At 34.7% G+C, this 72089-nt stretch overlaps 3 protein-coding genes across 3 annotated transcripts in view; all 3 read right to left on the reverse strand.

The window, feature by feature from the left end:
- Positions 1 to 10286: 10286 nt before the first annotated feature.
- LOC139688280 (anoctamin-1-like) lies at positions 10287 to 41394 on the reverse strand. Its single transcript, XM_071585765.1, has 16 exons — positions 41128 to 41394; positions 36822 to 37145; positions 34341 to 34412; positions 31099 to 31259; positions 29781 to 29949; positions 29041 to 29273; positions 26889 to 27049; positions 23289 to 23521; positions 17210 to 17374; positions 15352 to 15555; positions 14351 to 14448; positions 13938 to 14098; positions 13546 to 13751; positions 12935 to 13107; positions 12582 to 12687; positions 10287 to 11656 (listed from the first exon to the last, which is right to left on the reverse strand). The coding sequence occupies exons 1-16, from the start codon at positions 41221 to 41223 to the stop codon at positions 11351 to 11353; spliced, it is 2868 nt and encodes a 955-aa protein (XP_071441866.1). The 5' UTR covers positions 41224 to 41394; the 3' UTR covers positions 10287 to 11350.
- A 147-nt stretch (positions 41395 to 41541) lies between these two features.
- LOC139688281 (small integral membrane protein 12-A) lies at positions 41542 to 42102 on the reverse strand. Its single transcript, XM_071585766.1, has 2 exons — positions 42053 to 42102; positions 41542 to 41969 (listed from the first exon to the last, which is right to left on the reverse strand). The coding sequence occupies exon 2, from the start codon at positions 41942 to 41944 to the stop codon at positions 41660 to 41662; it is 285 nt and encodes a 94-aa protein (XP_071441867.1). The 5' UTR covers positions 41945 to 41969; positions 42053 to 42102; the 3' UTR covers positions 41542 to 41659.
- Positions 42103 to 64294: 22192 nt separating this feature from the next.
- The window catches only part of LOC139688165 (cytochrome P450 6k1-like), an 8647-nt gene continuing 852 nt past the window's right edge, over positions 64295 to 72089 (reverse strand). The window contains exons 2-7 of the mRNA XM_071585592.1: positions 70656 to 70964; positions 70002 to 70198; positions 68806 to 69085; positions 66965 to 67186; positions 66241 to 66492; positions 64295 to 64482 (exon numbers count right to left, since the gene is read on the reverse strand). Coding sequence (XP_071441693.1) covers positions 64295 to 64482; positions 66241 to 66492; positions 66965 to 67186; positions 68806 to 69085; positions 70002 to 70198; positions 70656 to 70964 — 1448 coding nt within the window. The remainder of the gene's footprint in view (positions 64483 to 66240; positions 66493 to 66964; positions 67187 to 68805; positions 69086 to 70001; positions 70199 to 70655; positions 70965 to 72089) is intronic.

Here is a 72089-nt window from a genome sequence, read left to right on the forward strand (position 1 = left end):
CCTAACAAAAGAAATCTCGATTTACTCTTTGATAGATGGTCTCATTGATAGATGGACTCGGCTATCAGGCTCTCTCATTAATAAATATTTTACAGCCACAAAAATGAACCCTCATGCAAAAGCAATAAAGTAAGCAGTAATAATTTCACATTTCCTTATTGGCAATTAATTCCGTTAAATGTGCTCCGCGTAAATCCCATTGATCCTAGGCTGCATAAAATTCTCGACGATACTCATTATTTGTATATACCCCAGTGTGATGATCAAAACTGGGCTGATTTTGATCAAGTAACTACATTTGCCAGAAACATATTCTTGCATGAGCTATTTATGCCACAGCAAACACGTTGGTTTAAACAGAGAGGGGACATTTAATTTCTACAAACTTTGTAAAAGTAAAATTGCTCATCAAGGAAATTAAGAAAGATATGACGGAAAAATTATTTTTTATCAAAGAAAATTTCAATTAATTTCAAATTCTATCTCGAGAGGTTTTGGTCGGATTAAATAATTGACGTTTGGTTCAATTTGCGTATTTCCTTAATGAGACAAAAATATTTTAATCCTATACTCTAGATATTCTGGAAACAATGAAGCGTTTCTTTGCCTTCTATAAAATGTAATAGGTTCAATTTTGGCGCTGCCTGAACTTCAAAACTAAGACGTTTTATGACGCATGACCAAGGAATAAAACGTGCCAAAAATGCCATATCTACCGCCCGCAATATATAGTATTTACCTTCATTATTCTAATTCATTTTATAATAAATAATTATAGAATAAATAATGCAATTAAGAGTAAGTCATGCAATTTGGAAATGTAATATGCCTCGTTCCTTACTTCAATCTAAACCATCAATTAAAAAGTTGTGTACACTTTTACATTTGCCAGCGGCGCAGAAATTTAATATACGAAAGTACGCAAGTTTTTTGCATTATAATGAGAAAACTCGACTGTGGACTTCAATCAATGATTCACTTCTCCTTTTATCTTAATTCATTCCGTCCATTGCTATCGACAATGACATAGTTTCCGGTAAATGAAAATACCATAAAAACCCACGCAGGAAAACACCCACGAAGAGAAGGGGCGAGTGAAAAACCTGCGAAAAAACTCTGAATAAGAAGAACGATACATATACTCGTAAATTATACTGATTACTCTTCACAGAATACATGCACATATTATCATGTCACATAAACAGAAATGAAGAAATTATAACATTAATCACACATGAAAAGTAATGAGAATCATAGCCTTAAAACTATAGATAATGATAGCGATGCAAAGACTTGCAGCTTGAGATGACAAAAGAAAAAGTAGAGAAGGGTGGAAAAGATGATCTGTATAGCAACAGAGCGGAAGGGGGATCAGATATACTCGTTAAGTTTTGTACCTCAGGAAAATGAACTTGTTAAGTGCTCTCTTAAATTTTGTTGTTGATTGAGTTTTTTATGTCAACTGGGAGAGAGTTCCACAGATGGCATTCTGTAGCATGGAAAGATTTGTAATGGATTTCCCTGCGAAAGAGTGGGACAAGAAGTTTAATTCTACCCCTAGTGTTCCTGTTGTCGATTGAGCTGATGGGGAGGAAATATTTGTACAAATACTTAGGTGCGTCGTTTGAAAATATGCTGTAGAAAATTGAAAGAAGATGTAGATGCCTGTGACCCTCTAGCTATAACCAGAATATTCTTGTAAACGATTCAGAAATATGATCATATTTTCTAAGATCACAAATGTACCATACAAAGGAATTATGGGACCTCTGGAGTTTGGTTTTCATTTCACCTGAAAGGCCTTGGTATATGTACAACATCACAGTAATCAAAAGGGTGGTTCCAGGTTTGACTAATATTTTACCAACTTATCTAAGGTTGTTAACTCAGATTTTCCTTTCTTACTTTCCGATAGTGTTTTTAACCTTCTTGTATAGCACTCCACTTATATCAGCTTAGTTCATATGTGTGTCAATATATGTAGTATGCCTTCACTTTCTGCACAGTTCTTTTCCTTGCCAGTGCCTCTTTTGAGTACACAGCATGGAGAAAAAATTCATTTTTCCGTGTTAATACTATATCGTAAGAGTTACAGATTAAATGCAACGGATGGTAATTCCCTTCAACCGACCTTCTCTTAAAATGAATTCCAAAGGGCTCTTTGATTACAAGGTATGTCGCGTTTCCCCCCTTACAATTGTTTTTTATATTTAAAACAAAAAATTTGGTTAACCAAAATGAATTACATGGAGTTTTTTTTAGAGAAATGAGAAGCACACCATTTAGTTGTACTTAAAAATTACAAAAAATAAATTGGTTTTATTTATTCCATACACTATTTGAGAACATTTTGAGACTTAACGAGTTTCTTCACAATGATAATCTTATTTTAATAAATATTTTTTGGGAATTCTTTCACCACCAGTCATCCCAAGCTAGGTACATAAATGCTGGCTAAAATTTGCCTCTACCATGACCTTTCATGTTTTTCAGTATTGGTATTATTTTGTGGTGTAAAAATCTAAAAGCAATTGCATTGATATTCATACAAATTGGAATGTGGTTATATAAATACTACCCCACAACTCTTGGTAGTAACTAAAGAGAGCAGAAAATGTTTTTATATTTCCAACAAATGATAAAGATCATATTCAAATTATTGCCTATTTAAAACTCTTACACATCGTACTAACATTTTAACACTTCTCTATTTAGTTGCCCAATGTTTGTACATTTTATTTATTTCTTGCAGTTCATACATTTATTCAGATATACCGACTGCAACTTATGTCGCCCAAATTTAAACATCTACAAAGGCCACTGGTCTTTCAGGTTTAGGTCCCAGGTCCAGGTCGACAATACCCCTCCATTAAATAAATAATGGATATCAGCAGTTTTCAGTAATATACCTGGGATCAGACTTTAGAGATTGGGAAGGGAGGCAAGGGTCCCTTTCCTTGTCTATAACCACTGACCTCATAATTTAAAATATTTGGGTGCCACTGCCAAATCAGACCTTATGATGGGAAGCTGTGCCTGCAGTGCTACAATGAAGAAAACATGGCATTTCTCAAAACTTGATGGCATTGTTCCACGCAAGATTAAACCTACTGCCAATCATTCAATCAATTTCACCTATGAAATTAAGAACATAATTCAGAGGCCACTCTATATCAGCTGGCACAACAATAATGATAAAAAAAGCAATTCATTAAGACTAAACAGAAATTTATGACTCAATTTATTCTACATAAAAATTTTAACAACATGTAACTAAAGAAAACACTGACATATTATTTTTTAAATTCCTCCCTTTAATACATTTCTTCATATTGTTTCTGAAGTTGGTGCCTCAACACAGTCAAATGCTGCTGCAGTGGCATGTAAGTTAATAATCCAATAATTTAGATACTAATTGCTTTGCAAAATTAGGCCTTTCAGTGAATAGATATTTACAATTACATAGAAGTGACTCAGTAGTAATATCATATTTGAATTATTATAAGCTAATCTACTGGTTAAGGTTGGGGGTTGGATGGACACAACTATCAAATAGATATTTTGTTTCTCACAACAAAACACAGCCCTATATTTGAATATACAGGTATATCATAAAAAAATATGAGTTAAAATATAAATTTTAATCAAGATGCCCACAACTGTAAAAAGAATTGGACTACTCCTTTGGGCAAAACAACTAGTGATGGATTTATAAGTAATTCACTTTACCAATGATTTTTTAATCTCAAGAGGGCATGATTAAACTCAACTACTTATCATTTCTTATACAATTACAGAAAACTTTCTAGCCATGACTGTAACGCATTCAGATTTAAAATAAATGAACTACTCTATGATATGATGAGGTTCAATATGAATACACCAACTGATTTTTCTATGTTTATAAAACTAATTACGGTTCATTTATCTGATTACAATCAAAATCTTTCAAGTAATCAGCTATAGTTACAATGGATTATGAAACTGATTACATGAATAATTTTTCTTTTAAATTTCTTCCTTGGATTTGGTTTATCTTATATTTTTTAAACTTTTTCTAAATTCATCAAAAATTAAATTTATAATGTATTCATTATTTGTTTTTCTATATTCATTTCATATAGCAAATATGTTTCATTATTTCTATCAACAGCACTGCACCTCATACCAAAACTAAAGTTTTTACCTTAAGTTATTTATATACTTCCTTTAATGAAAACCTGATGGTGGCACATCAGGGTTCTAGGAGGTCTGGGACATCATCAAAGAGATCACACCAGCAGCCTTCTGACAACATCTTGGGAACCATCTTGGCACACACCTTTCTCATGGCTAAATTTTCAGTAAGAATACAATGCACTATGGTTTTCAGAGCATTGCATCCTTCTGCTAACATTCTGACACTCGGGCATTTATTGGAATTGAGCATATACCTCATGGCGTAGTTTGGTTGAGCTGTGCTGTTGATGGACATCCTGGGTGTTCCTCATCATCAACTTCCTCTCTACCCTTCTGGAGCTTCCTTTGCCAGCAGATAATCATTCCTTGGGAAATTACTTCATTTCCTGCACCTGCTTTTCTGAGCTTAGTGCAAAATTTTGTCACATATGGTTGCTCCTTGGAATGTGGCATTGTGAATTTAAGATGCGACCCTTGAACAGGGGTCCACTCTAGCAGTGAACCACACACTGTAACAGCCTGAAGACAACTGACGTGGGTGAAATTGCTTTTCCAAGATCTCCCAACACAAACTGCCTCTCTCCTGTAGTCTGAATCAATGGGAAAAAAATCGTTCTTTTATTTTTTGGCAGACCTTTCATGCTGATTATAATACTTATTGTATTGTCTTCTTATCCCTATTTTATGGGGCTTCTACTTAGCATCATTCTGAACAGCCATATTGGCATGCATTGCATATCATAAAATCATTGCCTTTTTTTTGGTACACATGAGCCGAGTTTCACCTTCTCAAGAAATCAAAAATAAAGTGGAATACAGCTCTCTTGCTTTGCATGGTGCTATTGCTTTTGGAATATATCGCTTGTATTGGCAAAAAGTACCAACAAAAAACTTACGAAAGCCAGAATTTGGAAAAAAATGTGAGAAAAAATTACCCATCAATATTTCTACCTCTTCCTTGGTATGGAACTGAAATTTCTTTGATGACTTGATTTTTTCCCAAGAGTTAGTTGTTTTACTGGTATAAATATATTTTTGCACATGCTGGCTTATTTTGGCAGGTTTTGATGGTATATATTTCCTAAACCTTGAACAGCCTCAATAAGGATAAAGTTGGTCTTTCTTTTGTTGGAGATGGACGACTCTAAACGTACCATACTAAAATTCATATGTTACACAGTTTTTATATTCATGTATTAAAACAAAAATATGGAATAGATTTGAGCCATGTAAATAATAAAAAATGAAAGATGGCAGTCTCGTACCCAGATGAGAGACATTGTCGGTAAAGTTGGTTATTAGCACATTATGCAGATTTGACTGAAATCTGGACTAACTAATATTTTAAAATAAGCCCAATTGGAGAGAAATTTTTCACAGCAGATGAGTAACATACAAGAAAAGTCATGTATTGCAACACTCCTTGAGGGCATAGCCTAGATTATGACTGCATTCTTCTGAAAGCACACCATACCCACCCACCTCTAATGAAATCCATACTTTTAATTTCAATGATTTGTTTTCCTCCTAATTCACTACTTTGTTATATCTATCAAGTATATTTATGCAAAATGTATTGCATTTTAGCATTTTCTGGACACAAATCCTACATGCGATGTAACCTGATGTAACAAGTAGGTAATGACAAGATAGAAGTCAGAATAATTTATTCAATAAGTGAAACTTTATCCTCACAGGGTACTTTCTTAGATAAAACTCTTTCAAAAATCTTTCCATTGTAATAACCTTCTTGATCTCAACATAAAAATGCCAAATACTTTCTTAATTCCAATGCATGAAGTTTCTTGACCAACATTCAAGGAATAAAAATTTCTCCATGCATTCATGGAAAGTAGTTAGTTACTTATGAGTGTACCTTGACTAATTGAAATGGACACTAGTATAAACACCCCAGTCAGCGCGGAATTCAGATGAATTATGCATTTCCTTACAAACCTATTGAAAAATACATACTGCTCGCATGATCTTTTTGGATCAATGCTTTCATTAACTTATTCATATTGAATCTCCATAAAACTGCAATTTAGTAAAATTAAAACTTACACAGGGAAATTAATTGCAAATGACTTTATTGCCTGTTGCTTGAATTCCAGCCAAATGGCTATCCTCACTGTGAATGGAGGACTTCGGCAGACTTCTCCAATTGCTCTGAAATTTCTATTCTCTCATAAAACAATAATTATGCCACTTGAATGTGGCTAATACCAATGTTAAACATGAATTGTTATTACCATTTATTGCAGCCTTAATCACAATAATGATTTTTTTAGTGTCGATTTATTCACATCAAGCTGAAAAATCCCAAAGCCGCTCACTTTGCTATTTTTCCTCTTCTTTTCCTTTTGTTTCAAAAATGCTTCATCAGAAACTTACCGCATGGGAAAAAGGAGTCATTATTGACTGTTTCTCTTACTTGCCAATCGAATGGCACAAAATTTAAATAAATTGGTTGGGGGTGATTTTAGTGGAGAAATTAAAACAAATAAAATTGTAGATTTTTTCTTAAGCAAAGGCATCTAAAAATTTTAATCAAATATACAATTATAACATGTACCAGACTTAATAACACTCCAAAATTGTAACTGCTGTTTACAATGTAAGTACAAATCAGCAAATATGAATCAGTATCAATTGCACATCTATGCAAACAATATTTCAATCCTTGATGATGGCCAAATATTTAAAAACAATGATTGATACAATAAATCATAATGAGGTGGTATGTATCAAACATTTAGGCAGTTAATTTTTGGAGGCCTACTCGAAAAATAAATGAGCACTCCAGATTTAGTGAAATTAAGAATTCCCGTGCTATTATACCACAACCAGCAAGTAGGCAGGTAGGTATGTACTTAACTTGCTTACACCAACTAAGCAGTATTTTCTACAATTACATCAAAATGACTACCTCATACAGAAATAGGACCCAGCCAAAACATTTCATTGTTTCAATTACAACACACGAAGTCAAGTATAAACTTAATATAAAAATGGCATTCAATGGACTTCACATTATGTTGACTAGAATAGAAATTCACATAGGAAACAATCACCTGCAAAATAATTCTTGAGATTCAACAAATTTTAAGTGTTAATAATATAAACACTGCATTTTAACATTTTGTGCGGGTGGCTGTATCACAGCAGCAATGTTAAAGGAACTTTGATCACACTGTGATAAAAATAATGAAATAAAATGAAATCTGAGTTATGCACAACACTGAAGACTGACAAAGTCAGATATATAATTCAATACCAGACAAAAGGCAGATTGCCAACTAGACATATGAGGGTTGAAACTTACACAGGATGGGGGGACATCCTGTGTGTGGGGACTGGGACAGGATGGGACATATTAAAACACAAAATACATTCAATTTGTACTTGATTAGGAAAAATTGGTAGCATGATGCAATATGATAGAATCACTAATAAATATCTAAGGCTGTCATTCAGAGGAAAGGAGTAATTAGGCTGTTCACTTTTCTGCCCAGTCAATCTGCATTTTGGAAGCACTTGCGTATACAAATGCACACATTTTTTATAGATAAGTGATTATATGATGTGTACAATGAGTGATTATTGTGTGTGGTGTTTGTTATGGTTGCATAAACCAAAGTTTTCAAACACCATTACATAGAAGTCGATTCCAAATACAAGAGTTTTTCAATGCTCTGGATTAGAACCAATGGTACATTACGTTCAAAGGAGAATTACATATGATATAGGGTAATGCTCAGATTTCACAATAATATCAATAGAAATTGATTCCTCATAGCACATAGTAAGGACACTTCACTTTCATTAAAAAGCACATATCCACTGGTTCACACCTTACAAGGCATGACTCCTAATATCGACATTAAAAATATTTTTTTAAATTTAAAAATTAGCATATTCTCCAGCTGACAATATTCAATTTCCTTCAGTGACAAGAATGTAAAAAAAATCAGGGCATCTCAAAATGTGATAATATTTAAGGGGGTAACTGAATCAAAAAACTTCATTAGTTCTGAGATGGATAGTGTTAAGGAAAGTTCTTTTAATATACTTTAACATGCTGCCTTCTTAAGCCAGGAGATTAGCCTCAACAGAAAAATTCTGTAGTTTTGAACTTATGGCTCACAGCTTAAGCCTTATATGCAGCACTGAGTTTTGGGAGCTCAATGTAAGTAAATGAAATAAAATTTTATTATATATTGGTAAAGTTTTCTGCTCCCCACTAAATTCATATTAGCTCCCTAAGGATAAGTTTTTCTGTATTTTCCTGTATCTTAATGTTTAATTTTGAGCTGTTTTTACTTGAAAATAACTAAAACATTTAACATTGCTTTGATGAATCAAATCTGCAATGCCATTATTACCTAAATCACACAAATTCAGCAAATGGAATTTCAGCAAGCAACTTATTAGTGAGCTCATATTTTAGATCTAGACGTTTGTATGGAATTTTAAAGTTGACATGTGAAAATTTGAAAAAAATGTTTTAATGTTGACTTGTGAAATTAACTGATTACATGAGGACACTATTCAGTTGTATTTTAGTGAAAAACTGAGAAGTTTTATGAATAAAAACATGAGGGAAAATTGAAAAAAATAGCATAGGAGAATGTCAGGAAGGTTATGAAAAGAACTGAATCACAAGAAAATGCATTACAGGGATGATTTTGCCAATACTGATAGGAACTGCAAATTGCAATTAGATATTTTGAACATTTCTTAGTGCAAGACTGAGACTATTTTTGTAGAGTGGGAGAGTTCACGGAAAGATTACATTACTCTGAAAACACAAAATAAAGTTATGACATAATTAACCAAACTGCTTGTGGAGTTATTCACATATGTGTAAAAGTGAGGGAGATATCAGCTGAAGGGACCAATGGAAAAAAGTTCCACGCTGAAAGCAAATGAGAATATTTATAGTTGCTTGAAATAAGCTTCAAAGCCATAACTAATAAAATGGTCTTTACTGATGTTTGGATTTTCTCAACCTCGTGAGCAAGATGGAGTTGGCAGTTGATAAAAGAAAAATACAATGAGAATTAGACACTTAGGTATACACCAGGATTACTGGGTCACCACAGTGTCTCACCACCCGAACATCAATCGCTGTCAGTGCTATGAAGGAATATAACGTCAATGGAGAATACAATTTTATCACATACAACACAGCAAATATCACATTATTTTACGTCTAAATATAGCGGCGTATAAGATATAGCTTATAAACAATATTTTTTGGGTACTAGAGGCCAATAAAGCTTCTCTTCACATTCAATCATGCAGTTTTGGATGGCCCAATAATATAGAAGTAGCTAAACTGAGAACAAAAGGCATCCAAATCTTGACTAAAATGTTTTACTTTATAAAACATAACAGGACTTAGGAAGGGATGAGAAGTAGTTTCAAGGTATCCCCAATAAAAATGTGAAAGTAATGAACAATAAAAATAGATGGAAGCCAGGTTATTGATCAGAAGAATTAAATTGGTAGGCAGCATATCTGCCAAAAACTTGATCTTTCTTTAATATTATCTCCTTGTCCTCATTTGAGTAATGGAGAGAAGTCACAATGAAAATTCAAAAATCACAAAATATATATAAAATTTGCATACAAAGTCAAAAACACATGGATACCAGGAAGGAAAAAACAACATAAAACGATGGTTTGAGGGAAAATGGAAGTAGATGAGCTTATCAGAGTTGCAAATAAATTGAAATCGAGGAATTAAAATGATCAAAATTGGACCAAGAGGCCTCTCCAGTGAATTTTAAGAGATATAAACAGAATGAATAACAGAATTTTGGGAAGGAAAATGACACTTTTTTGGAGAAATAGAATAAATTGGCAAAGAAAATGCTCAAATTTAACAAGAAGCTTTTTTTCCTGAGTATCACCGAGTATTGAAATAGGCCATTGGTAATCGCATATGTACAGTGAATTGAATTTTATCAATAGAGACAACATATTGACATCAATTTATGATAAGGAATACAGATGAGTCCATAAAAATTTAGTCTCACCTTAATTTATGAGATTAAGAATATTCTCAGGTGTACAATTAAGTAGCCAAAACTTTTGCCACTTTCATCACTATGATGAAAAATTAAAATGTCAAGCTGCGCTGTTTGATACATGAAACCCTAGCAATTATTCATCTATGAAAAGTGTGATTCTAACAAACATCCAAAAAATCTAACAAAGATCCTTGCCTTCCTCAGGGACTTTTTGCATAAGCGAATCTGATCTATAAACCCACAATTTGTAAAAACATCTAATTAACAAATTCTATATGCATCGGCATAAATCCACATTTAAAAAAATATAGAATAATTTAAGTAAGTTGGCATATGATATTTGGGAACACACATAATATTGGCATATTTAAGGCATTACTCAATTGACACTAAATAATTTATCAAATTTCACAACAATAACAGTAAATATGAGGTTTTCAGTGAAGGCAATGCTTACGTCAGTATCTATTTGCGAGTGACCATGGTAAGGCAATCAGAATAAATTTTATTGCCTTACACAGATCAAGTCCAAAAACAATATTTACCATAGCAATTAATAGTTTTTAAAATTAGAGTCAGCCTAAAATTTGGAATAATTAAAACTCTTCAATATATTTTTAAATTTACCACAAAAAAATAAAACATCTCTATAACCTGATATTACAATTATTGTTTTTGTTTTATCAGCCAATATATATAAAATATTCCATTCAAATTATTACTGAAAACACTCAAATTCAGCAATAGAATCATACCATGTCTTAAAATATTTAATTTATCAGCACGAAATAAGTGAGCATAAAACTGACTGCATCATATTCTGAGTACTGAACTCATGTCTACCTATTATTCAATATTGCCTGATGAAAGCTAGGCTATGTCTAAATACATGAGTGAACCTCATGTAATTAATGGCACCGCAGACCACAGTATCTGCTTTCCCTGAACTTTGTGAGGATATTTCTCTCATCTTTACAATTTCAGGCAACAAAAAAATTTTGAAAACTTAACAATAATGAAGTCAAAACAAAAATAAAACATACACACCCTTGAGAGTTTTGCATGCATAATAAAAAATTTGATGTAATATCATAAAAGCAGATGCAGGAAATTGATTTTCAGGATGAGCTAAGTCAAACAGAAGTAGGTATGTCATTGGCCTCTTTGCCCTTCTTGCTATTCTTTCTTTTTCTGGCCTTGGAAGGTGGCAGGAGTAGAAGAGATCTATCACTAGTCTCTGATCCATCTTCAGGCAATGGTGTCCAAGGGGTCCCATCCCCAGTTTCATATGTACCACCACTAGCAAGTGCCCTCTCAGTTTCTCTCCTGATGATAATTTCATTCGTCAAGTATGCTTCACGACGAATCCTATCACGAAGGGACTTGGGGACATCTGGGATTATCCAATGCACGAGTAGCATTACCAGTACGACAACATTCTGCAAGTATACATTTGCACAAATAAAAATAATTCTCATAGAGAATTAAAAAATGTATGACATTAGAACTGACTCTACCTGGACTGTTACTGTTACATGTGCCACGAAATTTGAGAATTGTTTGTTCCTGAAATTTCAGTAAGCCACAAACAAAGTTTCATTGTGCCTTTAATAAGCTTCCAAATGACTATAAATTCACCCCCTGTTATTACATAGTCCCTGTAGAAAGGTATACAAAGGAATTTCATAGGAAGGGCATAGAATATGAAAATGAAATGTTTTTAAGACTTACTACCCTTAAGAAAATATGTTAATAGAAGCAGAAAAGTTCTGGACAATAAAATCATATCCACACAAGAAACTAACCCATCCCTTCTTGATTTCAAACTGATAATGAGCCAACTCGAGGAAACCCTGATGTTTCTTTCGGGCACTAACTTTAAAAACAGATTTATTGCCTGAAAATCCATGTCAATTCAACTTATTATTGACTGCCAATAGTATATTTTGTTGGTCTTTATGAAAAATTTAATGTAAACTCTATTTTCATTTTTCTTTGAAAAGAAAAGGCATCACCACTATTTATCGAGTCAAGTGCACTACTTTAACTTCCTCCACATACTATAATATAAATAACATATTAATAGAGTTCCCACAATTCACTACTTACAAAGCTGTAATATATTGTATCAATACTTTTATAGGCATATTGTAATATAAGCTCTTTATGATTATTTATATAGCATGCTCAGAAATATTTATTTCCCTTCACACAATACATAATCCATAATTAACTGAAAAGTAGTAGACTGGATTCCAACTTAACGCTAAACTCAGGTTTCATCACTAAATAAAACTTGCACATGCAAGATTTAGTATTTTTCTGCCAATACTTTCCAAATTACAATAAGAAGTAATTACTCACCTCAAAAACAACAACAAATGCAAGTCGTGCGGCCAATATATGCCAGTACATTGCTGATTTATCATATTTATTTTCTGAGGATGGAGGTTCCCTAAAATCTGGATACCTGTAATTTCAACATATTGTTATTTATTATGCAAAGTTTTATGCACACCTTTTATTAGTTGAATGAGAATATTATCTTTTCTGATTTTTACAAAATGATATTACTATTTTAATCACCTTGAGAAGGTAAGTGATACTATTTATACGTTCTGCCTTTACCAATTTCACTCATAAATGTATATTTTTATATATAATTAACTAGGAGTGAATAATGGTTCAAGTATACTTTTTATTAATAAAACAAATACCTGCACATGGTGACATTTGTCCCATCTTTTGGAGCAGATCCTGGTTCCAAATCACTCACATTAAAGTAAGACAATGAGAAGTTTAAATATCCATTTAAGGAATGATCCTCACTTACATGAAAGGCATAAACCAACTTTGGGATAAAGTTAGATGTGAAAGCTATGATGAAGCCCTATAAAAATATAATCACAACATGATTACCAGATATTATATGTTCCTTAGAAGATAATCAAATGCAAAACAAAGTCCCATAATTAATGCTCAAATCATGCATAATTTCATAGGGCATTGTGGAAGACAAGATACATATGTATTTCTTGAATGCTGAAGTCATGCATCATTTTACTTTGAATCCTTTCTTACAATGAGATATTGAATTAAAAGTCAATTTTACTAATTTTGAAAGAATCATGTATTTTTTCATAACCTGTATTGCTCATAAGCAAGCTATACTAAGGACCAATAACAAACATGTAATTTAGAAGAGACAAAATGTGAATGAATTTAATATTTTATTACAAATAATGTCAAAACCATTTTGTTCAATCAATTAAAAAAATAATTCTTTGTAAATCAAGGTGCAAAGCCATTCAACCTATAGTTGACTTACATTAGTCACAACTGCTAGTTTGCTAATGGAGTCCAGTATCCCAAGCCAAATGCCAATGTCCTTTACTCGCTGGGTGACAGGACGTTGAAAGTAACGAAGGAGTTTTTTGGCATCTAGTCGCATCTCTAATACATTATTCAATAGGGCACAAAGAGGTGCAAGGGGAAATGCAGCTACAAATATGGTGACAAATCCATACTGTAAAACTATTAAGAAAAGAACAAGTAAAGCCTGTTTAAATACAATTTTAGACATTTACTCAAATGAGAAGAGTACATATATACATATGTTCTTAACAAATGTATGCATATGATTTTACATAAATATTTAGACAGATGGTCGTAAAAGAAATTAATTTTCAAACTTAATGGACTTAAATCTTACATACACACCCATTTCAAGATATTCTGGGAACAAACTCCTTGTATCCCAAGGGTTTAGTTTGTAATCTCTCATCCATTGATAAGCAGATCGACGGCCCTTAGCCCGCCAACTTCCACTTGGAGAACTCCGCTTGCGTATCCTAATGGTATTGATCCATTTCATGACCAAACTGTAGGAACAATAGGCGCACATTAGGTATACATTACCATAATAAATACACTGTATAGGGAATTAACTTCTTTTGCATGATGTTTCAATAAATTCAATTAAGTGCAAAAATGGTTTGATTGTATTGACTTGAAAATAATCAATTAGAAGACAGAATTGGTAAGAATAATTGATTTGGATTCATATCCACAAATATTGTGCATGTAATACAAATTAGGAGGTATAGACAGTTTTTCAGGTGATTCATACTCACGGGAATACCATCTCCATCAGCGTGTTCATTGCTTGCTTCCCAATCATGATAATTGACAGTTGAATACACAGTTCAAGAAGGCATCCTCCAGGACCACACTAAATAATTAAACATGAGAGATTATGATTGAACTAATTATTTGACCAAATTTAACACGTGTATATGTCCTAAAACAGCTCTATATTAATGATTAAAATGCAACTTCAGAATACATTATTCAAGATCTGCATTAACAACAATACATATTCACTTGTTAGCTAGTGCATAATTGAATAAGAATATTCTCTAAGCAGTTTAAAGTATTTTAGCAAGCCTAACTTAAGATGGTCAGTTTGTAATACAACTATCTATTGTCATCACTCTGAGTCATTGCAGTTATTAGGGATATGCATATGCACAGCACTAAGGAAAAAGAATAATGCATCTAACTAAGTCAGCTTACTGTACCACATGAAGGTGTCAAAGGCTACAGAGGTTAATACCCTATTTAATGGATGTTCACCAGTTTCACTGGAAGAATGCAGCAAAAATATCTGTATCATATCTTTGTAACACACAACCAGCTTTGTTAGATCCAAGTCCATCAGAGAAGTAGCTTGACACATTTGTCCAATTATACAAAATATTTTAATACCATTGAAAATATATTTTTGTCAATTATAGTGTATCTAGCCTAACTAGTTGCTCACAGCATGCCATGCTAACAACATTTAAAGATACCCTAATAACTCATACCAATTTGAAACACTATTTGAAAGCCAGATGTAAGGCCTAAATTTTGGCCCCTGATTAACACAATAAATTTAATGGTACATAAGAAGACCAGAAACCATTTGACAGGAAATGCTAACTTAAATTATATTTCAATGAAAAATACCAGTGAGATATAAAATTTGTAAACTTATGGTGGGCCGGTGAAATATTTATCATTCAAATGAAAATGTAAATTTAATTTTATACAAATCAAAAAAAAATCCTGAACTGCTAGATCTTAAGCTTACCTCTTCTTGACGAAATCCAAAAAGTCGATTATACTTTCCAGGATATCCCACTGACTTCCCTTTCAAAAATGCAATATAAAATATGGAAGCATAGTAATTGACAAACTGTAGCAGATATATTTTAAGCGTTAAGCTGTCATCAAATTCTGTTTGTGTGCGTTGCAACTCCAGTTCAGTCAGGTACTCAGCTAGCCACCCATATATCTTAAAGAAACAATATAAACATTGAAATTGCAAATATATATCCCTAATAATAAGTAGCATGAATTATGAATGTTGGAGATCACACTTCTCTAAATATACTTGTACTTTCTCTAAGAATTTTGGAAATCCTCGAGTACGAGCAGTAATCATGTAAGTTTTTTGTGTCTCCATAAAAAAATCTAATAAAAATAAAATCATTTTATACCAATGTACAATTCAGTATATCACAGTGTTAAAAATCAGAAAAAATATATTCATAAGATGAACTTTGTACCTTTGGGTTAACCAATGAGCAAGCCTTTAAACAGATTTAAGATAATTCTTAAGAGGAATACAATTTATCGATTTCCATGACATAAACTCAACATTATTATCTAGACTTGCACCCATACATAACTTTAGGGTCAGTTTTGAGAGTCATTTAGCTTGGTTTAGAGCTGTGTAAAATGCCTTGAGAAGTCAAGGTTTCATCATGAGAACTTGTAGTGGCTTTAACAAAACATGTAGTAAGCAATCCTACCACATTGGCAGTTTGCTTTCATCAAACTCATTACACCTTTGCTCTAACATAGCCACAATAAATAGCAAGTAAATGCAACAAGGATTGATGATTGAGTTCTTAACACGTACATATATTAATTCTCATTTACTATGATTAGGAGGCACTAAATATGTAATGGTTTACAAGAAGTTCTATATTTTTCTCCATCATTAAAGGATTGCAATTTTTATTCCAATCAACTAAGGAGACTTTTCTAAAGATTGATATTCTTAGACCCATTATTCAAGTGCATTAATCTTTGTGAATTTATATTATCTCCGGATATAAGTCAACTATATCATGTTCTTCATCAATCTTATTATAATCACAAAAAGATGGCGTACAAGCAAGATATTGTTGAAGAAGCATAGAGTTCTGGGTTCAAATATGAGAAATGCCTCTGAACACCCTCAGCTTCACTTAAGCTGGGTGAATTTCTGAATGCCAGATCCTTCTGGGTAACTGAAGATGGCAAAGGGAAAATAATTGGCTCCCCTACCCTGATGCATGAATTCCACATACTGAAGGGCTTAGTATGAAACACGCACTGCCCTCAACTATCAAACAACCACGGGTTTTGATTACAGTGGTTTTTTTTAAGGATAATATTTCTCAAAACATGTAAATGCAGTTATTCTTACCCATTATAATATTTACTTCACAAAAATTATCGTTCTGCACTCAAATTCTTACATGACTCAATGGATTACAACATAAAAACCTAATATTTATGTTTTGATCTATGGCTAGGAGAATATGATTTCCAAAATGGATGATGATTTCACTTAGAATTTCCAAGTTTTAAATATTTACAGTACACATAGTAATATGTTTTCATATGGGATGTACCATTTTACATCTAATACATTTAGTTAAACCTTTTCAATGGAAATAACATTTTAGATTTATATGTATAAAACTATGACAGGACAATTTTTTTCTGTAGTTAAAAATAGATGTTGACAGTTAATGCTTAATAATAGAACCATAAAATTGAGTGATTGAACTGTGAAAAAAAGTGAAACTTATTATACTTAAATCAAACAATTGCATTATTTACATGCATGCACCTTCATTATATAAAGTAAACAAAATAACCAAATATTTACTGACCCAATTGAATACCATAATACATCCAAGATTAATTGTTGCTGCTGTACACACTGTAAAAAGTATAGCATAGCTGGTAATAACATTTTCTCCATACACGCTTAATGCAGCAAGAACAGACATACGATACAGGACAACTCCAAGGACAGCAGCTACTGCTATGGCAACCTGAAAAAGCAAAAAAATTAATTCACAAGGCAATAGATAGCAATTTCAATATTATCTTATTTAAAAATTCAAGTCTCAAAAACATTTATCAAAAAAAATCCACCCATTCATAAAATATTTTTCCTGAAAATACAATTGTGAATTATGGACTTGGCCTTGATTAATTTTATGAGTCACCTTAAACTTCTATAGTTTGGAGAAAAGAGAGGAGTTTTGATGGAGGGCTACAAGAAGCTTCACCTAGAGATTAACATTTAGGATGATCTGGCACTACTTCATGGCTATTTTATCTAATGGTCAGAGAAGTCAACATATACAGGTCCCAGAGTCAAACCTAAGCGGTCATCTGTGGAATGGCATATGTATAAATTTTACCATGGCCCATTTTCCCATGGCGGTTACTAATCTAACAGAATTTTTTAAATAAAGAGCCTTAGCAGGCAAAGGTAGATTGATCCATTGATATTGCTCTCCTCAAAATCATAATGAATCAATACAATTCCACCCAAAGGATATCTTTTTAACAATACAAAGTAGTAGAGTTAATTTATTTTATGAAATACTGCACTCCCACAGTTATTACCCTCATCCAATATGATATCAGGAATGAAAGTTCACCTGGAGGAAGGAAATAAGCATAACCTGCATGGGCAAAACTTGGGGCAGTTGGGAAAGCCTCCCTGGTCTTTCCCATGCCTATATCATTTCATCTCTGCAATCCTAGCAAAAAATAAGCTACGTATTTTTATTTATGCCAATTTCATCTGGGGAACCATAACTAGTACATAAAATGGGCTCCCTATTTTAAATTCCTTTTTCATATGCTATTAGGTTTAGTAAGCTTCACCCCTCCCCTCCAATCTAATTAAACCGATCACAGAGGTGATGACTATGGCTTCAATCCTCTTGCTGGCAGAAAAATATTCAATACCAGTTAACCATACTTTCTCAAGGCAATCACTGCACATTTCTATCAATAGCAGTAAATCAAATGAGTTTTATATGTTCCATGCATATGTTATATGCATATATGTTCTATGATGCTGTTAGCAATTTTTAAAACTTTTGAAAAGGATAATGTTATTTCATTTCAGGGATATACAAATACAGGAAACTTGCATTGTAGCATGTGGTTTATATTAATGGGTTTCTAAGTAAGTCATGACAACACTGAATATACAATTAATGCAGTTATGTAGAAGCACATGATATGCTATCAATGACTGTTGATATACAAAAAATTGTAATCCTCTTGCATTTATTGAAATGAAACAGTAATTCATTTTCACACAATTATATGATACTGAACATTATTTCTACACATTGTATCAATTTTTAGGTGAATAGAACCTCAGTCTGAATCTTGCTCACTCTCTAAAATTAATACCACTTTTTAGATTTACCAATTATAAATTATTTCACAGGGTTATCTGTTCATAAAGAGGTGTTTCTACAGTAAAAAAATTCAAAACTGTCCTCTCCCATTGGCTGATATGAAATAAATAAAGTAAATGAATAAGTTTCATTTTAAAGAGTTTCCATATACTGTATTTTTTCAAATGCAGTTGGAACTCAATTAGAGTCCCTTCACATCAGAAATCTCAGTTCTGGGAAAAAGTTTGAATTCCTTAACAGGTGTAATATTCAATATTCTAGAGGTAGCCAGTTAAAAAAATCACTCTACTGAAAAATGCATATTTCCTTTAGGGTATCCACCAGGAAGGAAATAGCTACGATAAATTTTTCCTAATCTTTAGATTTTCCTTCATTTGATTGAGATACCAAGCTTTTTACATCGTATACTGATGTGAGGATACTCTTCTTTGACATAAAGATGAAGGCTTTCACTCTCGGCTATAGAATAAGTTACAGGTTCCTATGTATTTGATATTCACCAGAAATGTGGTGTATTAATACTGTACTTAGAATATTTCTAGGAATAAAAATCCTAGGTAACAGGGATTGTCTATGCGCCTAGATATTCACAGAAATGCATTAACTGCCAATATTCAATGATTTGATTTAAAATAAAGTCTGACTAGCATATTTGGTAATGGAAAAAATTACTTCCTAAATCATCTGGCAATTGATGTGTGTCTAAATAATTAATGAACAGTACATAAAGATTATATTTTACAAATTGAGAGTAATGAATACTATATATCAATAAACTTTGTCAAGGAAGAATACTATATCGCAGCATAAAATAATCTTGCAAATTTAAGAGCTCTAAAAAATCCCAACGTAGAAATTGGTGAAAAAATGAAGCTTTTGCTGTTTAGTCAGATTTTTAGTGATTGAAAATATAATTCAATCAAAATATTCTACTTATTTAAAGGTATTCCATACTACCAAAGGACTATTTATTCCCAAGTACCAAGGGAACTTCCCCTTCCTTTGCTCTACATTATATCCTTCTTCATTTATTCATAACTTTTGTCTTCTTTTATGGTACCCACTGTCTCCTTCTCCCTCAGACAATATTACCTCAGGGCTACAGAATAAGTTTGGCTACAGAAGAACTTCATCAGCTACTAGGCAACACAAACTCATGAACACTGCCTGTGAGATATTGTGAGAACAGCTACAGATAATGACATTTATAAAAGAGCCCACAAATAAAAAGTTGCTCAATTCAACAATGGTCACAAATGAAAATAAAAACAATGATGCTGCCTTATTTGCCTCTTTAGGAATTTCAACTCAGCAGCTATTTTGCAAAATTTTATTAGCCAGCTGAATTAGTTTTTAATGTGATATGCACTTGTGAAGAAATATATCTACCAGTCAAGCTTTAACTGTTCTTGAACTTAAATAGATATTTTAAAAATTAAAAATTATATCTGCCACCCGAGGTGGTGATCCACCCCTGGACATTGTTCAGTGTGTTCTCCACTAGTTTTAAGCAACCCCCCACATTATTTGTAGAGATGTGTATTGTAGCTTATCTGCCCTCGGTATAAGTATTCCCCATGTATAATGCTACGAGGAATGCTCCTGAGAAACAAATAATATTAGAAGGAAGGACTTCTACGAGGTACGTTCAATAAATAAGTGAACTGAGGCCATAAATACTTTATTTTGCAACATTTAGTCTACATCGAAGGTTCTATTCATCACATCGCCTTGAGTCAATTTTGGTTGCACATGACTAACGCGATCTCTCAAGAACTTTAGAGAGAACAAGACGTCTCTTGAGAACTGTAAGGTAGAATTCAGCATTTACTGTTTGGCCTTCAGGAAGAAATTCAAGATGAACAACACCTCAGACATCAAAGAAAACCAGGAGCATGATTTTGATTTTCGATCGGCTTTTTCTTGATATTTTCGTTTGATTTAATCAACTTGAAAATGGATGTTTTCTTCAGAGCATTATAACTGTAAACAGCCGTCAACATTTCAGTAATTTCTTGATAACTTGTACTGCACTTCACCAAAAACTTGATGTTGATTTGTTGCTCCATGACTTCATCAATTTCCATTTTTGACAAACAGTAAAAACAAGGACAACAGAAACTAACAAAATTGGCACCATACGCACAGCTCGATGATCTGCCAAGCATAGATGGCTAATTGGGTCTCAGGCAACTAGCGCTGCTTGTGAGTGGGGCCACGTCATGGCAACCAGATTACACCAGTTTGTGTATTTATTGGACAGACCTTGTATATAATGGTATGGAAAAAGTGACAGCGAAAAAATTCTACAAGGAAAGGGTACCTTGGATTGAAACTGGGTGTTGGTTATTCTATTTGCTAATGGAGTTCAATGGGAATTAATGGCCAACCTTCAGGGCAGCCTGACTGCAAGGATCAGACCCCTCTCTCTTAAAATAGCCTAGAAAATTTCCCTCTCTCTATTGTACTCAATTCCCACAAACACTTACCCCTTTCTCGTTCCCCCATGACCTTTCTAGCATCATACAAAGGGCAGGGATAACACCACTGCAACATTCATAAACTTTTAGTTTGTCATGTGCTTCCTTGATATTTGGTAGTCACAATTTATTATGTTTGGTGCAAGAGCAGTGATTTCTTTGGCATATAAGAATGTCATTGAGGCAACATAAAAGAGATCTCCAATATCAAAGAGAAAATTGGGACAAGGGAATAACATTGATAAAGAAGGAATGAAAACAGAATTGTAATTGAATTGATGAAATGCGAATTTATGACCATTATGCACCTAAGGACATTGGGTGACCATTACAGTGGTTGTGAATCATCTGGTATTGACTTTTCTGTGTTACTCACCTGAGGGAAAAGGCATTGAGTTGGGTGAAGATTCTCATGAGGGTGATATACTGTAGAAGAAAAACGGAACTCCTACACATAGAAATATGACCAAAGATGACACTGCTAGCATTCCATCAGGGATTGTTTAGGAGACCTCAATAACTGCAAATGGCTAAAGAGGTATGACTGCAGCAATATCATATTGGCCCTTAATCACCAAGAGGATAGATTAGAAAGGGATCAGACTCTACTTATGATGGAATGCACCTGTTCTTCTAGTAGACACTGGCTTCCCTTTGGTATCATTGTAATCAGTTTCACTCATTCTTTCAATATATCTGCAAAATAGTAAAACTGATACCAAATGTTATTTCTTAAGCTTATGATTTGCTCTGTGGTGGTATTGCTATTTTCTCAAAACCGTGAAACAAATGAGTTTCATTCTGATTAATGCATTTTCTCTCCTCCACAAAAACTTTGAAGAAAGAGTTCATGAACTTAGGTGTAAAAGTATTTTTCATATGCTTTTGCTTGTTGGTTATTCATTGAAAATTATGCTTCATACAAGAAAATAATGAGACAAACCACAAAAAAACCACACACTCAGAAGCAGTAAACGACCCAATCACCAAAAGCAGTTGTTAAGAAGAACAAGCCATTTTTCCAACTATTCTTATTCTTGTGAATATATTCACCCTTCCTGACCATTCTTCAAAGGCCTTCTTACACCTTCAAGAAAATGCTGAAGAAACTGTGATTAATTCTACTGAAACTATTCTTTGTTTATCTCCACCTCTGGAAAATTCCAAAGTTCTGGAAAACTCGATCACAGAAAAAACTAAAGAAATCAACAACTGTTCTCACAGGTTGAGTGCTAGACTTCAACTAAGGGCTAGAAGCAAAGAGAACAGCACTAAAAGATGGCTAGCTATTAAAGCACTACCTGGAGTAGGGTATACCATTAGGGAGCTCAAGGCAGTCACCCACCATGAAAGAAGGACGGTATGCCTGCTAAAAGTAGCCACCATCACGGAAAGTGTTAAACATAACATTTCATACTCCTGTGATTAATATATGGGTATAGTACAAAAGAGTAAATAAAAATAAGATTATTACAACATGTGCATCAAGAAATTACCTATATACATGTACATTGAAATCTGGAGAGAACATTGTGCGCTAAGTATTTTATATTTGTGCCCATATTTTTAATATTTTTGTAGTGCAAATATAGTCCCACCCTTACTCTTCTTACCAAGATTTAGAGGAAAAAGGGGGAGATGACTATATTCAGAGACATAGTGTATTTTTTTTAATCCTAATGTATCGATTCAGTTATTAAAGGAGAAAAACTATTCATGAAAAATATCCCTTTATTATCCACAGATTCTAAAAGAGGAATGTAAAAGTGTGCAACAAACAACAGACAACTTATTTATGCCAACAAAATTACCAATAGAATGGCAATGGAGTTTTATAAGGATTTCTCATATCAAAAAAGTTTACTGGTTCCTCAGGGGTGAAGATAATGAGAGCCAGAGAATATAACATTAAGATCCAAGATTGTGTAGCCATGGCCCATTCAATCAATCCCAGGTTACCCAAGTTATAATCAAGACCACAGGGAAAACCACTATCAAACACAAAGACATGCACAAGATGAAATAATGGTTTAACTTACAAGCAGTATTACAACAGAAAAACTTAGAATAGTGGCAGGCAGTCTCATCCTCCAAAATGGTACATAGGGTTCCTCAGTATTTGTGATTATATTGATTTGTTTCTTGGTTACATTCCCAAGTCTGGCCAAATATTCAGGCCTAGGGTGCTCTTCCTGGACATCAAATCCTGTTAGATCCCAACGATGAGTGATTTCTGCAGAATATCGCTTCCATGATTCAAGAAATGCTGCCGCTGTGAAAAATTATTAAAAATAAGTGTTACCACAATGAAATTATGCAACTACTTCAGAAAATCATTCACGTTTCATAGATTTTACTTTTTTCTCTTCTTTATGAGTTGATAACAAAATTACATAGGTGTTAACTAAAAAAGTACCAACACCATTAGCTCAGTGAGTAAAAAATGCAATATCAGGTTCTTTTCCCAAAAAGAGTGCATAACAAAGAGGAGGCTTAGTTTAATGAGAGGTCACAGTTTCCACAAATCACCGGTATACTGAATTTTTGTTATTGCCAATGATTATTTTATAATCATTAAATAGAATAGTCCTATGAATTTTGAGAATATTATAACTGTTAAAGTGAGCATTTAACATCACAGGCATAAGGTTATCCATAGGGAAACTGTTAATAATAATTTATCATACATTGTTATGATTTTTCAGGATATCCATTGCATACATTGCCATATCATAATAATACTCCTTTCGTGACTAAACTAGTTTGATATCACAAACATGATTTGTCATTGGTCAGAGGTATGATGATGAGAGGCATGTTTTGGAATGAGCTGAGAATGTATTCTACTAATACAAAGAATTTGAAAAATTTTTATTTTTGCCTTTTTTACCTTAAACTTTGGCTTGTAAGTACTTGCTTAACTGTTACTCATGAGGTGGTATACGTTGTTGTGTCACATATATGGCACAACATTACATACAGTCGACACTAAAAGGACATGATAGTCTGATGGGTAGAGCACTGGCCTACTGATCAGAGGGCCTGGGTTTGATTCTGAGGAATGCCTTCGGGAGGCCTCAGCTTTACTCAAGCTGTGTGACTTTTTGTGTACTAGATCTTCATTGGACACCACAGGGAAAGGAACTGGCTCCCCTATCCTAATGTGTAAATTTCACATGCAATTGGGCTTAGTACTAGGTGAGCTCTACATTCACCCATCAAACCAACCTTGGGCTTGATAATTGTGCTTCGTTGGTGATTAGGTTACATACAAATAAGGCACAGTAAACGTTTATCAGTATGCAAATACTGAGAATTAAAGAGGTCACAAGAAAAAATTAAAATCACTTATTTTGATCCTGTTTATTGCTATATATTTTCATCATTACTGCCATATAGAGGAAAATATAGATGTCCTTGAGGGTCATCTGCTGACCAGTGATGAACAAAGATTACAGGGATAAACATGAGATAAGTCCCTGCAACATTTTCGGAGTGTAAAAATCATTCGACTTGACTGTTTCTTTGGAATGGGATAAGTCATTAAATTTGCATCTGCCTATTTCTTTAGAGCGGAAATAAATGACAACAATGAAAAACAACCTTTTCTTAAATGTCACAATAATCCTCTATGGCCTCCTTTGGCAACATATTATTCAAAGAGTGTTTCCTGAAGAACTAAATTATAGAACTCCTTTTCCTTCCCATAATATTTTCAGCATTGACATTATTTATTTAAATAATATCTCCTGATTGGGGCCAGACTTTGGCAATCAAACCATCTACCAATCTTGTTTTTCTGATCGAAGCACGGACTAATCAGAACATTTTGTCAGTCACTGACTTGATCACTTTAGCCTTCAATAGAGGCCCACTTATACTGGTGATGTACATTAATATTGTACAGGCAAAACCCTTTTCAAACCATAGTTGATTCAAATTAAAACCTGGTTATAAGACAAAGTTAGAAAGAGAAACACAGACCTGAATTAGGAAAAAATAAAGTTGGTACGTAAAAAAGCATTATGACCTCCTGAGACATTGCTTTTTAAATAGGTTTTGGGGGCACTAAGATATTTATGGACCAATATTCCTGCAGAAGCTATTAGTGTCTCTCATTGCACAGTACATGTGCATATGAAAAAAATAATTATTCTATGAGTAGGTGATAAAAATCACAGAGTTGAGCCGGGTTTTCACAGGAGGCACTCTAAATGACACGAGAGTTCAGAATTTCGCATTTTGATTTTTTAAGATACAATATAAAAATATTCAAGAAAATTGCTTTCTTCTAACTTCAAGAGTGGTTACGCTGAGACATCTTATAATATTTACATATTAACCTTCCCCCAATAAAGTTGGCATAATGAAACTTTTTTCAGCTCCTGATCTTTGCTGAAAGAATCAGTTGAAAATCAATTAAGACATGTTAAGAATTTTGATTCAAATCCACTTACAAGTAATAATGGTGGTATGGGCAAACTGAAATTTTGTCTAGTGGAAAACAAATGAGTCAAAAAAAGTAATTTTATCTAAAAATTACACAAGGGCAGCCTGAGACAGTTGAAAATAGCCCTTGGCCTTGCTATAATAATGCAATTTTATGATTTCCATGCTACTGCATATGTTGATCATTCATAAATCATTTTAATATCAAACAATCACTTGTGGGTGCCAAGTATAGGTCTTGCAATTACCAATTTATTTCATAGAAAATAATAGGGCAACAAATTACCTTGGGTATTAATTAGTATACTGAGATTCTCATTATATCAGGCCTTCACTGTGCATCCAAAAAAAAGAAAACTAAATCTATTATAAGCATACTAAATAATGATATCGGTGTTTATACCATTTAATATATATTATTAAAGATACAGTCACAATGTAAATTAATGCCTAAGCATTTCAGAAAATTTTTAATCGTTGAAAATGTGATGGCATAGAGTAATAGCAAGCAATGAAAATGAAAAAAGGCACCTCATAATCCATGATCATTTCTCTCATTAAACTTAGTTAAAAGACGAAAGTGATGAAAAATGAAATGCATGATGAATAGTTTGACAAACTTATTGACACATAGGGATTCTCTGGGCCCTGGAATAACATAACAGGAAATGTGGCTTTCCCAGTATTTTGTATATTGCATTGCATCTTGCCATGTCTACATGAATGCCACAAAAGAGGTAAAACCATCAAAAAAGGGACAGTGACAATTGAAAAGTTGGAAGACAGAATTTCTGGAGATAAGAATTCTTGGCCATTTAAACTTGGATATTTGACTCCTCAAGATTCATATAGAAAATATGCTAGCATACTTTGTCATAAGTAACTAAAATTGCAACAAAATAAATTTCATGCATATGTACGAACTTAAAATGCATATAGACATGCAGAAACTGGCATTAAGAAACTCTTATCGGAAATTCTTCAAAGCTAAGAGAAATGGAATGAGGTAACTTAATTTCAATTAGGGGCCATGCACAATGAGGTTTACTTCATCAATGGTCCCAAACAATACTCACAAAAATCATGCCAATTCCATGATATGTCTCTATACTAAGTTCTAAAAGAGGTCACATGTTTCAACAAATGAAAGTCAAATTATTACGTTTCAAAGATATTTCAATAAAACTTACCCCAAAATGACATAAATATTGCAAAAAAAACAGTGGATGGATTGTCGAAGAGATATGTAACACGTGAATGCAAACAGGTTTCTTCAAGGTCCCAGTAACTGCAGAAGTAATCGCAAAGTGGGCACATTTTGATTTCTAGCTTCTTGTTACAGATATCCTCACTGTCAGAGATGAAGAAATGAAAAGTAAATTGAAAAAGACCCTTTATCAATACTCTCTATGCATAATTATGTCATACTTTGAAATCTCTCTGTCAATTTCACATTTATAAATAGAAGCACAATATAGGTCAGGATTTTAAAGGATATTTTACAATGATATTCACCATTTACCTTAAGTCATTGTTAAGACTTTGATGTACAAGTACAGTGTTAGTTTGTTATTTACTTATCACTATAGATAATGAGAAGTACATTAGCCCAGCATATCAAATTAAGACTATAGTTAGCTATGACGTCAGAAATACAAGAAAGGAAAAAGAAGGGAGAGGAGAATTTTCATGAATCAAACCATAGAAAGAATCCAAAGAAATCAATAGAGTTATTGAATGCCCACAGAACTTAGCTGTATATAGACATTTTACCAAAAAATTACAGATTTGATTGCATATTTCAGATGTTAGGTGGCATATGCAGTATTGGAACATGCTTATGTTTCCCAGCCCATTTGACACATACTGATTTTTCAGGTTAGAATTAGCAAAAAATACTCGGATCATACAGAATAGAATAAAATTATTTTCATTTTAACACTTAATGCAAAGAAAATTGAATTGCTACTTTAAAAAATAATTATCTACACATATATCAATGTTATTCATTGCAAAATCCTAGAAATTGGATGCCATTACTGCAAAATTATTTCTGCAGTTATTTTCACTTTGGTTGTCACTTTCCTCTTGCACAATTTCATCTTCACTTCCATGTGGCACATTGCTAATAATTAATTTTTAAAAATTAATTATGATTATCCCACATTTAACTCTCTGTCAGGACTTTTTCAATCACATACACTAGAGATATAATCATAAGTTGTTTCCTAATAACATTTCTTTTGTATTGAAGTGGCTGTTCCATGGTAGTGGCAAAGCTTTGACCATTTACGAGCATATGAGCATACACTTTTGTACTCATATCCGAACATTTACTAAACCCATGTTCTGCTCCCTCTGTTATCATATGATCATCTCTGTCAGAGATAGGGCAAAAAGCCTCCCAGTTGCCTTGTTTCTGGATTCTAAGGATAATTCAGAATCCAAGTTTAAATGCAACACTCTATGACAATTTTCTCTCTCAAGAGCTCATGAGATTTTTATCATTTTAACTTTTAAGGCAATGCATCATCTTTATTATTATTTTTATATCATTGAAATTTGTATTAGAAGCAACCATTTTATCGGTCTTTATGGCAATCTCCGACTACCTAAGGTTGAATGCCTGTAGACTCAAGAGTTTATTGGGAGAGATACGATGTACATATTTATTAGCAGAGGGGTGAAATCAAGTTTCACTGCATGTGAGTTGAAACTTAACATACTGCGTTGCATAAATTTATGATTTATTTGGTTATTTTTTTAGGAAGTATTTTCAACTGCTTGTTACTTACTACTGACTCAAAATAGTGATATTATCAAAATTTGTAATTGACGCAACCATTTTCTATGCCTGAGGTGGATAAAAATACTTAATAATAAGTTTTTTCCAAAAAATCGGCTTGCACTTAGAGGTCAGAGTTATACCCTTATACCCCTGGCCCATAAGATGCAGGCTGATTTTAGAGCACATTTTGGAATAACTATACATATTATGGGCTGGGAAATACTGCAAGTATCTATCACCATCAATCACACAATGTTCTCCAGAGATATAGATGTGGACATGCACAGGGTGAGCAAGTCACTCAAGTTTGTAAAAGTATATGTGGATATATTTATTCAGATAACAGAGGTATTTAGGTAACAGAGCTATTTAGGTAACAGAGGTATTTAGGTAACAGAGGTATTTCAATAGTAAAAATTTCAATTTAAAATTTTAGTAGTAAAAATTTCAATTTAAAATTGAAATTTTTACTACTATTTTTACTAACTTTACTACTTGTATTTGCATATCTAGCACTATTTAATTACAAATAACTATGATAAATATGTACTCACCTAGGACCATGGGAGTTCAATGTGCAACAACTATAAATAAAGCAGGCTAGCCCTACAATGGATGCAGGAATAAGCATATGAGTATAGAATCCCAACCAAGCAAAGTAAAGGGCAATTTTGACACCAAAGTATTCCTTAATATGGTCTAAAGGTTGGTACTGTAGGCAATTCTTCACAGAAGCCCACTCTTTGTAAAGGGTATGCCGCCAACTTACTGGAGACCTAAAGTCACCCTAAAATATAAAAGAAGTTCTAGCAATAACTTTTTAGAAACAGAATAGAAATGGAAATGAACAACTTCCATTTCTTTAACAGGCAACATTAAATTAATCACTGATTAATGTTATTCTCAATAGAGGTTCATGCAAATGGACAGCCACAGTAAGTGCTCTCACATAAGGGAATCGATTTTGCAATATAGTACATAGTAATTCATACCATTTAAATATAAAATAAAACTAGCATTATTCAAAATAACTCCCTAATGAAGCTACATCTTTTATCAATAAACTTTTCACTACTAATTGTAAGAATGTAATGTCTATTAGGCATTTCAGCAATTGTTTTTAGATAATGAAGAAGTTTGATATGTTATTAACATATAACCTGAGGTTTAATTGTAATTTGGACAACCTTTTTGAGCTGTAATTAATAAACTAAGGAGCTTAGCTAACACTAATTGATAGCCTCCACAATTTTTAACAAAGCTCTCATTGGGTAACTACTGTAATAATACTAACATCATGAAGTGGATAAGCAGCAGTATATGCCCCCTCAGAAATAAGACGTCTTATTCCAAAGGCATATGGATCACTTTTTTTAGCAGAGAAAATCTTTCGATCCAAGATGAATTGTACAATTCTGGAGCGAATACTAGGACTGAAGAAACCTTCTGAGTCGGTGTCAAATCTGCCAATTGATGCATGCCAGAAAGGAAAAATATATAGAGTTAAAATAAATTTAAGTCTTCACCATCAACAATACACTTCCATGAGTACACATCCAAAATTAAAATATTTGATATTCCCTCATTTCACATATTAAATAAAATTAATGCTTTACATTTGGAGACAATTTTAGACCTCACACACTTATCCCTGCATTTCTTCCTCTTTTCAAAACAATCAGCAAAGTCATTTTTCAGAATGATCATCAGATGCCTTGACACATTCTCCTTTATCTGATCAACTGACCGTTGGGAAGACTGGGGTTTTGTTTCAGGGTCATTGCTCTAGCTCCATGACTCATCTCTGGTTATGACCTTTTTTTAGAAAACCTGGGTTATTGCTTAGTGGCTTGAAGCAAGTCCCCTGCAACTGCAGCACAAAATTCTAAACATTGACGAGATAAAAGAGAATTTGACTAGGCAGCAGATGGCTATCACAAAAAAGAACTTTGCCAATTCATTTGAAAAGTGGAAGAGAGACAGGGATCGGTGTGTGAGGTCCCAAACGGACAACTCTGAAGGGGATTAAGGCCTCATTGTTCTCGGTAGACTTTTTTTAATCAAATTATTGCATGGCTGGGCCTTATCCAGAAACACCTTGTATATCTGTTCATATACAATGATATTTTCTGCATATTTCAGTACTATGTGCTTCATTACACATCTATTAGCAAGGATAATGGACTTTACAGTGCACTATAGTCTCATTTGGCTAAGGTCCATGACAGTCAAATCCATTGGCACCACATTATTCTATTATCTACCAGCTATAGCATATAGCACTGATATTTCAGCATTCAACTAACCACGTCCTTTCACTAAATCAACAAATGTCTTGAGACTGCCATTAGTGACTTGGTATTCAAGCAAAATGTAAATAAATATGTGTATAGGCACTCTGTTATGAGCTTTTAAGAATATTGACAAAATTTTTTTATGGTATGTAACCATCTAATAATAATTAAATATTATGGTTATTTGCAAGTATACATACTCACTAGTCACACCTGTGAAAAACAAGCTACATTAAAAATAACAAATTTCAACAAACTTCCTTGACTACATAATCCTCAATTTCAATACTAAATAAGTAATTTGATTAGAACACTTACAAATATTCCTTGTCTCGACTATATATTGCAGTGAAACGCTGAGGCATTGGAGGAAATATTTCTGGATCTACTTTGAATTTGCTCTTCAAGTAATTAGAAAGGGTATCAATACCGCCAGTTATTGATTTGGTTTTTTCTTGAACCTCATGCAATCCAGGGATCTAGACATGCAAGAAAAAATCTATTAATGGTGCTTACGCTAAAACCACAAACAACTCAGAGGTTCAATATTAAGGGAGAAATTATTGTCTCACATTTGAAAGAGAATCAAAGAATTTTATCTTTTTAAGAATCGTCAAATGGCTATTTAAAAATATTCATCAGACTACTTAATTAAGATATTAAATGCCATCAAAACTTAAAAATTGGCATTTTTTTGCTCACACAATGCTTACATGCTATCAGGAATGTAAAAAACTGTTAAAACAAAATAAGTATTTATTAAATTTTCCATTTTACTTAAGCAGTACAACCTCAATTAACTGGCTCATCTGAACAGGTATATGCATATGTTGCAAGAGAGTAATAAGATAAAATTCAATAAATAGTCAATATTCACCATAAATGCACAGGAATTAAATCACTGAATAACAAAGGCAGCTGAGTTTGCGACTTTAAAAACCATAACCAAACCAACACCGAAGATCCTGAGCAGTTCTAAGCTCAATGTAGCAACTTGAGCATTGCCAAGTGCTAGGATGGACAATCTGAGTGGATTCTCAACTGCCACACATGCCAGTTAGAAAAGTGACTCAAAACAAGGTGCATCACATCAACCAAAATATGAATTCAGATGGAGAATTTGTACATGTTATCTATTACAAATCAACCATAAAAGACTAGATAATACATATTTATATTATTTTAAAATTTCAAATTATGCTTTGAAATAGGCTAACAGCTGACTGGATTAATCACCAAACACTTTAATGTTGAAGATTAATAAATGTCCCATTATGATTATACAGTTTGCAGGCTGTGATTTTTCATAAATAATATAGTAACGTTACCATTTATTTTTGTTTTCAATCCTTTCCCACCCTAAACCACAGTAAAGAATAATCTGTAAGTCATACATCCTAAATTAATCTCATTCGGCCATGTAAAAAGAGTGATTGAAAACTACCATAAAGCAGTACTTAAAGTTCAGTACATCGACCAAAATCAAAATGCACAAGTCTGGGCTGTTTAAAAAATAAATTTCTGGAAATATTAAAATTATGGCTCTAAAATGGCTCCTTTGTGTGAAAAACAACCACATTTTTCCATGTAAAACAACTTTTTAATGGCATTTGTGGAAAATCATGATGATAAAGTGGGACATAATTGCATACCTACACCCAAAATCCTACACCAATTTTCCGTAGTAAGTTCCTCAAATCACCTTCTGGAGGTCGACTTGGAAAAATTATCTGAATTTGATTTTTTAAGCTCTTAAATCATTGCCAAGGAGAATCACATGAATAATAATTTAGATAGAGCTACCTTTAAGTTGATTCGATTCAAGATGTTTTTAACTCATTTATAAAATATTACCTAACCACATTAAATTAATCACACTCTCATAATCAATCTTTTTAATCTTGATTTGTAATTGACACATTGCCTTTCTTTAAGCAAATAAGATATCACACCAGGAAAATTTTATTTTTGTGAGTGCAACGGTGCAGATTTGGAATTTGATTTCTCCAATTGGTAGTTAAATGAAGGCCAGTACATTGAGCTTTTACTGTTTTTCAATACATTGTGCACTATTTAAAGGTGATAGATTTCAAAGCTAAATTCTAGTCATTACACTTTTTACCTAACTTACAGAGTTTCAATAAGTGAAGCATTAAAGTTCAGCAGCAAGACTTCCCAAGCAAGAGATAAAATGTCAGCACACACATAAAACATGCAAATACACTTTCCTCCATTAATCCATTCTCCATGGGTGTATTAAAAATATAAAATTTTTATGGACCAGTGGGTGCATTAATAAATAGAAATTATTCAGGTGCAATAAAAACTATCCAAGACATCTGGCATGACCCATTTCACCTTACTATAACAGTGAGTTCTGTTGAACAGCAGTAAGTGATTAATAACAATAAACAGGAAGCAAAACCATAAAAAAAGAATATCATTTACATAAGGAATGCCCAACTGTGGTCATCAGGCACAACTTCTAGAAATAGAGAATGAATAGAGCAGAAATGTAAAATAATGACTTCACTTAGCATAATTAAGTGGTCACTTCTATAATCAACACGTTTGTACAATATTATTATGAAGCAAAAAAATTTTGCAGATGACAACTCACAGAAAGACTAGTTTAACTAATTTCTGATATTGCTAACTGTAATGTTAACTATAGTTGGTCTAGGCTCCGCCCATCAAAATGTAAATAACTGGAATGACTTGATAGGACTTACATAAGAAGATGAACCATTTTAAGACAACCTCGTTGCTCTGAAATATCCACTCTCCATTGATTTTAAGAACTGCAAACCAACTTATAGCATCCTGAGATCAGAAAACTGGCCATATCCATCCAAAACCTTACACCAAGTTGCTGTAAAAAGCAGATTTACCTCAGAGCAACCTAATATGCATCTAGAAGTGCCTTCAAAATGTATATTAACTATAATTATAACTGATGCTATGACAGAACATGAAAATATCTGGACGCTCATGCAAGCACAGTTGAGTAAATTGAGCATACTAAATCAATGTCCAAATGATAATACAGATCACCAATACTTGGCAAGTAACAATGACTGAAGTGCACATCATGCAGAGTAGCAGTGTGCAGTATAACTTAAAACAGCTGTTTAGAATATTTAGGTACATTACTTAATGCTATCCCAGAGAATCCAGGAAAACCAAAAATTAAAGAAGAAGAGAGTGAGATAGGTTCTGCTATGTTCATTAGATAAGAGTTAAGAAGAACCAAGTAAAAACAAAAGCCAAGCATGAGTGGGAGATTTGATATAACGAGGACCACTATGCTAAAATATTCTGCATTAGTACACTGTGCACCCAAATGTTTAATGTTTTTGCTATGCAAAAAATATGAAGTTTGATAACAAAACATGCTTTCTTTCTTTGCACACCAGCCTAAATTCACATGAATCGCTTTGTATAAGCAGTAAAACCATATGGTTCCTTAGTATGCATTAAAAACATTGTTAGTATTTACTAAAAATTGGTTTACACCATATGCACCTAAATAATGTGATGAATTCACTTGAATCTTATACCTTATCTGTCAGATACATTGTTGCTGTATGAAAAGGATTCCTTCTTCCAATTTTTATATCATTTTTGGGAACCTGTGAAACAAATAATCATAGCAAAGAAGATGGGTATCATAAAAGGAAACATAGCAAGCTTATTCCACCGTCTGACTCTCAAAAAAAAAGTCATCAGCCATTAATAGCAATGGGCATAATCAAAATGTCAAGGCATTTAAAGCTTGGTGAAAACATGTTGCTTCACCAATAGTACAATCAAGGACAATGCATTTACATTCCATGAAAATATTTCCCAAGGTGATTCAAGTTTGAGGAAAATGACAAGCTCCTTAAATAAAACTAGTGATGCTTCAATGGGTATGAGACTTTGAAAGATGACCCTCTTTCTTCTAACCAAATAACCTGTAAGAAACATTTTCTCATTTTGCCAAATGCCTGTCCCAAACATTTTTCAGAAGAGCATATGTATGTCTCTTCACAGTTTCAAAAGTATTTTCAAAATTTTTTTTCCACTGGAATGTTTAATCACATATTATTCCACAAAGTATAGACATTAGCTTAGAAAATCACTACATTATGAATAATATAGCAACTAACAAAAGTTGGTACAAACTGATCAAATATGGAAATGACAGAAATCTTGTCATCTTCAAATGAGAAAGAGAATTAAATGACTTCAAAAGTGGGAATGCATGAAATTTTCCTGCTATAGAATCGAACGTTTTCTGATGAACATAAGCAAACAACACAATGCTCTTAGGTGCAAGTTTTAGCCCCTTTGTAAGTTTAGCTCATCTCTCTTTTTCTAATACAGGTACTTTACCGATTTTACTAGTTTCTTTATTTAAATGTATTGACATATGCTGTGACATACTGCAAAATAATAGGGATGTAAACCGTGGACATTAATTTTGAGGGTTATAAGCAATTAGTTTAATTTTTAATAAAAGACAATGGCTGTAAAAGGCTATGCTAATATTTATTTACTGTAAAAACCTCAGAAAATTACTGATGGAAGAGACAATTCTTGTACACCTTTGTAAGTTCAGTGCATGAGTATATTTGAAATTATCTGAGGAAAATGAACAATGCTAATATAAAAAGCGAATACTTTTACAATGAGCATCAGTGAGTCTGAGCGGACTTTCAGAGAATAAAATTTTGACTATTCCTAATATTCTCATGCACCTTGCTATTTTTTATGCTCACTACAAAATATATCACTTTTTAGACATAAGGATGCTGAAACTCATAATCACAGAGGAAAAGACAAGGCACCATCCATAGATTACTAGCCTCATATAAAACCTTGGAATCATGATGTAAAGCATCAATCAATAAACTGCTTCAAAAATCAAACTTCCTCAATTAAATAAATTAAAAATAATATAATAAGGGACTTTCTTGTGAAAAATATGTAGTGAACAGGAATGCCTTGAAGAAAAAAATTACATGTTGCAGTAATTTCTATAAATTTAGTAGCTTTATGCACATTGTGTGGTGAGCAGATATTATTCATTCATCGTATTTGCATATGTTCTTATTTCAATGATGAAACTAATAAAAATAAATGAATGTTTTTGTTTATAGCTAATGAAAATGTGTCACATTATTGAATATTTTGTGTTGATGCATTAGTAGTGAGTTTTCAGCATTTTTTCACTAATGACAGCTACTGTTTGTGAAACTGCTTTAAAGTGCAATGTGGACACATTTTGAGGACTATTTATAAAAAATGTACAGTAAGATGCTAACAGCAAGAACATACAAGGATAATTTGGAGGCTGAAGCTACAGTATGGAAGCACTTTAGTACTTCCATACTGTAGCTTCAGCCTCCTTTAGCTGGCATTTTTATTCAAAATCCATACTTCACAGAATGCTTCATCCACAAGTGAAGCTGATATTTTAAAATTTTGTGCAGGTGCGGGATTTCATTGGTCTATAAATTTGTGTGCCCGGACTTCCTTTCCCCACGTAGTTTTCCACAACTAAGATATTCTCCTTTTTCTCTTGTGTCGAACTACACATTAAATAATAATAGATGCTTCTCAAATTTGACAAAAATATACCTATTTTTAACTTAGTGTAGTAACTCAGACAAAAGTTTTTAGGGTCTACCAGACCCTTTTTTTGATCAAACAGAAATGGAAGTCATAACAATCATCAGGGGACACACTAGATGGTATGTAAAGCAAGGGAGGTATTCACAACTTATTACATTTTCAACAGCAAATATAAAACATGGAGGGATATGAATTAAATACCTTAAAAATGGTTAAGTTTAAAATATTTTTCCTTAACTGAAATCATATCATAGAGTAATATTTATAAAATCGAAGTATTCAGAGGACTAGAGTAAATGAACAAAAGCTAAATATTCTAATATGAGACAACAGTCTGTTGGTTGCATTTATTGAAAGGGGAGCAATCATCTGTAATGAAATTCAATCAATATTAAAAGCTAGAATTAAATGGATGTGGTTACCTCCTTCATTGGCATTCTTAACTTCAGGATTTCACTGTACCGCCGGAGGACATTTTTGGGAGCATGAATCTTCATAAAACATAGACCAAAAGTGCTGGATTCCTCAAATGCAGGCTCTAACTCCAATCCTTCCAGAATTAAATTATTTTCAAAGATGGCCCTCTTATCTGCATTTGCGGTTAATTGGGCAAGAGTTGTGTTTTCAGATTCATAGCCATGTATAGACCACACTAACACAAAATCTACACTTCTTATGCCATCACTAAAGTAAAGAGAGCGATTGCACCGAGGATTTAACATAGATGTTCCTTGTTGCCCATTTCCCTGGAAAGTAAAACATCCCAGATTAAAAAGGAGTACTTAAAAGAGTAAATTTATCAGCATGTATTCATTTACTGAGCGGGTCACCCAGGTGATTGAAAATACATGAAACTAGTATTCCTAAGCCATATTAATGAGTAAACAGCATTCCTAATCGATCATATTGGGTCATAATTCCATTAATACAATGCCTTTCAATAGTAATACTGTTAGCACAGGAATTTTCTGGCTTGACAAAAACAAAGGTCATTCTGCAGCACTTGCTAACCTCAAAACTTTATTATTAATGCCTACTTAAAATTTTAAGAATACATATAAAATATAAAAAGATTGTGTATCTCAAAATAAAAGAAATATATTGAACAAGCACACAATTTAAAGGCTATTTTTCAAATGTGTCAAGCTGTGGCTAAGAACAACTAGTTCCCAAGAATACTTCCTAGAGCTAACCTTGACGTTTAGCTTCTAGCGCTTAGCTTGGTAGTTCTCGCATTCAGCAAGGGATTGGCTACTACCCAAAAGACAGTTTCCTTCATCATACAGAGGCAGTGTCTTTTCTTTAGTGAAGAGATACAAGCATAGGAGGTGCATGAGAGGGCAATGCTCACTTTATTGCAGTGTGATGGTAACTTCTTCATTCCAACTACTCCCGATGAAAGAGGGTTACCTCAATACCACTGGCTTCATGATGAATAAATTTCTTACTCATTGGGTTGTGCTAGAATTCCTGCCATTGCATTGGGCTTCATTTTGAAACAGCCCTTAAATCATCTAAGGACACAAGATATGATACACAATTGGTCCCACAAAGTGTCTTCTTCACTGCTTTGACAATCTTTTGATTTCCAGCAATTCCCATGCGGCTAGGAACCCACAAGGAAGTAACTTTTATTCCCTTAATATTTATGGATCCTTATTCCTCACTACACCTTTCAGTCTCTCTTCAAACAAAGAGAAAGGTGGTTTTAATAAAATGAGGAACTGAAATACTCTTTAATATGAGCGTAGAAAAAAGTCATCTTGATTATTTGTTTGCAAGGCAAAATGAGAAAGCTCACTCAGTATTACACTCAGATGAAAAGTGGATCCGGAATCATGAGGCATGTGATAGGTTGATTCTCTGACTAAGCAGAGAGATGAGTAGGAGGATAAATCAAAGAGCGCATGAGAATTTCAAAAGTGGTATACATGGTGAGAAGAATATCTTTGAAAGGGAACAGGTCATTTGGATTGCAGTGCTCAGTATTGTTAAAAGTATGGGCTATAAGTCTGCAGGATCCCTAAACCCAAGTCAATGGTTTGTTTACTGTCAGCAAACTTTCCATGAATCCTGTAAAACGCCTATCTCTCCCTGCATACTTACTGCAATCTGGAGTACATGAAAATAACTTGAAAAATTGCTCACATTTTCTATAGAGACTAAATTATCATGAAGTTAGTTACTTCATCTTTGGTGACTAATGATCCCGATGTTTCCTATTGGACAATCTGGATGATGGTTTCTAAGGTCCTCTTCCATGAATGAAGTTTTGATGGAAAACTCATCTATCACCCTCAGTGTGTCAAGCCAACACCCTCTGTCCATTGAAACATCTGACATAATCCAGTGGAGAATCTGAGCTGAGAGAACACATTCAGCTTTGCTGGTAGCAAAACTTGACAATCTTTTTTGCCAAGGATACTTAAAATGAGTTAGATGACGAAAAAGTTATTAATGCACACTAAGCACTTCTCCATTCCCATCTTACACATAGCCCTAGACTATGGAGATATGAACAAGATGTCATGCATTATTTCACACCAGAAAAAGGAATAGTTTTCCCAATTCAGCCTCTCATGAACATTGTGAATCACTCAATAAGCCCAAGTGTCTTGACTTTATGGTATTTATATATTCCATGCTTCTCTACATGTTATATTAAAAGAGGTATGGTATGGGGAAAAGTATACAATAATGATACCTAAGGCTAAAGTAGCCCAATAGTTTTATAGGAAGGCTTATCAACACCTATAAAACTGAGTGTATTTGTGGCATATATTAGGCATAGCATGATTCTAATGCCATCAGTTTGGTAGGCAATACTGTGTTTAACATGGTGTCACACAAATAACTGATCTCAAAGCCTTTGAACTTTCTCTCGAATACAGTCAACTAAATTTAACTAGACATATTCTTAAATAATACTTTCTTGATAAATTTTGGTATTGAATTTAATGAATTAAGATAAATATACTCCATGCTTATGAAATGGCTCATAAAAACCATCACAGCTGATTGTGGGCATATGACAAGAACCTCAAATTCATCAGTTTATACTTATCCTTCTATCTCAACAACATGATGGATGTTGGGAGATTTTGAAGAAGGCAGGAAAGGTGGATGCAGGAGTTACTGCAAGGTAAAGCAATGCTGAAGATGCTTATATAGGGGAGAATTATGAGGAAGGGTTGTAGAGAATGGAAGTGATTAAACATTTTGGATTATATTTCGGGACATAGAAAGTATTCAGAGCTAAAGAATGAATAATTATAAGGGGTTTTAAGATTTTTTGAGACATGTTAGTTAGGACTTTTTTAGGAGTACAATTTTGTACAGTGCCAGGGTCCATCAAAAAACCTACCATAAGCTAGGAAATACTACTAATAATTAATGATTGCATGGATGCCATATTCCACTTGACAGCTTCCAGTCATGATGTACTCAATTTTATTTTTTTGCTTTAGCATGTACTGCAGTTCCTTTGCTTTGTGCATTTAAAATCTGTCGGATTAGCATTCAATGCATTATAGGGAACTCTGGGGGAGGTATGCACGCTTTAAGAATACATGCAGTAAGGAAGCTCCCAGAAGTCACGAGGTTCAAGAGCCCAAAGTGTAAATGAATACAAGTCAATTCAGTCAATATTCATTCACAGGATGTAACCTTTCCCTTTCTGTCTACTGCCTTCTCAGATTGCCCCACTCATTATAAAATTATCATTCAATGAAAACAACCTCCTACTCATTGCTTCAGAGGATTTCATGAATTACAGGTTTATATAAGAAGAATATTATATTTTGCACACCACTACCTTTTTTTATCAATGCTTTGTAAATCCTCCTGAGATGCAGAAACCCTCTTCTTACCCTGAATTTACACATGCAATTAAAACAGGAGTAAGTTGCTTCCTCTGCATGAAGTTCTGGAATCGATCCTATCATAAGATTTTGGTTTATTAACTGGAAGTCCTTTCACATTTCAGGTTCTTATGCATGACCTTTGAGAGCTCAAGACAATACGACTTATACAAAAAATAAGCAAACTTTGGCTCGATGTACATTTCACATACGAAACACGCTTAATTCAGCATCCATTTATATTGCTTCTTCATTGGCAGTTCAAAAAGTATTTTCATGCAAGAAAGGTATATGGATGACTAGGCATCTAAGCATTACACAAAAATTAATATTTACAGATTATAAAAGCAATGATTTACCAAAGCGCTGAAAAAGCCATTTTAAAATGAATGTAAATCATAAATATCACTTTCTTGATGAAAGAAAAATAATAGCACCAACTTTATGTGAGACTCGGCTGCATTTCTCGTAATTTAGATCCGACATCTCCATCCTCAATATACACTCATTTCTCCTAGATTAAAAAGCTTATGGGAATTGTAGTTTTATGCGCAGAGATACCTTATGTAGGTAGCTACCTCAAAATCCTAATTGCATTATATTGCAACAATAAGATAAGGGGAGGATGCCGAATATTCTGCGTTTGCACTTGCAAACTATTACATTTAATAGATTACAACTTCACAAGATTTCCAGCTTAACTTTTTGTATAAACATTTGCCTAACATTATGTAAAAATGAAAATAGTAGAGCTACTGTGATGCTAAGGAAAACTGAATTTTATAATTCTTCGTACAGGTGTCCAAGCATGAAATGCACTATCTTAACATGGATTTCAGTTTCACATTCATTAATTTGCGATACTTACGATTGGATATTGTGATATGTCCTCAAAGTTATCATCTTCCTCGTTAGAGAACCTTGGATAATTTACCATCTGGATTTCTTCCTCCTGATCACTCATTTTTACACCTTTCTATATTTCGCAAACGTATCAATCTTCCACCTACAAAATCTAGGCGAGTTCATCCATATTAAGTTGAAGCCAGTTCTCCACAGCTTCTAGGCCATGCAATGTCATTTCACTTTACGACACCGTGTTATACAGTGCTTTTAACGATTGAGCCTACACAATAGATGTTCATCATAAATCATATATACCTGGTATGTACCATCCGTCTGTTTACCAATTCAAGGTAGCCAACAACAACAGTTTTCGAATCCCTAGCAGAATTAAAAACACAATGACCTTTTGGGGCATTTCATTAGTCAATTTATTTACACGCTGCATTCTGGGAAGGTAAATTAGAAAATCAGCGAAAACAACATTTCAAAAGGAAGCAAATATTTATGTAATAATGTAGCGCAGTATTTACATATGAGTAACCGAAATTCTAATTCTACTTATTAGACTCAAGTAAAGACGGAGATACATTTTTTTCAAAAACTGTTTTAGGCACAAACTTCTTTTCCTTCAAGCTGTCGACATTTGTTAAGTCTTTTTTCAATTCTTCGTTGAGAAGCCGTTCTTCCCTCCTTTCTTCGATACTTCCAGGTTCAACAGGAGTATACCTATCAGATAGTCTGCTTTCCAGCTGATAACCAACAAATCCTATAACTGCTGCTACCGGCAACGTTACATATGGGGCATACACCCGTAGAAAATTGAAAAGGATGGGTAACATCGTCGTCAGAGACCTCTCAGCATCACTGTCAATTAAAATACCAATATTTCATGTTAATTAGTAACAATGTACATAAGTATTCTGGTTTAGATGTAGAAGTAAAGTTACCTTAACAATCTTTTATTTTAGAAATACCCAACGGGCCTAAAACAAAAGAATCACTTAATGCGCCGTAGAAACCGCGTAATACAGCATGCACTTAATTATTAACCTTGTTGACTAAAAGCTCTCAATGGTAAGCAAATAATTTTTTCGGCTTCAAAGATTCAAATCATATTACTAATTGCTCCATTGCTGTGACCATGAGTTACGAAGGAGAATATTTGATAATGCAAGCGTAGGATACTCAAGCAACACTTCGATTATTCCCTATAGCTTTCTAGGACTGAGAAAATCAACAATTGCAGAGCGACTGAATTTAAGATGCAGTATTAAATTTGTAAAAATAAATGGAAACATTTGCAATAAAGGTAACCCGGAGAGCACCAATCAAGTTGGAACAGCATGCGACCGTTTAGACCACTTGAACTTTCATACCCTTACTACACGAATATAAAATTTGGCCGAAAGATCATCAGTGTTCGTATAAGAATCAATTGAATATTATCTATAGAAAGGTAAGTCTTTTAATGAAAAAAATTATTGGTGGTGAAGCCGAAATATGCCAATCCATGCATTATAGCTATGTAAATGGTTTGAAATGAATTTTACCTAATACTTTTCCTTCTCTGGGTATGGCTTGTAGAATACTCATTCATCAGGGACCCAGGTCATCAAAGAGTACTTGTACTTGTAAAAAATAACCAAACAGATAATTTTTAGGGGTTTTGGGGAATCAAACAACCGGGGATCCATCTATAAGTTTGCCTTCAGTCAGTGCACGAGGAAGTGAGGTACGAATGAGGCGAATTTAGGAGAGAAGAAATGTTTGAATTTCTCAAAAGTTGGTTGCAGAGTGAAACGGTAACCCAGACCTTTCCATGATCTAAAAGCTATGTAAAGGTCATCCTTTCACCTACCTATCACTCTGGGATCAGAATAACGTCATCCGACCGCGATAGGGTAGTGGACAAAGTATTTTGGGTCAAAACAAGTCTGGTGTGTAATAACCCCCCGCCCCACACTATAGCGGTGGTTTGCAGGGTACTGTATAATGTAAAGCAGACAGTCCTGCCAGGATTCTCATGCAAACATCCAGGCGCCACTTCCAAACAACGTAAGATATCAGTCGATTCGTTTGTCACTTCGCCCCTGATTCTCTTCACGACTGGAAATGACAAATAGTTGAGGACGTCTTGAAATTTAAACCGGGTGCAATTAAAATTAATGCAAAAAGTTCAATGTAGGCAGTTTTTCGAGCGTAAGGAATCATTTCCGACATATACTTTAATAAATATATTTTTTTAAGTATATAGGATTTGACGTTAAATAAAGTCTTTATTAACATTTATTAAACATTTATACAAACTTCACACAAATGCCTATTCATTTTTTCGCTAACGTATACGTCTACTGATTAGACGGCTTTTTTCAGCAACAGGAAAGATTTGCGGAAATGTTACGTAAGGCAGCTTGGGAACTAAAATGTGATTTTTCTTCGAGCTCGTGAGTAATTACAAGGTTAAAATGGGCTCTTTGTTTACCTCGAATATAATATAATCCCAGAAAAGAAACAGCATTTCACAGATTTGCATCGATCAATATTTGACCCTTGTGTTAATCTCCAACGAAATAATATTAGAGAGTCAAATTCAATAGCTGATAACATTTGAAATCAATCAAATCTAACCAATTAAATCAACAGGTAAAATGGCCGTAAAGACTTTATGATGGGGAATTATGCTAGTTGTTAGAGTAAGTTGGACTGCGAGAAAGACTGAAGACGAAATTAAAAGTTTACAATAGAAACAAGGAAATTCCTTCCCTGTTTCTATTACTACTCACTTCGTGATATTCCATAAAGGTAATGGAATGTTGACGGCTGTATTTAAAGGAGAATGTTAAGAAGGCTTGGAAGAAAGAGGAAGAGAATATGCTTTAATCGCGACTCCGAGAAGACAAGAAGTCGATACGAAGAATTAAAATGGAATAGAGTAGGAGAAAAGAGGAATTCAGCGGGGTACGTATTATATGATAGTTTTTAGAGACCGTCAACAGCGACAGGAAAATTACTTTCAAGAGGCAAATTACCTTTAATAATGATGATTACCTTGAATCGAATCCGCTGTCCCTGGAGTACTGGGTATTTACGATATCCGGTCATCGCCTTCGAAATACGTAATGTGTAATCATTTCATATTATTTACCGAAGAAAAACTGAGAATAATACATAAATAAGAGTTTGGCTGTGCATTTTTCATTCGTGTCTTTGGACCCGATTCCTCGCATTATTTTTCAGACCTTATGTTATTTTGTGGACTCTAGCTACAAAAATGAAGTGGATCAAGCGTTGGACTTACAACCGCAGAGAAGCTGCTTCAAATTTTGCCGGTGGATATTTCGGAAAGTGATCGCGGCAATTCTCACATATTTACCAATCTGTAATTTTTCGATAAATAATTGTTGACTGTGAATACAAACCTGAACGCCCGTGATGATGAGGATTATATTAGAGCTCATTCTCCCAAATAACAGCCCTAGTGATTTGGTTAACCCCAATTAAACACGCAGTGGCAAAATCTAAATTTATACCAATTTAGATAAACACAAAATTGATGATGGCTTGTTTCAGGAATTGCATTTTCTCTACGAACTTCCCAAATGTAAGGGAACTGTATGATATTTTGAATTCCCGGAGCATCCTTTAACCTCTCTAGCCCTACTCACGTTCAATTTGATTACTGTGGTTAGTGATTTAACATTCGCAGTTGGTCTAAGGAATATTCTGTTCTATTGTTAGAAAAAAATATCTTAGATAATTGCTGTTTTCGGATTAACGCCAAAATAATAACATTCATGAATTGCAAATCTCTATTCAATTGAAAACTGAGGAGACCATTTTTCCAGGTGCGGCAATATAATCCGAAAATCGAATCAAATCAAAGATCCCTTAACATTCGGCGTAACTTATCAATTTAATTGGGAATTATTCAATGTAATCATAGTTATTGCGTATAATTCCTCTTCGTGAAATATTAAAAGGCGAGGGAATGATTTCATGAATGATCGAGAATTATTTGCAATAATAATGAAATTTTATTTAATTTTACAATAAGAATTTTCGGTGCTATTATATACTCTCGGGGCTGTGAATTTAGGAATCTAATGGCACTTCTCTTTGGTCCTTTTATCGTATTTACCTAGTACTCTTCTAATAAATCCTATTTTTTTGTTGGCTTAACCACATATTCCTCGTATATGGTTCAGCTAGGAGAGATCGTGAGTAAGGGTAAAGCCTACAGGCATTTAATCGAGTCTACACATTCCATTTCGGTGTTCCCGATGCAGTGGGCTTTCGGGAGGGAATTTCTATTTTTCCAAAAATTAATCACTACGCACTTTTTAAAGTTTAATTCTAATTGCTAAGTGTCGCACCTGCGTTTTATAGCATTAAGGTCATCTGATAAAGCTGCTGTGTCCTCAGGATCAGGGATATCACGGTAAACCACTGCATCGTCGGCAAATAAACGCATCTTACTAGTGACGACGGAGTGAATGTCATTAACGTAAAATATTAATTAATAGGCCCGACAACACTTCCCTGATGAACACCTAAAGTAACATCTACTGCATTTAAGCCAACTCCATATATGGCTACTCTTTGTTCCCGACCATTCAAAAGTCTTTAATCCAACCCAGGATATTTTTATCTATGTCATATGCTTCTAGATTTGTGACTAATTTACTATGAGGTACTTCGTCAAAAGCTTTCTTAAAATCTAGAAAAACAACGTCCAATGGAACATTGCTGTCTCCCGAAATAAGAATATCATGAACAAAAAGCGCAAGTTGTGTCTTGCAAGTTCTACCTTTTCGAAAACCGTGCTGATTTTTCATTATTAACTCCTGATTATCGAGGTGTCTCACGATCGAACTAGCAACTATATGTTCCATAGCCTTGTACGAAATGGATGTGAGGGAAATAGGTCTGTCATTGCTCGGTTCCTCCTTGTCTCCTTTTGTAAATATTGGTGTTACGCTATTCGGCGAATGTTAAGTAAGCTTGATTATAATCACGGAAGGAGGAAGACTGGAAGGCGGAACAAGGAAGTAAAGAGTAGGGCAAAGAACAGGAATTTAAGTGAAACATATTACATAATAGATTTTTGGGACAGGAAAAATTCAGAGGTAAACTACCTTTGAGAGGTTCCCTTTCATTATGATTTGACCTTGAATCGAATCAGCGGTCGCTGGGGCACCCGGAGATTACGATAATCGCCAGAATAGCTGCCGTACCCTTCGAATTCGGTGTAACCATTTCTTATAATTTACCGAAAAAAGGCTGAGGATAATATAACATACAGGAGTGTTTGATCCTGCTTTTTAAATTCCTGAGTTTGATACAAAGTCCTTTCAGACCTAATGCTACTCTATGGTTCGAATCGGTATGTTACTAAATGAGGATTATAATTGGATTGAACGTTGGAATAAAAACTCCAGGGAACAGGCTGCAAATCAAGTCGATAAATACTGTTTGAGAAAGTATTAATGTTAAATCTATCAGATTTACCAAACTTTTATAACGCTACATAATTATTCACTGTGAATAGAGGCCTCAGTGTCCGTGGTGATGATGGTTAGATCGGAGCTCTTTCTCTTAAATACAACCTCTAACGATTCACCCAACTGAAGCCGTGGGAGCAATACCAAATTTTAAAACATTTAAGGTGTACACGAAATAGTGCATACTTGTTTCATAGCTTGCATTTTCTGCACACACCTGCCTGAACACCTCAAAGCACAAATCTATATGGTACTCTGGTTACCCCTTTAAACCTCACCTCAAGTTGATTACTGTGGTAGCGGTAAAATGCTAACATTTCGAACAATATTAAACTAACGTCAATTGTAAATATTAGCTAATAATAAGTTATTTTACTATTCTTTCATTTCTTTACCTGTATCTTTATTATGTCTCTTTAGGTTTTTGATGTCAATTTATTAAATGAATTGGGTGATATATTTTAAGTAAATTTGAGTTAGCGTCGAAAATCGATATTGACTGGGCAGTAATTCAAGTTACGTATTGAGAAGTAATCTTATCTTCCTAAGGAATTATCACTTCTATTGTTAGGCAAATAACTCAGAATACCAATTATAGCTAGTGGTGAGAAAAATAACACGCGTAGAGGTTAAGAATATTTGCTGAGTAATATCCCAAGCCACAGCTAGGAGGATAAATATGCAATTTACGCGCCAACCATTTTACTAGTTACATTTCTCCGACGGAGACCAACTATGAGACCCAAATCGTGCATAAAACAGGATCCCGGAAGAAACAAATTAGGGAACCAAGTCTGGTTTTGCATAAATTTTCTCGCTTTGACCTATACCCTGAAGGCCAAGTAGGATATTTTCACTCTTTGTGGGACAGGTGCTCAAACAAATATCCTCATGTCTCCGGCTGTATCATATTCATAGACCTGGCCTAAGTCTAGGAAAAGTCTGATCTTACGATTTCATCATACTCAACACGGAAATAGAGATTGGTGTTAACGAATTTCTACTTCATCTGAACCTTTTTTTTGCTGTTAGCCAGGTAAATGAACCCATGGACATAAATTCCACTTTTTCGGGGCCGGCGACTTCCTGACCACGGACGACTTCTTTGAAAGTCTGGGTGGTGGAAAATTATTTTTTAAGTTGAGGAAGTTTCACCTTGAAGGACCTTATAATTTTATTTCTCGATTGAGACCACTTAGCGGCAACATTTTCTCGATTTTTTTTTCACGTTCAGACTAGACATGCAATAATACCCTTTGTAATAATTGTTTATACAATTTATTACATTGGCAACGCCATTAATATAATGCTTCAATAAGGTCGTTACATTTTTTATGATGAAGAGCAAAGATAAGAGTTAATTTTATTAGTTTTTTAACCGTTAGTGCAGAAAAACCTTGTTTCTACATGCATACCAATTATACCACACGTAAATCATATTTACCATATACGTACTCCGTATTTACCATACCTTACACGATATTATTGGATATATACTTACTTATTTTATCAATTCTTCTAAAAGAAAAGTGCCTCATTTGGTTGGTATTTTAAAACTTTTTCTTGGTTGACCTAATTATGCTTCTTATATGCGGACCAATGACGGCCCGAAACATCAAAATTCAATTTAAATTTGATTTTTATCCAAATATACACACTGTTCTTTAGCAAAAGCCCAATGTGATGCAGGAATAAACTGAAATACATAATCAGTTCCCCTTGACACAGGGTTCAGCAGGTTAATTTCAGTCATACACATTTCATTATATAAAGGGCTTTACACTGTGAACTGTCCTATTTGGACATCGGTCGGGAATTTATTTAGAAAAAATTATGAATTTTGAGCCAGAATTAGAAGACAATCGATATTTAAGACAATTTTGCTCGTAGGAAACAATTTTCCGCAATTTAAACGAATTTAAAATTTTTAGGTTCCATTCCACTCGGTTGGAAGAGTATCGGCATTCGGGTACCTTCCGAGCCGAAATGGAGCGTTCATTGAAGGTCACGTTAAGACTGTGTAAGGGAATGCGAGTTGGATACAAAAGCGAAAATAAAATGTGTATATTCATTGGCCTTGGTTGATTGAATCCTGTTGCCGAAAATGTGGCTCCACAGTTAATAAAACCTCTCCCAAAGTGGTGGGCCAAAATAAAACTAAGAAGAAATAAAATTGATGCCAAGGAACTTCCTCAACACGAAAGCTATTTTCCAGCCTTTGATATTCCTCCCGTGGGTCTAAGAAGTTGACCATGAAGGAAATAGCCCGCCTTTCAGACGTCGAGACTAAAGCTCAAAGATGAAAATAAAACAAATCTGAGGTGATCTCAGACGAACGTTTGAGGATTTCCCTCGGAAGTTTGTGTAGCGCAGGTCAGTGCCAAAATATTACTAGACGATAGCTAATAGGGGAATATGGCAAAATGCTATGGATTGAAGTATATATGGAAGATATGCGCATCCCCTATTCAATAACATGGGTATCACTGAGTTACATGAGTGACTATTATAACATGGAAAACCCATTCTTCCAGGAAAGAAAATATACTCGTAGTCCCACATTAAAGTTAGACCACAATCTGGGGCCTGATCTCTTTCCATTCGGCATAATTTCTCAATACAATTGGGAAAGATTCAAAGTAATCCTAGTAATTGAATATAATTTCTCATCATGTCCTATTGAAAGGTGAGAGAGGGATTTTTATGAAGAATCAAGAAGTGTTTGGAATTATAATGAATTTTTCTTTCATTTTGAAATAAGAATTCTCAGCAATAATATGTGATATCAATTTAGAAATCTAATGGAAAATTTAAAGTATTTTATGTCACTTCTTTTCCATACATTGTTCAATTTATGTCAAGAATAACCTATGAGCATTATCAAATTGGCAGGAGTTGAATTTATCACGCATAATATTGCCTAATTAATTTAATTGCGAGTGGAGTTCAGAAAGATTTTCGGCACTTAAAAATCAGGTTCATTCGGTGTTTGGAATGTGAAAATGTTGTCTCTTTCTCGGCGGCCTCATTTGCAAGGTCGTTCTTCTAATTCCGGTGGCCTTGCATAGTGGAAGACAATTTTATTATGTAGGAGGATATTTATTGCAAAATTTATCATTCTCACTGAAGTCGTGGTCTGTTTTAAGGGGATAACTAGTCGGTGTTTGGATGGATATATTTAAGGAGAATATATCGTAAATGTAAAGATTATGTTTTATAATCGTCATAATATCAGAATTCTCCAGTAGCTTTTATGTCTCAAGTCCTTGCAAGATCAAATGAATCATTTCCTTGTAGATTTGCTTTTTTCCAGGAGCATTTACTAACTATTGAGTTTTCCGGCTACATAAAACAAAAAGGTATTTTTTGAATGCGTTGAATAAATGAACCATGAAGCAACTAGTAGTTCATGTTAAGAGTCTGAGGTAACAAAAAGCTCAAAATAAATTCGTCTGTCTAATGTCCGTATCCTTTATCCAAAATCTAGGAAGGAAATTGGATTAAACGAATCAACGTGGTAAAAATTCTGTGAATATTTAAATTACTGGAAGTTTCTATCAGCAATGCCCAATCATATTTAACTGGCAAAATTTAACCTTCTTTACTCTTGCGATTGATCACACAATAAATACTACCATTTTATTTTGCCCAATCGTTGATAACTTCGTTGTAGGTATGACTCAGCGAAAGAGAAAACAGAACGCGAAAACAATAACGAGTGGTACGACGCTGTGGGGCACGAGTAAAGGCTTCGTTGGCCAAATACAGTAGTTTGCGGGACTAATTTCTATATTTGAGTCAATAATAAGTCATAGGATGAACAATTTCAGCGGGTTTCTCGCTGCCTTCCTCAATATCGTTTCCAACGTGACACCACCACTCACAAGGCCGCCCCACTGCGGTCAGACGCCTTTCCAGCCTCTAGCCGCCTTACTTGGAGACAGATATGTACTGCGCGGTCTACCTTTCTTCTGACTCTTCACCTTCGACATAATTGGCATGAGTTACTCTATCAGGGCCAAACATGATTTCTGCTTCGGGCATATAGCTTTAGGGGTCATCAGAATGCATTAATTTTCAATCAAGACATACGTATATATTTTTAGTATTTAATCTATGTATAGATTTTCGGGTCGCAAACTGAGAATATTGAACAAAATCCAGTTGGCATAGAAAAAGACTGATGAAGAAAATAAAAACTTGATGACAGATAAGCCATGTTAATGTTTCGTGCAGAATTAAAGAAAAGCAAATAGGTGGCGAGTTGGATAGTAATTGAATGTGACAGGTGTGTTCGATAGTGAATGTTAAGTAAGCTTGGAGGAGAAAGTGAGAGAATTACAGAAAGACATGGCCCTAGCAGGAGCAATTATCATTGATCCCACCAGCACAGTTCTAGGGGTCATCGGAACGCACAACCCCTTCCACCACGTCAAGGTTGTAGTCCATGGGATGGGTAATTGGAAATATTAGCTAGTAATGTAAGTTTTTTTTCTACTCTTTCCCTTCTGCATCTTTATCTCTGTTATGTCTCACTAGATTTTTTATGTCCATTTATTTGACCTATTGGATAAAATATTAACATTAAATTTCAGATGGCTCCAACGATCAATATTTATCATATTGACGTAAGTCAATATGATAAATATTCAAGTTAATAGATATCCAAGCTACGTACTATGATAGTCTCTTAACTTCCTAAAGTAAGTACTGTTGTCAAATAGATAACTCAGAGTACCAATAATTTCAGTGGTCTGGAAAATGACAAGCGATCAGTTTGCGAATGCAGTTTGGAAATGGGGAGTTGTGTAAACGAATTTCCGCTTCCTCAGAATCCAGTTTACTGCCAGTCAGGTAGATGAACTCACGGTAATAATTTCCTCTTTTTCTGGACCGGCGACTTCCTGACTACGGGCGAGGTGCTCAAGAGTCTAGGTGGTGGAAAACTTTTTTTACGTTGAGGAAGTTTCACCTTTAGATGGCACTTCATTTCCATGCATTGTTCACTTTATATCAAGACTAACCTACGATAATTATCAAATTGGCAGGAGTTGAATTTATCACGCATAAGATTGCCTAGTTAATTTTATTGTGAGCGGAGTTCAGAGAGATTTTCGGCACTTAAAAATCAGGTTCATTCGGTGTTTGGAATGTGAAAATTTTGTCTCTTTCTCGGCAGCCTCCTTTGCAAGGCCGTCCTTCTAATCCCGGCGGCCTTGCATAGTGGAAGATAATTTTAATATGTAGGAGGATTGCTAAATTTATCATTTTGGCTTAAGTCGTGGTCTGTTTTTAAGTGATAACTATTTGGTGTTTGGGTGGATATTTTAAAAGAGAATATAAATGTAAAGATTATGCTACATAATCGTTATTATTTTAGGATGCTCCTGTAGCTTTCACGTCTCAAGTCCCTGTAAGATCAAATGAATCATTTCCTGGTGCACTTGCTTTTTTTCTGGAGCATTTACTAACTATTGCGTTTTCCGGCTACATAAAACAGAAAGGTATTTTTTGAATGTGTTGAATAAATGAAACACGAAGCACCTAGTGTTAAAAGTCACATGTATCAAAAAACTCGAAATATATTCGTCTGTCTAATGTCCGTATCCATTGATTCAAAAGCTGGGAACGAAATTGGATTGAACGAATCGTGGTAAGAGTAAAAAAATCGTGGTACATTGAAATAACTGAACGATATTTGAGCATCCATGCCTTATGTTGTGCTTCCTCGATCATGAATCTAATGTTTTCTTTTAAGGACCAGGCGAAACCGAGAAAATGGAAAATAAAAAGGGAGAGGACAAAGAACAGTTTTATAAACGATGGTATGTAACGGAAAAGGATTGAGTAATGCTGTGACAAATCCAGTTTTATTGAGATCCTTAGACTCGTCATCGTTCGGATTAATTGATATACGAATGGCACTAGACAGAATTAATTAGGGTGACGTTCTCTCCAGGAAGGCAATGTGTTTTTCTTCACATAGTATTAGTATGCTCAGTCTTTCCACAATGGAATAAACTAATAAGTTAGTAAATCCAGGGTTTGGTTCTGTAATCTACATTCATACAATTACTAATGGACATGACCCTGATGATATTTGTGAATCTTCGAAGTTTCCATCAACAATACCAAATCATATTATTCCGGCGAAATTCATCCTTCGTAATTCTTTCAAATTATTCCATTATTACCCTTACTGCCTCTTTAGCTTCAGTTCTTGATTTCTTAGTTTTAGAGAATGACAGCTGTAATGGGAATTAAATCGATGATCGAGTGATCAATAACGGGAGATTCGACGCTGCCTGGCACGACACAAGGACTTTTGGACCAAACCCCGTAGATTCCAGGGCTAATATCTATATTTGAGTTCATCACAGTTCAAGGGATAAATAATTTGAGATTGTCTCTCGTTACCTTCCTCAATAGCGTTTTCAAGGTGACACCACCACTCTCAAGGTCGCTCCACTGGGGTCAGACGCCTTTCCGTTCCCCAACCGCCCTCTAAGAGACACGCTGCTCGGGCTACCTTTCATGGGCCCCTTCAATGTGAAACAGAATCGGTGGATGTTAAAAAAAATAACGCGAGAGTCTGCGTCAGATATAGTGTATTTTGATTAGCGTATATTGCGTTAAAAGTTCATACAATTGATCGTCAATTTTAAGGAAGGGTTTGGATGGAAAAGAGATACACCCTCCAGCTCCACCCAAAAAGATACAAACTATCAAAAGCATACATTAAAATGTTCTTCAATTCGGAAGAGTTTCTACTTATTTTCATTCTATATCATTTTATATACCTTTCCTGCTCCTACCTCGCTTGCGTAGTGTCCTCCTCTGCGTCATAGTCTTCATTATTACATCGTAAATGAAAATCTTTTTCATCCTTTTTTCCTACTTCCTTCGGATCTCTCCCAACAACACCCTCTGACCCCCCTCCCATCCATAAAATGTTTGCATTGGTTTTCATTTCCATCCATTTTTCTTTTTCCATCTTTCTCCTCATCCAAAGCTCCAAATCATCCATTGTAGGCCTATCTTTATCATGTTTCTGCACTGTAAAATACCCATAACCCTCTAAAGCAAAATTTTCATTTATCTTTTCTTAACGCTTTTACTTCACGTCTCTGTCATCGACTCCCTCCTCCTTGCGAAAGGTTCTTTACCTAACGTAATCATTTTTGCGATGTGCCAACTGCTGTGACCTTCATGGTTTAAAACACTTCCATGGTAGGTAAATTATTCCACCAACTCTAATTTTTGCCAAAGACATGGTAATGGTCGCAAAGGGTAGAGCGTTGGACTACTGACCGGAGAGCTCAAATCCAATTCCCTGACACACCTCTTAGCACCTTCAGCTTCACCCAAGCTGTGAAACATTTCAGGTAGTGGAACTTTCAGGTAAGCCGTAGGCGGCACCGGGAAAGGAGCTGGCCCTCCTACCCTGATGTGTGAATTTCACGTTGTTGGGTTTAGTATTAAATGAGTTCTACCATCACCAATCAAACCGACCCTCGGGTTGATAATTGTTGTGGCGATGCTTATTATTTCATTTGGATACCGTGACATTGTATATTTGAACGGGACACACTCTTTCCAGAGACGCGGTAACTAGTTCTACCTTGGACGATAATAACTACAGCTGATGATGAAACGTCATCAAAGCCAAACGATTACTAAATAAGTGTCTGACGAATCGAACGGAAGCATTCGAGCAAAGTTTGGACGCGCATAACAACAGGAGTAGAAGTATTTAAATTGATTGATTCATACTTCATGTAGTACGGTTATCTCAGGATTTATTCCTCAGCTCATAGAGCCGAGGCAACGCTTGATAATTTGAAGGGCTTAGTTGCACGCACATAACTTGAAAATCCTCACATTAGAAACACCCATAGCATCGGTAGACTCTTACATCGGTAGAATCTTACAGTAAAGCAAACGGCCGACGAACTAAAAGCTGTTCCTAATGATTGTGTCGAAATTGTAAATTTTTTCTCATAAAGGCCATTGAATTTAAGAGTTTTCACCTTATTAAAGTGAAGATATGGGTAGCTTATATAATACTATAGTTTCAAAATCGAAGTCCGATAGTTATCTCGTGGGAAATTGTAGTCAATACTTTTTAATTATAAGAAGAAATAAGAATGTCCTTAACTGTACAAGCCTTTCAATTGGCTTGTCAATGAAATGAAGAGGATTGGAGAAAAAATGGCATATCTTGCGTAAATCTTTGCGAATATTAATTAACTTTTACTTCTCTCCTCGTACACTACGTGACGCTTATCAATATTGCCAAAGTACAAAATAAACTAGATAATACTATTCTGTAATTGAAGTTTTGGGCAAATAGAACTTTGTAAGGAAATGCTAAATGGTTTCTTAATTTATACAATATTTTAGTGATCAATAACATTTATTTAAAAAAAAATGTCAGATATAATTTGCAGCAGGATTTATCAGATTCACAATAAATCATTTTGGAGCATTTTCCTGGCCAAAAAGAAAAATCATCTTTGATTCTAAATCATTAGATATTTTTTCAATTTTCAAGTTAAAAAGAGGTTAAGTCGATATATCAACCTACGCTGTATTTGAAATTAACAATGAATGTATTTCATGGGACTGCTTCGTGAGCTGTAAAATACTTTTTCATCAATGTTTAATGCCTTTTTTGGGGTTAGAACTATCACTGTCCTGACGAAATCATCTGGTACTACTACTTTTCCTCGTAAAATCTACGAATTGATTAATGAAAATTCATCCGCTCAGTTTTTCCTATACCATTAAGCAGTTCCTTGAGAGTATTTTCTGTTCACATGGACTAATTTGATTTAGCTTCCATTAATGCTCTTTTCATCTCGCTATCAAGCATACCTTGATCTAAGGTATCACCATCTACATCATTTTCTCTTTCTTTGCCTGAATTTGCTGGCCTGGTATCCTTAAAATTTAAATCCTCTATGTATAATTCCATCTTTCTTAAACTTTACTTGGTTCGAACGATAATTTTCCTTCCATATCTCTAATGGTGCACACGGTTTTAATCTTCTTTCTTCTTGATAGTTCTTTTCTCTCCTTGGTGTATTATTTCCTCTCTACTTACTTCTTCCTAAATCTGTTTTAACAATACTTCATTTCTTTCTCTTGTCTTGTCTTCCCTTCCCAATCACCTGTCTTTAATTCATGGTTTTCCTGTCATTTTCCAATTAACTGTCTCTTTCAATTGGTTTTCGGCTTCCGATATCTCATTTTTGATGCATCCCTTCGGTCTATCAACTATTGCACCAATCTCTCTGTCCTCTCCCATAATTTTGTCTACTGCTGCCTGGTGCTCTCTTCTGACTCTAGTCAAAGCTTCTAAATTGCATTTTATTCACATTCTCCTCTGTTTTATCTTCATGACTCCTATGCTACACATCATTAGTTCTAAATTATGATCTGAATTCGCATCTGTCCCTGGGAAAATGTGCGAATTAATCATGCTGATATCCTCCTGAATCCCTTGGCATATTCCATGCATATCTATCTGTTTAATCTATCTTCTGCAGAACTTTAACGATTTCTCCTAGCGGTCATTCCTTATTCCTAAATTGTAATCTCCTACTTCACTTCTGTCTCTGCCTTCGCCCACCGGCACCTTTCAATACCCCATCACTATCAGATGTTTTCCTCCAGGAACATCCACATTTACATCATCTAATTGATCGTATATCCTATATCCCCCCTATGGCCAATAATTGTCATGTAGATCTGAATTATAACAGTTGGTTTAGCTTGCACTTTCTCTAATAATATCCAATCACTCACATACTATATGTTTATAGTATTACGCTTCTTCCTACCTTCTCTTTCAATACAGCTGCCACGGCTCTGGCTAACTGCCCCTCTATTATATATTACTCAAAATTTATTACTCTAATAATTCCCAAAATCATTGTATTTCACCTTCCATAACCCTATTATACAGGTGTGTGTATATATATATATATATATATGTGTGTATATATATATATATATGTATGTATATATATATATGTGTATATATATATATGTATATATATATATATATATATATATATATATGTGTGTGTATATATATATATATATATATTTATTTATCCGGTATATTGCTTAATAATAATAATATGTGTGTGTATATATATATATATATATATATATATATATATATACAATTTCCCTCACCTAGTGTTTTATATCAAAATGTTTAAAATAGTAGAAGACATACGAAGTAGAATTGAGTTAGGAAAAAAAGCTTTCAAAAAGAGGAGTTAATTGATGACAATAGCGTTGAGAATTGCGTTAGGTATGCGAAGTGGAGGTAGGAAAATGATAAGCACGTTGGACTGAATGAAGGGTGATAAAATGTATGCGGAATTGAGAAACAGTTTATTAAGGTATGCTGTTGTTACAGTGCTAAGTGAGGTAAGGATTGCCGGGTTGTGCGTTGTTAGTCGAGGCTAAGAAATGTATGCGTGTTCTGTCTAAGTCTACCCAAAGCCTGCCTTAAACTGTAGACCACCAAATAATAATATGGAATTCTCTCACCAAATCCTGCTTCGTATTTTCTAATTTCTCGGTCCTCAACACCGTGCTAACATTCCAAGTCTCATTCCAGCTCGCTAGGCTCTCTTTTGCGTATTCTGCGTCGCTACTGCTGTTGAAATCAGCTTTGCTAGTATTTAGTATGATGAAAACCGCGAAAGTCTTGCTTCACCCACTGTTGGGCGCGACGCAAAGCCTAGTGGGCCGAGTCCCGTAGTTTCTGGGGCTAATTTCTATACTTGATTCAATCATAATTCATGGGATATAAATTTTGGGGGAGCTGTCTCGTTACCTTCCTCAATAGCATTTTCAACGAAGCACCATCACTCGCAAGGTCACCCCACTGGGACCAGACGCCTTTTCAGCCTCCAGCCGCCTCACTTTTAGAGACACGTTGCGAGGACCTCCTTTTGTCTGGCCTCAACCCTTCGACTTAACTGGCGTGAGTGCTCCTTTCACGATCAATAATAATTTTCACTGCTAGCATGAGTTTAGGAGCCATCGACATGCGTAAGTCCTTCCTCCATGTCTATGTTGTAATCAATGGGGAAGGTATATACGAGTAACCATATAAAATATAACATCATATTAAATTCGCAAGTCATGTTTCCAGGAGGAGCTGTTAGTTATCAAGGAAATGTCCGAAAAAATAGTGATAAATCATGGAAGGAGATAAGAGAATTCTTTATCTAAATATATCTCTCTCAGTGTCTGAGCGCGTATCCTTGGGCGCGTAGCTTGTCATTTAGTGTCCCAGGTACCGCATTGTCTAAGTTTCAAAATATCCAGTTAAGCAGTGAGAAAAATTTGATAAAAGCAAAGAGAGTAAGTAATGAGTTAGATAGTATTTGGATATTGACAGTTGTATTAGTAGGTGAATGTTGAGTAAGCTTGGAAGAGAATCACGGAAGGAATAAGACAGGAAGGCGGAACGAGGAAGTAAAGAAAGAAATAGCAGAATAAATAAGAGGAATTCCGAGTGAACGTATTTCATAACAGTTTTTTAGGGAGAGCCAAAATTTAGAGGTATACTACCTTCAAGAGGTTCCCTTTGATAATGATGATGATTACCTTGAAATGAATCAGCAGTCTCTGGGACACACGGAGATTACGATATTCGCTGGAAAGCACGTAGCTACCATATCCTTCGATCATTTTTATATAACTAACCAAAAAAAGATCCGCCGCGCTTTTTTTATTTCTGTAGTTGGCCCAAATTCCTTCTCATGGTATTGCATGGGCACTGCCGGCCTTTAGGGTTGGCAAGTGGTGCGACGGCACCGGGCCCCGCCAAGGCCCCGCGGATGTCGATTACAAATATGTTACGAATTTCGATCACGTGAGAGATTTTGTGACTTCGCGAGGGCCTCACAGAAAAAGCCATGGAATGTACGGCTGGGATTTCCAAGTGTGGAGCCTCTTTATGTGGAGTGGGGCCAGCGCTCGTGAAACATGTCAAAACTCGTCAAACACACAACACACACTCATACTCGTATGCTCATACTCATACACATACGCGCGTAATATATTCATTTTTTTTATAACACGAATTGCCGCGGCACAAACTCTCTAGTGCCAGCGCGAAGAATAACTTATAAGCGATAGAAAGCTTGCAGTACTCTTCGTCGTTGCGCGGTTATTATATGCTGTTTTATCAAAACTATCATGTCCCCGCTGATCACATTGCTATCACTCCCGCTAATTTATAACCACAACGTCAGACCCCGCGCAGTGGCCCCGCTCACCAGTAAGGCCTACTCCATTGTATGGTCTACGCCACATTGTATGGTGGTACGCCACTAAACATGTAGTGGGTTGAAGGTGAACTATCAACCGCAGGGAACCGGTTTCAAATACTGTAGATGAATATTTTCGGAGTGTTCGAATTCAAGGCATATGCACGCAGATTTACAATATTGTGATTATTCGATAAATAATTGTTGACTGTGAATGGTCGGTAATGGTAATGATTATATCGGAGCTCTCTCTCCGAATGAAACTCTGAAAAGTGATTTAGTTAGTTCCCTCAATTGTATACGAGGCGGCAATACCAAATCTTATATCATTTCATGTATGCATAAAATTTTTGACGGTTTTTTTATGAATTCCATTTTCTATACATATCTCTGTGGACAACCAAAATCAAATACAAATTGTATAATATTCTGGGTGCCAGGCGCATCCTTTACCCTTTCTAGCCCTACTCACACTTCATTCGAACGTTCCTGTTGATTACAGTGTTTAGTGGTTTCACATTCGCAGTTTGGTCAATATTACATAATCGTCGCTCCGAAAAATTTGCTAATAATGCCAGGCACTCTTTCCCTCCTTTATCTATGCGTGTTTCTTAAGTAAGTGAGTTTGTCATGCCTATTTCGTAAATGAATTGGCCAAAACACTTTCCAGTATAATTCGTTGTATCAAAATGAACCTTAAAGTTAAATCATGAAGAAAGCTCGAAAATCAATATCCACGATTTTTTCATGGCATTAGGAGAAGCTAAATAAAAATAAAGAAGACTAGAGTATATCGTAATAAAGGAATGTTTAGTTCTATTGTGACTTAAAATTTCGATGTATCTAAAAAATATATAACTTAAATGCATAACGCGATTGGTCATCAGGTAAATAACACGAGATCGCATTCATAATTGCTAAAACCTTAAAACGTACAATCCTTTCTTGAATATATTTATTTTTACGAATAGGCTTTTTTTTGAGAATTCGGTGGCATTCTTTTACAAATTATTTGTCAAAACTCTTGTCCACAATACATTGTTGTGTTGGACCGAAGATGAGGCTTCTTGTGACCTTCAGGGAAAATATCTTGGCAGTTTTGGTTTGAGCGAAGGCAGAATTAGGGTTAGAGATTAGAGGATTTAGATATCTTGACAAACCTACCGAATGTAATCAGAATTTTCATATGGAAAATCATAAAGTTTTTTCCATGAAAATGGCATTCTTTTTTTCATCCATGTAACTTCCCGAGAGAAAAATTTTTAATTAGTAATATGATACAAGATTATTGCACTATTCTACCGAGCAGCGAAGAGTCATACATTGCTTCATGATTTGAATTCTAAGCACTCATGAATAAAATAATATTTTACTCATTCTAAACACCAATTAAAATTTTTAATATTTACAAATAGGAATAAACAAGAACTGTCCACTTGAACGAGACTTTTATCCATGTAGAAATGTCTGCTGCTTACTTTTTCCCGAAAGCATTCTGTGGAAATCTGGTTAATAGTTTTCAAAGCTACAACAAATAAGATATGCGTATTCCTAGCAGTTTTACCAAGTCCATTGCTCCGACGGAGACCAGATATGAGACCCATATCGTGTCATGGTTTCGGAATAAACAAATTAGAGATTCAAGCCGAATTGCGCATAAATTTTCCCACTTTGATATTTGACCTGGGAGGCACAAAGTACTTTCACTGCTTACGGGAGATATACGAGTGCAGACTAAGTTTCAAGACCCTGGTTTCGCTGGTAATTTCGTATTCATAGTCTTGGCCTAAAAGTCTGAACTTAAGACTTCATCGTACGTAACACGGAAATGGAAAGTGGTGTTAACGAATTCCCGCTTTATCTGGATCCTTGTTTTGCTTCCAGTAGGGTAAATGAACCCACAGAGAAAAATTCCTATTTTTCGGGGCCGGCGACTTCCTGACCACGGACGACATGTTTAAGAGCTTGGCTGGTGGGCATTTATTTTGTATGTTGAGGAAGTTTCACCTTGAAGAACCTTATATTTTTATTCTTCGATTGAGACCACTTGACAGACACTTTTTTCCTGTCCATACTAAAAAGAAAGACTCGTACTTTTCCACAGATTTTATTATAATAAAATCTGTGGAAAAGTACGAGTCTTTCTTTTTAGTATGGATATTAAATACTTCCACGAAGTGAAGCCTGAAACAATAGAATATACTTTTTTCCTGATTTTTTTTAACGTTCAAGCTAAAAAGACAACTGTATTTTTTATCGTTTTCATCAATTGATTATTTCGTCAACTCAAATTAACCTTTATAACTATCTTTACTATCATATCTATATAACCAAGCGTATAAAATGGGTTAGTTAATTAGGTTTATCGACTGTTTAAGAAACATCTGAGGTCTATTGATTTGGAAGAACGCGCGTAAAATTACCACGTCAGGAATAAACGTCGGTCGTTTACTCAATTCATATTTTAACGAACTTAGGCTGGATTTGAAAGTCATCAGTCAAAGTAATCAAACCGAGGATTGGTTTTTAAATGAACACCAAAAATGCAGCAACCAATGTTTCTAATAACATAGCAACTAAAAAAAATATCCTCCTCTTCAACCTTTAAATAATGCATGTAACCCTAACTGATGAGGAAATGCTTTTACAGTTGGTCTTAGTTCCTCAATGGCTGAGTGAATAATTAGTTAACCATTTATGCTAAATTATAAGTGTCTATAATTTTATTTGTATCGACATAATATCTCGACGTTAATCTATATTTCTAAATGATCAATGGATTGACGATATATGTATTTAAGGCATAATCCATGCACTAATGCAATCATCATATATCAAAGTTCAACTTAAATTTCTTATTAAATTAATAAATACCAATATTTCTTTAGAAGGTATCCATTATAATAAAGAAATATACTAAACTACGTAATCGATTCGCCCTGAGAAATAATTTAGCAGGTAAATTCATGTCCTTTCCAATTCATACTGTAAAAAGTTTCAGCCGAGTAATTACCCGATAAGCATCAGTCTTACATATCATTGGTAAGCATTAAGATGATGTTTTTGGACATGAGCCCGAATCACAAGACAAATATTTAGCTCGAAGGAAACATTTTGCCTCGACTTGAGCAAATGTAGAATTAGCAAGTAGGTATTATCGGAATTCCGACACTCTTCTAGCCGAAATGAGGTGTTCATTGAAGGCCACGTCACGACCGTAAAAGGAAATGTACGAGTTGGGCATTGAAGCCAAAAATAAATTGTACATTGACCTTGGTCTGATGCCTGTTGCCGAAAATTTAGCTCCATAGTTAATAAAACCTCTCGCAACGTATTGGGCCAAAATAAAAACATTTAAGGGATAAAATTTATGGCAAGAAACTTCCTCAACCTAAAAGCTGTTTTCCAACCTGCGAGATTCCTCCCGCGGATTTAAGAAGTTGACCATGAAAGAAATATTCCACCTTTCAAAGGTCGAGACTAAAACTCGCAAAAGAAAAAAAACAAATCTTGAATAAATTTCAGGTAACCCTTTGAGGATTTCCCTCAGAGGTTTGTGTAGCGCAGGTCAGTGCTAAAAATATTACTAGATTATGGTCAATAGGGGAATATGGCGAAATGCTTTCGATAGTAATATTTATAGGATTAATGACCATCTCTTCATTAACAACAAGGTTAAATTGCGAAGCTAAAAGTATTATTCAATGGACAACTAGGGAGGTTCTTTGCGGAGCATGGGAATAATACGCCCATTTATAATTCGGCTAAAATATAGCAACTGAAATATCTTTTACTATTCAGCATCACTTTCCAATTTTATCGGGGGAATTCACCGAGATTTTAGAATTGGTGTATAGTTCCTATTCTTACCATAGTTAGAGGAGAGTGAAGGATTTGATAAAGTATCACCAGCTATGGCAATAACGTTGAAAATTGATTTTATTGTAACAATGAATTCTCGGTAATACTTTATGCAATGAGATTTTAGGTTTAAATGGAAGGTTGGAAGTAATAGAGGCTACTTCATTTCCATAGTTTCGTCAATTTACAGAAATGTGTTTAGTGAAGAGCCTAGAAGCATTACCAAATTGACAGAAATTAAATTGAACACGAATAAAATTTGTTTACCTATAATTATTGACTGGAGCTCAAGAGATTACCCTCGCCTTAAATATCAAGATCATTTGAATGTGCGTTTTGAATCTGTAAAATGTAATAGCTCTGTCACAGTGGCCTCCTTCGTAAGTCCGTCAATCTAATCCCGGCGGCCTTGGACAATCAATTTTAATATTTAGGTGGATAAATAAAAAGTTATGCTGCATGATCAGGATACATTTTTAACGTTTTAACGCTCCAGGAGCTTTCGTTTTCCTCTTAGTTTAAATCTATCTTTTCCCTTTAGTTTTTCTTTTTCATATTCTCTCACCAAATTTTGCATTTACCGGTTATGTAACAACTTAAAATAACATAGTCTTTTTAATAGGTGGAACTATTAAAACATGAGAACTTGTCAGTCCCTCCAAGAACCTATGGTAACGAACGTCTTAAATTTTATTTGTCGGTCTGACGTCGGAATCCAGTGTCCCAACAGCTGTGAAGGAATTAGATGAAAACGAATGGTGGTTTGCTGCTTCCCCAACTGATATCAAGCTTCTTTTTAGGAGTTGGCCAGACCGGGAAAATAGAAAATAAAAAGGAAGAGTGCTAGGAACCTTAGATCTAAATTATACAAGAAGGATAGAATAATGCTGTTACAAGTTCAGTTTTATTGAGATCCTCAGAAATTTCATTGTTCAATTACATTTAAATACGATTAGTAATCAACAAATTATGATATCGACATAATAGAAATGATAATTATGTCATTTATTGCAACATATGCCGAATTAATTCCAAAATAGAGGAATCAAAGAAGAGAGTAACTCCAGGTATTTGTCTTTAGTCAAGAATCACATTGCTACATTTGATGCATTAAGGTGAAGATTTTTTGTCTCCAATTCTAGAGACAACTTAGACCAATTTTTCACTTAAATATCTTGCGAACTTGCTAGCATGTGGCATTTGTATAGAAGTATTAGAAGCATTATGGCATAGCCGTATAGCAGTTTGGCTGTTAACTATGAATTCATGTGATTACAGAAGGGCATAGAATATTTTTAAAACCATTCCGGAGTCGACGGTTCGAAGGAACAGATCGATAAATCCTCAAGCGGCCGTAACGAGGAGAAAATAATTTTAAAAAAGGCCAAGCATTAATTATAAGCGTTGATGTATCAAATTTGTCCTATAATATTTGAGCATTACAAAGCACATATTTGTATTCATTGGTCACGTTGGTGGCAAAATCCGGCTGAATCCTCCAGCATTTGTGACTGTTGGGTGTCTCTCAGTCATCAGCGCGTTGCTTCCGGCGGGAGACCACGAGAGGAATGCCGTCTTTGACGCCGAGCACAAATATCCTCGGATCAAGGGGCAATGATCTGACCCCTTTCAACTTTTCCGGTAACTGCACTCGGAAGCGGGAGAGGAGATAAGCGAGTCCAACCTTGGTTTGCATCACACCGAAGCGCATTCCTGCAATACGTAAAACGAAACGATAGGATGAGGGAAAATTAATGAAATTATGTTTTTTCCATAGGCAGATTCCGTCTTGTTTCTCGAGGAAAAATATGCCAGAGAGTCAATGTACTCGTCCCGAACCAAAGTTTCGATGGGTAAGGAAAGATACACCCTGTTATGCCCTGAGGCATGTGAAGTTCATAGATTCAGGATAGAGAAGGTATGAGGGGAGATCATGTTTCTATAACTGAGTTCTGAATCACTGAGATCATATAATCAAATGAATCGCACTTAGAGGAATCGTTTTATACTTAATACCCTCCAATCAGTAAGCTCAGCATTGATAATTGTAAATAATAATTTAACTACGAAGGGAGATGAGATTAGAGAAAGAGTGATATGAGCATAATATAATTCTTCACTCTATTGTGGAGATTTTTTACGCAGAATTGTCACATGCTGGGAACTGAGAATAAAGGAAATCGTTCACAGATTCAGGATATGGCAAGGTATGTGATAAAGAATCATTTCCGAAAAAACGTCACAAGGAAAATTTGATGATTATGCGGCTCTGATTGTCTTTCTTGTCGAGCTGAGAGAAAATAACAATGACAGTGACTAAATGACCGCGACCGAAACCAAATAATACGAGTAAATCCGATGTCATTGGCGAAGAAGACTTCGATCATCAATTCTAAAATTAAAAATAAATATAGGTACCACATGTATATCGATCCGTGGAATGTCACGGTAACCAGATACTTCTACGTGTAGAATTGGATTTGGTTTTCTTAGATTTCAAATTCAGAAAGACTAATCCAGTTTGAAGAAATATGTACTCAGACAGATTCATGCAGAATAACCTCGGCTCAATGTCTTGAGTCCTCGACTTGAAATCTTGGTGGAAAAAAGTAGTTTGGGAGATTGATACTTCATTATTTTGACGCCAAAACAATGTTAGCCATTTTTCCGAATATTGCAAGAGTATTTCTAGAAAGGTTTAATTGATTTTCATTCAAATAATTTTCCTAGTTTCATTGCTGTTATTCTTACGGCCAATATTAAGGGAAGTATATGTATAACACTGCTTAACAAACCCAAGGTCTCATTTTTACGGAATTTATGGTTGTTATTGACACGCGAGATAAGAAAAAGCTATGATAGTGGGTAATAGTAAGAAGATGTGAAATGTTAAAAACTTGCTCGCAGTAGTAGTATTTAGGGGAGGCAACCGACAGCTTAAGTCATTTGCGTCTTTAGGGATGGACAGGAAATGATTTAGGGTGGAGAGAAACCCGGCGTCAGCATTAGCCTACTATTAACGAAAGGCACGGAGGGGTCAATAGCTCAATGTCCCATCCGACGGACGGTGTACTCACTCAAAGTGCCCTTCGCAATGCACCTCTAGTAGGGATGGAGATACCACTGAAAAATATTCGACGCCGCCGGGATTCAAACCCGGGCCCTCTGGGTGGGAAGCCAATACAATAGCCACCGCACCATCTCGATTCCCACTTGCTAATATAATTTGTCAAGAGGTAGAACATTTTTCATGTAATGCGAAGCTCTACTCCGGGTAGGATACTTGATGACTTCGGCACTAATTAGTAATGTACCTAAGATATAATATGATGTATTTTATCACAATAATTAAATCACAGAAAATTTATAATACCAGAGAAAATGACACAAAAAAGCTTACAATAACTCTAGTTCAACCTCATGGTATTCAAACTGAGGTTTGAAAAAAAAGAAATGCGTAATCCTCCTTACCAACGCAATTTCTGGGACCCTCACCAAACGGCATGTATACGTAATTTGGTATATTTTTGACGTTTTCTTCCGAGAAACGCTCAGGGTCGAACCGCTCCGGGTCAGGGAAGTATTTAGGATCTTTGTGCAATCCGAACAGGGATACCATCACTGCCATTCCTTTGGGTACATGCAAGTTATACTCTTCGTTGTGGTAATCTTGGATACATTCCCGATCGAGCACAGCAAGTGGTGGATATTTCCGTAGCGTCTCTGAAGCATAAAAAATCCATGAATAATTAAAAGTAGAGTTACCTCTTTGTAACATTTAATAATAAAATATTTATCATGGTTTTATGTCAGAGCCACCTCAGAATAATAGTGTAATATGCAATATTTATAGAAACGCGTTCTGTTACAGTGAAACATGAGGCACAATATGTGCGTAATTCATTTTACGTAGATAATTTTTAATTGTTTATTTTGACTAGTAACTCTTAATTTTCTAATGCCATTTATCAATAAAATAAAACACAGGTACACAATACAATACCAATTGTTGTAAAAAGAAGTTATTATTGAACCGTGCCCGTGCACAAATTGTGTTCGCGAAAGTAATCATATGTGTTTTGAGGACAATGAATAGTCAAAAAGTGTATGCACAAACACTTAGGGACAAAAGCAGGCTAATGACGAATTTTTCTTACATACATGCAGCGAAGGCATTTTACGAAGAAAATCTCACCGTTTACGACCATATCCAGGTACCGCATTCCCTGAACAGCTTCGTAGCTGAATTTACCACCGAATTCATTCAGGGTGGCGTCCAGCTCCTCCGCTAGGCGATCTTGCACCTCGGGGTTTGCTGCAAGCTCAAAGAGGGCAAAGCTTCCGGTGGTGGAAGATGTCTCGAATCCGGCACCAAAGAAAAGCACAACTTGAGAGACGAAGTCGTCCCCTTCGAAGCCTGAAACAAAACAAGTTTCATTGGATTCTAAAACGTGCTTGAAGCCGTTCAATGGAATGCTTATCGAGGTATTGTTAGGCCATTAATGTTCAAGTTACGCAACGATGCACTCGGAAAGAGACCATTTTGACTATTTTAGAAGGTGGCGGTTTTTATGCGAAATACATTTGAAGGTAGCTGTTTTATCACCACATTTCATACACGGATGATAGCATAGGACAATCGCGTCACTCATTACATTTAACCAACATAGCTTCACGAAAAGATATAAAAAGCTGCACGAAACCATTGGAGATAAATATTTGTTACTTTAATGGAAATACGTGCCATAGATATTGTTATCTCGTGTATTTGTTATGACCAAATAGCCTTAACTATAACGATCTCATTAGGGACGTCCACTGAATATAGTCATTAGGCGTACACTATTCATCACACGAATTTTCGAGCATGAATACTTTGGATTTCAATTTGATTAGTTCCGGGATGGGATATTTAAGGCGGTTCTCTCCGAGGAGAAGTACAAGAAAGGAATACCAATCCTTCTAACAAAGTGGTAATCAGGCAAATCCTTTGAGGTGTTTTAAATGATAAATCCATAGCAGCCGTGCAAGTAGCGTGTTCAAGGTTGTAATTAATATTTAAACAAATTCGCCAATTCTAGTGCTTCCGATTTTCCCTTACTGACTGAATCCATTCTCTTGAAATTATATTCAAGATTTTTATAAAAATTATCTGAGACATTTTTTTACCACAAACAACACAACATAAAACAACAACTTGTATGGAATGCATCTTACGCATTTTCGCTACCATGCATTCATTGAGCGGAAAAGAAAAGTGGCCTGTTCACAAGGGTCACAATGATCGTCCCACTATTCGACTCTCAATTCTTCGCTGATAGAGTACAAATATTTTTAATACAAGATGTGCATCATCAAAAATGTGATTTGAAGAAAACATAAAAGTATAAGGAATAAAGGCACGTGTAAAAAGAAAGATTTCGTTTCCACTCAAAATGTAAAAACTTAGTGAAAAGTTTCCGTATGTTTACGAGTTCTTGACGACAATACAGGAGCTTTTTTTCACTAAGCCTTCTGATAATTTGGATCCAAGTACACTGATTTTCGGATATTTACCATATTTACGACGCCAATCTGCCAGAATTAGAACAAAACAGCAGCGAAGATCACGCCATGCGGTGCTGTTAGCTGGTAGCGAACCAGGATTAATTTTTAACGTTATCGTCAATGTTTAACCACTGTTCAGAAAAAAATGCTTTGAAAAATATCACTATTTTTCGTTCAATACTTGATGTATCCTCTTTTACTAATGTCCGTATTTCATAATACCCTGAGGTCCCGTATTACGCGTGTTACGTATCCTTGAACGTTATGTTTTTAAGTTTTTGAAGTTGCTAAAAGATATGAAGGCAATCGGAAAACAAAACAATTTTGGACAATACGAGCATATAAACAGAAAATTTACTGTGGCAATCGGAAAACAAAACAATTTTGGACAATACGAGCATATAAACAGAAAATTTACTGTGCGAAATATCACTTTTTATCTTTTTAATGTTTAATATTACTTCTTTCAATGAGATACTATCCACTGACTTTTCAAAACTCTGTCGGCAGATTTGACGGCTGGACTCGTCTTATTAGTTTCCTCCATTCTTCCATTATTCAATCCGTTCCCGTTTCCATCATGACCATTTGCTACAGGGTTTTCCTTAGTGTCAGTGTCCTGGACTTGGCCTGTGTTCTTCAGTTGTATCAGAAGGTCGATGAAGTCACCCCTGAAAATCCCCTTCGATTCCCTTTCCGACACCACATCCCACACAACCTTTCGGAAAAAAGCAGTGACATCCGGTTGGATGAAGACAGCACCTGTCAGCTGAAAATGGTGAAAAGGAGGCAAACCTTCAATTGACGGTGAATTTCCTCGAAATCGATTCTTAATTTTTTAGTTTTAACTATCATAACATTTAATTCATATTTTCTGTTGGTTTTGAAAGAGAAGGAAATCGATGACTGCCACCATAAGTTAGGACATAAAGAAAAGAATAGTGAAAGCTGTAATATAGGGAGAAGTTTTTTATGACTTTGAATTGCGGTGTGGAAAATAATGAAGAAAAAAATGCATAGCAAGAAAAACAAATGGTTAAGTTCTAGGCTTGATAGTGGTAGAGAGATGACTGATGTGTGAGGAGATGAAAGAAGGCAGGACAAGTGAATGCAGGGAGGCAATGGGACACTGGAAGCTACAGGCTTTATAAGAAATGAGTGAATGTTGGAAAAGCGAGGTATATGAAAGAAAATAGTAGACTCATTGGATAGAATTAAGGGATGTAGAAAGAAAGCATGTCAGCTACTACATAAATATTAGTGTGTAGAGCCATGGTCCATCAAAAATCTACTCCCATCAAGACTACTGCCAATACTAAAAAAATTGGTTAAAGCCATCATAATTCGGTCATTAATGAATTATTTTCCTGTGTAGCATACAAGGACTCATATTCACAAACGTGTTTAAAATAATAATGTCAATAAAAATTTATTAGGATCTAAAACAAGAAAAGTGGCGAGGGCAAGTAATTTAAATTACATGCTACAAGAACAGGTAACTACTGATCAGCAGCGAAACTTCCTGCTCAAAGGATTCCTGAAATGGATGAATTTAGCCCTTACGAAATTAGAACAACAGTACACAATGGTGCGCAGCATACAACAGTCATACTGATCTTATAAAAAAAAATCAGAGCAAAATTTTTATTTGAGAGATGTAGATTAGTGATCTGATGGTAACTCACCTTGACAAAAGACGGAAATACAAAAATAATTAGGGTGTTCAATAGATGCTTGAAATCGAGGAGGAATAATTTTTTCCCCATCAGTCGAAATTCGTTTTTCGGGTCTTTGAGGGAATTAGTCTCAATTCCAAAAGCACACGAACTAATCACGTCGGTGGTGTATAGAGCAAGTAATTCCTTCATATCAATTGTTTGTCCTGAAGCGAACAAGATATTTTGGTTAGTTTTACAACGAAAAGGCTCAATAAATTAAAAGACACCGTACATGCAACGAACATTTAACATGGGTGAAATAAATAAATAAAATACCACTCTTCTTTCCTCGAATATTCAATTAATTTAAAAAACATTGAAACATTACTTATATTTGTGTCGAAAAAAGTTACATACATCAATTAGTTATCTGTTACTTAATTATTGCACGCTGTATTTTACGCAATGCATAATTTGGAAGGGAAGAAATTCTCATTGCTTCCGTTAAGAATGAATGCATTCATTAGTCACAAAAATAAAGACACCATTTAGTCACAAAAATGAAATTTTATTTGATGGGAAAGAAAATCATTATTTTTCAATGCTATCATTTGATAGGTAATAATATTAACATAGCCTTACTCTATAATATCTAAGCGAGTAGTCACCAAGTTCTCTTACCTTTGTTCCTTAAAGCGATTTCAATTTGGTCGGCCATCACCTCTGCCTTTTCCTTCACCAAGTGAAACATCATTTTCATTTTCCCGGATGTAAATGTGGGACTTATATGATTCCTTAAAGTCCTCCACCTTTCGCCTCTTGCCATGAAGACGTTTTTGTAAAGAAGAGGATCCATTGTTTCGTGAGCATTAGCTATCCTATGCTGGAAATGGCTTGCAAACTTTTTGACCATGCAATCACGTATGAGCTGAGGTTCTTTCAAAACCACGGCAGGCTTAAAGAACAAATAAATCCCTCCGTACGGCTTATCTTGAAATGAAAAAAGAAGAAGGAAGAAAGAGGTTAGGTTTCAAAGGATTATGATTAATACGTTATATGATAGAAGAGATCATCCTCGGATCTTGAATACATGACCTGAATTCATCATTTAGTATCTCCCTATGGAAAGAAGAAGAAAATGTGTGAAATACATCGTGAGCCATAATGAACTTGCGGAATGTGTGACGGAGGGAGTAATTAAAAATAAAATTTTAGTGGGAAAGACCTATGGAATAATACTAATATAAATTAAATGAGAATGAAGGTTTCCACTGTTTGGGAGAAAGGAAGAACGACGATGGGCTCAGGTTAACAATATAGAAATTTTAAAAATGTATGCATGGAACATTATGACAGGCCAACGTTGATGATTAAGAAAGGATTCATACAGGGAGGCGTTAACCAGAAAACGTGAACATAATTCACCTCGGAATTACAATGAGACTGAAATTACGAAATTACTTATTTCAACTAAAGAAGGATTTTTAATGCAACGCCTGTAAATTGATTGCATAACAGTTAAGTCCGAATTCCCAAGTTCGTTTAGTCCAACTCCCAAGTGGGATTAGCTTAAAATTTACGAAGAAAAAATCTATGATTGTCGTAAAATGATTACCTGCTAGATTGATACACGTTCTCCTTCTTATTTTTAGTTTTAAGCTATCAGCTGTCTAGAGCTGAGCCCATTTACAAATATAAGGCTAGGATGATTGTTATGCCTGGAACAAATGGGTTCAGGATGGAGCAAGCATAGATGAATGGATCTCCCAATGTTAAAATTGTCCCCGATCTTGAATCTCCAATTAAAACATGGCTATCGATTTGCTTCACTAAAATTACACTTCTTCGAAGTTTACTGACCCTGTTCCATTGTATTTATTGCACACACAAGCAGAATACTTCTTCTGGTCTGTAAAATGAGTTAAAGACTTCGTCATCTTTTTGATTGGATTGTTTGCAGCTTTTAGGTAAGGGTCACAGTAAAGATCCGGTGACTACACTTTTATCGATAGTTTAATAAATAACGGTGGAATAAAACGTACAATAAAAATTTTGTTTCTTTGAACGGGAAGTTGAGATGACAGGCACTTTAAAATGAAAATTGCCTTGTAAACT

This window comes from Hetaerina americana, unplaced genomic scaffold (genome assembly GCF_022747635.1).
Source record: "Hetaerina americana unplaced genomic scaffold, ioHetAmer1.1.p SCAF_2, whole genome shotgun sequence".
In the NCBI taxonomy this organism is placed as follows: Eukaryota; Metazoa; Arthropoda; class Insecta; order Odonata; family Calopterygidae; genus Hetaerina; species Hetaerina americana.

Coding starts and splice junctions, on each gene's coding strand:
- LOC139688280 (XM_071585765.1), bottom strand. CDS start 41,223: ATGAGTGATCAGGAGGAAGAAATCCAGATGGTAAATTATCCAAGGTTC. Junction 27,050..29,040: donor TTGAACTCCCATGGTCCTAG/GTGAGTACATAT, acceptor CATCTCTGACAG/TGAGGATATCTGTAACAAGA. Junction 12,688..12,934: donor ACAAATGTCACCATGTGCAG/GTATTTGTTTTA, acceptor TTGAAATTACAG/GTATCCAGATTTTAGGGAAC.
- LOC139688281 (XM_071585766.1), bottom strand. CDS start 41,944: ATGTTACCCATCCTTTTCAATTTTCTACGGGTGTATGCCCCATATGTA.